This window comes from Glycine max, chromosome 13 (assembly GCF_000004515.6).
Source record: "Glycine max cultivar Williams 82 chromosome 13, Glycine_max_v4.0, whole genome shotgun sequence".
Classification (NCBI taxonomy): domain Eukaryota; kingdom Viridiplantae; phylum Streptophyta; class Magnoliopsida; order Fabales; family Fabaceae; genus Glycine; species Glycine max.
The window spans coordinates 17,105,934-17,178,022 of NC_038249.2; the positions used below are offsets into that span (position 1 = coordinate 17,105,934).

The window sequence follows — 72,089 nt, forward strand, 5'->3', positions numbered from 1 at the left end:
GAGAGGTAGAGGCGAACGATGATGCTACCTTTTCGATCACATGTAGCCTAACCACAAGGTTTTCGGGGAGGAGGTCACAGTCCTCACCTGCAATACGCTTCTCTTGTTCGCGTTCGAGCACATGATCGTGGTGACAGAGGGAGATCTACCATAATGTTTGGGTTTGTTAGGATTGGACGATCACTCTTCTCATCTACCTTGGATTTTAATGAATAACAATAAATATAAATTATTAATGTTCTAATGAGTTTTTGACAAGTGGACAAGATCAACGGGTTAAAGGATTTAACTATAATCTACATGTATCATCCTCACTCCAAGAGAAAATGCTCTATTAATTATTTAACTAACATCCAATGCGCTAAAACCAAAGAACATCCACTCACTATGGTAATCAGTGTTATACGCTACATTTTTGTTAACTCTCGTGTCCAGCTAGTAAGAGACTAATACATTCTTTTGAAATGATCAACATTGATCAATAAGTCTGTGATAGCCACAAAAGGGAAGTATATGTGTTCTGTCTTATACAAATTCATTTTGCCTTTCTTTATTTTGAATTACTTACATTTGAAAATTTAAGGAAATCACATAATAGAAGAGAATAGAAGGTATTTACAAAATATTCCTCTGAGGTCGCTTTCGTTGAGGACAAGGAGCACATGACACTGTCTGTACTGTTGCTCATTTCCTCACAAATCAGAGCATGACATGTAGCCTTATCTCCTAGTGTGAGATAACAGTCTTTTCAAGGAATCAACACTGATCTTGTAATGGATCTTTCACTAAAGTCTATAAAAGGAAATCTCTAATAAAAGAGAGAGCATGGAAAATCATTACGAGAAAACGAGGATATATCTGAAGCAAAACTCTCTGAAAATCACTAGATGACTGATTTAAAGCTTTCATTTATTTTTCCTTTGCTAAGCAAAGTTGTCTTGTATTTGAACTTTATTGTTTATTCACTCATTGAGTATTATTGAATACTTGTATTCATTCAAACTACTAATTGTGAAAGTCATAAGTGACTTAGTGTTAAACAATATTTGAGTTTTTTAGATTTATGGGGACTCTAAGACAATGTCAGAAATGATATTAAGAATACTTGTATAGTTAGGAGTGATAGGTCAAAATACTTATTTTATAATCAAGTTTTAATTAGTGGACCCCTTTATTACTGAGTAAAGGAGAATTGAACGTTGCATAAGTTGAGTGAACCAATATAGCATAATTGTTTTTGCTTCGCTCTTTAACAGTTTATTAAGCATCCTATTATCACTCTTTGTCACTTCTTTAATAGCAAGTATTTATTTGAAAAAAAAAATGCTTTAAAGACTCTCTTATTAAGCAACTAGACGATCAAACCTATTTTTATTAAAACTTGTTTTATTTTTTGTGGACAACTTATCATACATAAACATTTTCTGTTTATATTTGTTCTAAAAGTTACAAAAAGTTATTATTTTTTATATACACACTATTCAACCCCCATTTCCAGTGTGATTGTTGTCATTTCAGGGTTGGGTTTATCTATCAAATAATGTCGGATGTCTCAGTGGTTTGGGATTCATATATGATTATTGAGATGCACTAGTGGTTATGGAGGTTTTGGGAGATGATGAGGGTTTCATGTGCACAGAAGGGAGAGAGAAAGACTGAAATTAGGTTTTTTTTTCTTTAATTAATTTTGCGATTTTTAGCAGCTAGAAATAATAATTTGAAATTTTGAACTAATACTTAATGACCATATCATCACTAAATTGACAGTAGAATCAAAAATAAAATTTTTCAAATATCAATGATAAAAAATGATTTTTTTCATCAAGAATCAAAAACAAAAATTAAATATATATTATAGAGCATAAACATATTTTAGCCTAAATATTTTATATTATTTATCCAGTTGGGTATATACACAATTTAACCAATTTGATTTTTAACTTATTAATCAAACTTATAATCTCATAACCGGAGTTTGATTTTTAAAATAATTTTTATTAGATTTTATTTATCTTTCAATCCAATTCTAAATTGATCATAATTTCTTTTCTTGAAGAACTAAAGGATAAAGAAAAAAAAAATTTATGACCATTATATAATGTAGTATTCAATCAAGTAATGACCGGACCCAATTTAATAAAGGTTGACCCAAACAATCATGAAAGTAGAAAATGGTTGAAGAAACGAAAATTACATGCTTCAACAAGAAAGTGCCTTTCTTTCCTTTTTTTAATAAAATATTTTATACGGTTAATTATCAAGAAACCATTCTTCAAAGGTTTAGTTTTACTTTTAGTCGTACAAGTTTAATTGCGTTAATTGGGTTCCAAGTTTTACAAACGTGTAATTTTAATTTCTCAAATTTTAATTGTCAATTGAGTTCCTAAATTATTAAAATTATGTAATTTTAGTATTTTTTTAAAGTTAGTTACATTTTTATCTCTTTTTTTTTTGTAATTTCATATATCGAGAAAGGGAATAACTGTCGGAGACGAGATACAGAAAGAGTTTTTTCTTTATATCGAGACACAACGGTGGCAGCTGACGATGCCAACAGCGAGCTAGCTCAGTCCTACAGTGCACTGTGTTGGTAATGTGGGTCTTGCCTAGGAATTGAAAGGGTAATTTTGGAAAGAGATGAAATTTTAAATTGAATTAACATTTCACTGTTAACATTTGACAGGTGTCAAGTTTTTATGGCTTCGGAAGTAGTCTCGGCTATTTCCTTCGGAGGAAATAGCATTTCTCAATTAAAAACGGTCAATCTTTGTACAATATGACTGGGCCCCACAGTCCAAACTCCAAATCAGATGGTCTGTCCTTTCTTGTGCCTTTTGCATGGAAACATCTATGGGCTGATCGAGATTCGTCCTGCACTTTCACTTTCTCTCTCTACATCTCTCTCTTTCTAGAAAAAAACAGAGTTCCCTTCTCTTTAACCATTCTCTCTGTAGTCCAAGTTCTTGCCCTGCACAACTGATTCACGGTACCCCAAATTTCTCAACCTTATCAAATTCTATTTACTGTATTTATTTATTTATTTTTGTTTTTTTATGTTCACTGTGCCATTGAGGTTTTGATTGATTTTTTTTTTTTGTGTTTTTGAGAATTACCCTTTTTTTGTTTTCCTGCTTTGCTGGTGGGTTTTCTCTTACTTCCCTGAAAGTTGTTTCCTTTGAGTTAAAGTTTTTTGCTTTGTGCATCTCCAAGCACTGTGTTTAGTGTTGGGTTGTGAAGTTTACGTTCTGTCGTTGCTATTTTGGTTTACTGTATTGGTTTGTCTTCTTTTTATTATTTCAATAGCAAAGTTGAGGGGTTTTGGATTGAGGGTGTGATGTTTATGCACAGTTTATGTGGAATTGGTAGCTAAATCGGGAAACTTTGGCTTTGGGAATATTCATAGGGTTCTCCTGTCTCTTTGCCTCCGGCTCCAACCTTGGATTTTAATTTCATTTTTTTAATGATGTCAATATAGTATCGTCTGTTTTAGAGTGAATTGTGCAAAGGCAGTGTTGTTTGAACATGTAATTTGTTTTCTTTGCTCTTTTTCATATGCGAACATAGTTGGTTGGAAAATTTGTTTCTTGGGATAGTTGGTATTGTTTTCTCTTCGATTGATCCAGTTTTCCTTTGGCAGTTGCTGAGGCCTTTATTGCATTGGTGGTTTTGTTACCTTTTTGTTTTTAATTTTAATTTTTTGTCTGTGTGTTGGTCGTAGTTATTTCTGTTGTCGGATGTATGACAATGATGGAGATATTTGGTATTTATAACTTTTAACATATTTACCGCTTGTTTAGACTTCAATTCTAGTTAGTTACACTTATAATGTTTCATAATCTTGTTATGTTGATATAAAGTTGCTTTTGAGCTGTAATTTGTCGTGTTATTACTGTGTTTGTTGCCGTTACTACTTGTATATAATTATTGTTTCTCTAGTATATTTGATACTGAATTAATCTGTAGATTGAAGTTATACACAAAAATTTGCACAAGAGGAAAACTAAGGCTAGGTTTGGGCTAATGGGGGCCTCAAGCTCCAAAATGGATGATGATAAGGCACTCCAGCTGTGCCGTGAAAGGAAGAAATTTGTTAAGCAAGCACTTGATGGGCGATGCTCTTTAGCAGCTTCTCATTTTTCATATGTCCAGTCACTGAAAAGTACAGGAACAGCTTTGAGAAGATTCATGGAACCTGAAGCCCCAATGGAATCTTCCTTAGACACTTCCACCAATGCCACACCAGAGCCACTTGACAAATCCCTGTCCCAGTTCTCACTATCTTCACCATCTGTGTCACGACACACTGATGCAGCTGAAACCTTTTCTCCAACTCCGTCTCCTCCTAGCTCTAGTAAGTTCCAAGCAAATCACATGAAATTTAGCAGTAGTTCTTCTAAAAAGGTTGAAGAAAAACCACCTGTACCAGTTATAGGAACAGTAACATCATCAGGTACTCCACATAATGCTGCTCCTCATCCCACTGAAAAGTTTGAAAAATCAGCATTTGAAGTTTCTTCTCTTCCAGTTGAAACTCCACCATGGGATTTTTTTGGTCTCTTTCATCCTATTGATCATCAATTTTCTTTTCAAGAAGGGAAGGCCATGCACCAAGATATGGTGGGGAATGCTGATGATATATCACGACTTAGGGAGGAGGAAGGAATTCCTGACTTAGAGGATGATGAAAAGGTTTCTTCTCATGGAAGGGAGGACTCTATGGACTCTGAAGATGAATTTGATGATGAGCCTGCCACAGATACTCTAGTCCAAAGATTTGAAAATTTTAATAGAGTTAATGATCATATTAAAGCCAATGCCTTACCTGCCACAGATAAACCTTCAAAGGGTGATTCTGCTTCTGAAGTTGAACTTGTGAATGGGGAGAAGGGGAACTCTCCTGTTGTATCACCATTAAAGACGGCTTCTACAGAAGTTTCGCATCTAACTGTAACAGATAAAACGAAGGAGAAAGAAAACCACAGTGAAAAAGTTGTTCCTAAGCATTTCTTTTCAAGCATGAAAGATATTGAATTCCTCTTTGTTAAAGCCTCTGAATCTGGTAAAGAGGTTCCAAGAATGCTTGAAGCAAATAAGTTGCACTTTCGTCCTCTATTTCCGGCAAAAGAAAGTAATTTTTCTAGCTCTCTAATCTCCATAGGTCTATCCTTGTTAATATAATTTGGAGAATATTAAATTTTAGCAGTTATTAAGAGGATTTGGATCTCTCATGTGCTTTTGACTTGACAAGATCATGTGGATAGAAATAGTGACAAGGATTCTGGACATGTGACAATTGACAGGCCTTACTCAGTCTACCACTCTTAGTCATTTGAAAAAGTCACATGAGGGCATTCAAATCCATCTATAGAAGTGTACACATAAAATAAAAATGAGGATGTTTTTATGGCATGCTGTATTTTTCCTTATTGTATATAGTGTATGTCACATAGAATGATGATGTTTCTATGTGAATGACAACAACAACAACAATGCCTTAGCTAAAAAACTATAGACATTTACACAGGAACTGCCTAGCCTCTTTTGATCATGATACTTTTTGTGAACTATATATCTTGCTGTTTTTCTTTGGGTTTATAATAAAATATCATTTTCAAAGAGGTTTTTTGAAGTTCCTTTACATTATTCACTTCAAGACTAAATGCTTTTAAGTTTAAACATGAGAGTTCTTATTATAACAGATTGTTCACTGGCACCCTCATTTTTGAAGGCATGTTTCTCATGCGGGGAAGACCCTAGTAAACTTCCTGAAGGTACTTTTTATAGTCTTTTGCTGTTGATCTCTTGCATTACCAGGACCTTGCAGATCGTGTGTTGAGCAGTCTGAGTTTTGGTTCATGCTTGTTCCTTTGGATTACATATTTGTGCCAGTAGGAAAGATAATATCCTCTTATTAAATGTTTGTATTGTGCATGAGATTATTGGTAATTTATATTGAATTTCAATAGCAGTAGGTCTGGTCTGCTTAAATTGTTAATATGTTTCATATTTCTAACCTTTTTTGTGCTTATTGTGTATAACGAATCTCCAAAGTGCTGAGATTATAAGCTTTTAAAATTGTCTCTATCTATAGTGATTGCTGTTTGTTGAAAGCTGTTTCTGTGATCCTATATCTAATTTTTTTCACTACATCTTAGAACCTGCTCAAAACTCGGTTAAGTACTTAACTTGGCATAGGACAATGTCATCTCGATCCTATTCATCCACAAACCCTCCAGGAGCAAACTCAAGAGCTGATGTAGAGGACGTTACAAATAATCTCTTTGATAATTTCTGCATGATCTCTGGAAGTCATGCGTCAACCTTGGATAGATTATATGCATGGGAAAGAAAACTCTATGATGAAGTCAAGGTACTGTATACTGTGTATTTCTTAGCAACATTTTAGACTTTTCTTTATGTTGGCTATGTTATGTTTTGATAGTAGGATGTTGCAGAAGTCTTGGTTTGGATATCAGACTAAGCTCTGAAGTTATTTTGTTAACAAGTATTTTAAGCAATAAGGTGCATGCCATAGTAGAATAAAGGATATCAACCATTTCTCGTAAAACAGTTAACTGGTTTGATACAGCTCCTTTTAATTTTACATACAAGGTACAGGCAATTATTATCATGATTGGTAGCATTTCATTCTTTATGGCCTATTTGGTACCCTAGATAGTAGATGCAATTGTTTGGCACAATAGAAACAATATGCTATCCTATATAGCTATATACAACACCTTGTGCACACATCAATTATAAAAGCTTATCCAAATAGTAACTTTTGCTGAGCATTTTCCATCTATGTAAGGCTCAATAAGAAAACTAGTATGCCACTATTCCACTTTTCTCTGCACTATATTGCCACTAGCACCCTCTCAATTACCACCACCATCAATATGACCACTAGTGTCAGTCTATCACATCAATACCAATACCGGCAATGTTTTCAAATCTGCACCATGCCATCACTGCATCCCCTTGTTAGCCTCACTACCTCCTACTGGCATTGTCTTTGCTTTGAACTGTGGAAGAAGGGAATTTTTTATTTAAATATTTGTTGTTACTTTAAAAATGTTTATATTGTTGTGAATGGTGGACCAATAAATAGATGGTATATAATTTTACCCGGCCAGGTTATATCCTCTTATACTTTTCTATCCTTTCCTTTTCTCATACTCCTATATATCCTTGTTAAACATGCTTACAGTGTTAGATTAATAAGTTATTTGACACGGAATGATTTTAGTTTCTTGCTGGCCAAATTCTTTACATCAGTTCTTGACATCCTGGGTATTACCAATAAAAAATTTCCCTTTGAAGAATGTTTATTCATCATGTCATGTAGATCTAGGATGTTTATGAGATCAAAATTTGAAGAGGGTGTTGATATGGTCAAATTTGGGGCCATGAGTAGTGTTCTAAGAACTATATATGTCCATCATACTTACATAATAAATGTCATTTGAAGTTTGAACTTGTTAAAAACCCTTGACTTGGTTTGATTGACAGTAACTAGGCAAGGCTATATTTCTAATATTCATGGTAATTGTGAATTAAAACCTAATGGACGGGATGGATGAGAGCAGTAGTGGTGGCTTAGATGCAGGAAAGAAGTGGCAAACAGTTGGCTGAGTGTAAGAAGATAAAAAAAATAAAATTAAACTTATGAACTTTTTCCTCCTTCATCTTGTGGAACCTTCGCCGATGCATGATTTGTTATTAATCCTTTTATACATCATGATTTTTATTTTTTGTGCATCTGTTATTAATTGTTTAGGCCTTAGGTTAGGGTATAAGAATCTGAATCTCAATCATGTGGAGTCTTATGAAAGATTTGCCTCTATCAAGATTACTTCTGATTCCTTTTATATTGTTCTTAATCAGTTTCAATAGATCCTCAAACTATTTTTTCTAATTGCAGGCTAGTGATATGATCCGAAAGGAATATGACATGAAGTGTAAATTCTTACGGAATCTGGAATCAAAAGGAGAAAAGACTTCTAGAATTGATAAAACGCGCGCTGTAGTCAAGGATCTGCATTCAGGAATTAGAATTACAATTCTTAGGATAGACTCTATATCAAAGAGGATTGAGGAATTGCGGGACAAAGAGCTTCAGCCTCAACTTGAGGAGTTGATTGATGGGTATGATTCTATAGATTCGTCTTGTTTTACTAAGTCTCTTTTTCATGCTGTCATTTGTTAGCTTTATATTACATTATATTATGATGTTGGGATGAAAAGTGCACCATCTGTGAAAGCAATTCAGAGTGTCTTTAATAAACAGAAACTTTTTGAAGAAAATGTTTATTAGAGACCAAGTTTCAATTTATTGTGACTGTCATTCTAGGTCTGGCCACACAATTGAAATACAGTTTCAGATTCCTGTTTTATTTTTTTTTTTGTAGTGAAAGAGTTTAAATAGGTCATCTCTGTTAATGTTATTTTGGTGCAAAGGACAAGGCTTTCTTCCTGTCCTTTCTGCTGGTTTCTCTCAAATGGTTATTATCATTCTATGCTCTTCAAGGTTGCTGACTTTCTGATTTGTTTTAGTAACTTGCTGATGCTTATCTAATAACCTTTGAATATGGATCAACATTTGTGTTTGCTTATTAAGTGTATGGTTTATACATGTTAATTTGCTTGTGTCTGTAAATATGAACTTGTTGCTTTTTTGTTGTTATGTTCTATTGTGCTGTGATGGCAGGTTAAGTCGGATGTGGGAAGTGATGTTTGAGTGCCACAAGCTTCAGTTTCAGATAATGTCAACTGTGTATAACAACAGCCATGCTAGAATTGCCACACACTCTGAATTACGTAGACAAATTACTTCCTATCTTGAAAGTGAGCTCCATTTTCTATCCTCTAGTTTTACCAAGTGGATTGGAGCTCAGAAATTCTATCTGGAGGCCATAAATGGATGGCTGCACAAATGTGTTTCTCTTAAACAAAAGCCAGGCAAGAAAAAGAGACCCCAACGTCCACTCCTAAGAATGTATGGTCCTCCAATATATGCCACCTGTGAAATCTGGTTGGAAAAGCTCGGTGAATTACCCATCCAGGATGTTGTGGATTCTATGAAGAGTTTAGCAGGTGAAATTGCCCGGTTCTTACCGCGTCAAGAGAAGAACCACAGTAAAGGTGCAAATCAACCCCATATAACATCTTGGAATGCTCATATCCGCAGCGAATCATCGGATAATCTATTGAGAGATGACACATTAGAGGACTGGGATTCAGGTTTTGATCAATTTCGTGCAAGCTTTCTCGGATTTCTTGCTCAATTAAATAATTTTTCCAGGTCTTCGGTCATGATGTACACTGATCTTAGACAAGCCATTCAGATTGCCAAGAAGAATTATCATCAAAGATCTAATTCTCAGGCTCAAGATGGTCAGTGGAATTCTCACTCTCCAGATGAAAATCCCAAGTCTCAATCTCTAGACGATAATTTCAAGTCTCAATCTAAAGTGGCCAATTCTGAAAAGAAAAGCCCAAAACAATAAGTAAAGGGTTGCATTAAATATGGTGGAGTTGCAGCATTATAGGTTTATGTTGAACTCGTGAATGTTGAGTTTCATACAAGTCCATTGGATGCAGCATTTGTACATGAAAGCAAAGAAAAGGAAGGAATAAAGTATATTTACAGGATGACCATACTTTATATGATAGTTTTTCATCTTTTCTATAATACAAGACAGTGGTTACAGGTTAGGAAAAGCTCTAATTACTAGGTTCTGATGATGTGTTATGAATGCAAAGAGAAGGAACTTGTGAAGTGTCATTTTTGTATACAAAGTGTCATATATAGGACTTTTTATTTTCTTTGCCAATGTAATTTAAATTTGTCATATCCATGAGTATAGGTTGAGGTTTATTTGAATTTTGTGATGGAATACTGACAAAGTCCCTTGGGTTTCATACAGCTGTTAAGTCAATATGAATGCTTTTTTTAGCAAATTGTCTCAGGTTTTGTTTTTGCAATAAATGACGTTTAAGGAAATGCATTATGAACTAGCTAATGGGTCAATATGTATATATGTAGTTGTCAAAAGGAAAGTGACATTGGCCAGTACTGGTCGCATTGGTTTTTATATACGTATATTAAAATGATTTATAAATATAATAACAATAAATTCATAACTATTAAATTGAAAAGGTGAGTGATTTTTTTTTCATACGCCTCCCATATAAGAAATTAAATATACAGTAATTGTTAGAGCGATAAATTTGATCAATGGCAAGGATAGGAAAAGTAAATAGTTAGGATTTGTTTTTATCTGTTGACGTGTGCAACCAGGATCTTATTTCATTTAAACCTCTAAGTGTAATTGACTTATCCCAACAAAATAATAACATAAATTATATAAAATAACACATGATTAATTAATTGAATCATAAAATTTAATCTATATATAATAATAAGAAGCAAGCTATGCAACACAAACTCTGATTCTTACAACAAACTTGAGTGAAACGTACCAAGAAGATTTAAAGTGACCCAATAGTTATTAAGTTAAGCATTAAAAAATAATAGAATAAATTATATTTTTAGTCTTTTAAATTTTTATTTGATTAGTCTTATTGATGAAAACTTGCTTGTGGAGTTTCTATGGAGGCTGGATCTTTGAGTTTCAATGAGGTCCTTTAATGGTGATTTTCCACCCTGGAGATGCAGCAGAAGACAAAGGAGAAGAGGTAAGAGGCGGCGCCATCCACTAGGGAATAAGCCATGGAAGAAGGAGCTTCACCACCAAGATGAGCCTTGGATAAGAAGCTTGGAGAGGATGCTTCAATGGAGGATAAGAAGCTTGGAGAGGATGCTTCAATGGAGGAAAAGAAAGAGGGAGAGAAAGAGAGAGGGGGGAGCACGAAATTGAAGGAAGAAAAAAAAGGAGAGAAGTTGAACTTTAAGTTGTGTCTCACAAGACTCTCATTCATCAAAGTTACAACGAGTGTTACACATGCTTCTATTTATAGACTAGGTAGCTTCCTTGAGAAGCTTTCTTAAGAAAACTTCCTTGAGAAGCTAGAGCTTAGCCACACACACCCCCTATAATAGCTAAGCCCACCCCCATACCAAAATACATGAAAATATAAAAAAAAAGTCCCTATTACAATGACTACTCAAAATGCCCTGAAATACAAGGCTAAAAACTTATACTACTAGAATGGCCAAAATACAAGGCCCAAAAGAAGGAAAAACCAATTCTAACATTTACAAAGAAGAATGAATCCAACCTTGACCATGGGCTCAAAAATCTACCCTAAGGTTCATGAGAACCCTAGGGCCTTCTTTAGTAGCTCTAGCCCAAACCTCTTGGAGTCTTCTATCCAATACCCTTGGGGGGTAGGATTGCATCATCCCCTCCACCTTGGAAAGGATTTGACCTCAAATCCCGAGGTTCTTCATACTCTGGGCTCTTTCCCTCGACACCTGTAAAAAGAATAAAAACATATGTATTAGTGGTGTTGGGTATGTTAGAGTAGGGTAAGGTCTGAAAACTCCTTTCGTGGACATCTTCCCATGAGGGAACATAGTTCCTCACCAACTCAATGAGTGGTGCTACAAGTATAGAAAAATATGGGACAAACCTTTTGAAAAAGTTTGTTAAGTCATGGCAACCCCAGATTTCCCTTATACTTGATGGAGTGGGCCAATCAGGAATGACCTTTATTCTCTTAGGGTCCGTGGGAACCCCTTGATCACTATATAAAAAATTAAGGAATGTAATGCAATAAAGCGTACCTTTTTCTATATTTTTATGTTGATTATTCCTACAAAAAAATACGACAAACCTAAGGTGTCCCATATGAGCACCTAAGTTTGTATTAAAACCAAAAATAAGAACAAACCTACCTAATGAGTCCCTATGTACATGAATCATGAAGACATTGGGTGCATGACTGATTTTGCAAAAGAGGGTTGCAACACTCAACAAATTCATCATATCACTTATTGTAGGGATTTGGTGCCTAATAATACCTATTTTGGGCACCAACAAAGCACAAGGATTTAAGCTCTTACGAACCAAACCCTCATCCAACAACTCCTTTACTTGAGGAATAACCTCAAGCCCAAGAGGTGTGGCAGTGCTAACAAGTGTCTTTTTACAATGGAGAAGATGTGGAGGTTGTCTAAGAGGGGAAGTTTCTTTAATATTTGTCTTTATTTCAAAATGACTTTCCTTCTTAACTAACCTCTTGGAGGAGACACTTACCTCCTTACACTCCTCCTTAACCATTAAAGGTTGTCCTTCTTCTTGATGGTAGATTTCTTCACTAGATTCTTCTCCTTTTGCTTCTTCACTTTCACTAGAGGAAGGTGAGGTAGTAGCCTCATCTTGGCTACTATAAATGTCTTGGCTCCTCATAATCATAGTTTTTGTGGTAGGGCATTGAGAAGTAATGTGTCCTCTTCCAAGACATTTAAAGCACTTTATAGAGCTAGTCTTCTCTTGCATACTAGCCTTAGGGGCTTGCTTTTCTATTGTCTTCCCCTTATCACCTTTGGGCTTAGAAGGTGTCACCCCTAAGATGCCTTGACCTTGGTCTTTCTTTGGATAAGAGTGAGAGCCATAAGATTTTGATGTAGACATCTTTTTAAGTTCTTGTTCTACCCTTATTTCCCAAACTAAGTTAGCCTCTACATTGTCCTTCCCATGGAAGTATGGGAGGTTAATGTTAGCCTCTTGAGGCTTTCTTTCCTTTTCTCTTCTATGGGAGTGAGGTCTAAGATGTGACCTATGCCTTCCTTCATAATAGTCACGAAGTTCTTCACTTAGGCTCTTGCAAGAGTTATGACTACTATAGGAGGCTTGTTTTTCTCTTTTCATTTCTTTCATTATTTTTCTTCTTTCTTTCTCTCTTATTTTCTTTCTTTCATCTTGACTTATTTCTTCCACTCTTTTTTTCCCTTTTTCTTTTCTCTCTTGTTTTTCTTTCCATAACTTGAGGGAACTCAACTCATCTAAGATTCTAGATAAAGGGTCTTTATGACTAGTACCCTCGCCATTAACACTAGATGAATGATGACTCATGTTGGTTCCTAAGTTGTGGTTCTTTCTTGTTGGAGGTTTGAAAACAAAAGTTAAAAGAAACTATGGTTGAAACTAGCCAAAATAAACACTAAAAGAGGTGTGAAAGATAAGGAAAAAAACTAATTGGTAAAATGCAAGCTATCTAGGTGGTTTGACAATGGAAGGTAAAGGAAATAAGCTATGAAAGTAAGCAAGAAAAGTAAACTAGCTGAATCCTAAGAGTGTTTGGATGACCACATTCAAGGTTCCCAACAAAACACTCACTATCCTAAGGAAAAATTTCCTAAAATTATTACACACTAATGGAAGTTTGGTAACCTATTGGAGGCTCCCAACACACTTCCAATGAAAGACCTTTTTGTTACAAAACTTGAAAGCAATGAAGGTAAGTAAATTGCAAATTACAAAATTACAAAACGGTCCTCAATTTTGGTGGTTGTTCTCTCTTTGGTGATTCACTCAATTTGGAGTGCTTCTTAGTCCAATAGCTCTTAAGGTGGTTGGCCCCTTTCTTCTTAACTCAAATTCTTCAAGGGATAACACCAATCCTCCTTCCAATTCCCTATATGGCAACCCACAAACAAGGAAACAAAGAGACAAGCAATAACCAAAGACCAAATAAAATGAAATGGAAGCTAAATCAATGGAATTTTAACAAGACAATTTTTCAAGGATTACTCAACAATTAAAGCAATGAAAAGGACATAGAAGCAAGCTAGGACTCAAAGAGAAACTTAGAATGGCTCTAGAGTAGAGTAAAAAAAACTGAAAAAAAAAGACTCAAAAAACCTCTAGCTTTGGCACTTGTCTTCACACTAATTATCAATTGAAATTTTGGAACTAAGATTGGTATAACATAGGCACCAATTATAGAATAAATTTTGAGCCAAAACAACAAGCACACTTCCCTTTCATTTTTTTTCCTGGATACTGATTTTCCTGCCAACTTGTATGATTTTTCGTATTTTTTAATTTTATCAAGATCACTTGTTTCTTTTTTCCTAACTTTCTTCCAGATGTATAGAAAGTCCAGTAAAAATTTCAGCTCAAAATTCGAAGTAACCAATTCTCAGTAATTTTTACAAGTTTGTATGTCCAAGCTGCTAGCACCAGCGATTTTGTTTTTTAAGCATGGTATATTGATTGCCTTGGGCTTACTTTCAACCTTCCTATGTATGTTGAACTCACTAGTATTGTTTACCACAGTTTTAGGAGTTCAATATTCACTTAGGATCAACATTTAAGCCAGCAATTCAATCACCAAAACTCAAATTCACAATAGACACAATCATAAGGAAACCTAAAAGTTCAAGAAAAGGTTCACAATCAAAGACTCTCTAAGAATTTTGCATGAACATGTTAAGGACTAATTAACATGAAAGATTTGACTCAAATCAAATAATAGGCTAAAAGAATTTCATACACTCATGAACAAATGAGTTAGACAAAGAAACAAGAAAATAAAATTCAGCACAACATAAGAAATCTTATGTGACAAGTTTCATGACTAGACATGACTTCTATGACAAAACTACAATAGGTGAACAAGTCACTCTAGATTTTTGAGGTTTTCTTCTACTTTAATATTTTTGTAAGAATTTTATGGTTTAGGTTTCAGCCACAAAAAATAACAAGACAAAACTCAAAGGAACCTAAACTCAACACAATTCATGGTTCAAGAACAAGAACAAGAAATTTGAACCATAGAAAATCAAATCTAACTTCTATAGCAAGTTTAATCGGTGCAAACTCTAAAGAATCATGTTAACAACATTTAGAACAAGACATGTGAGGAGATACATGGAGAAAAATGAAGAAAAAACAATGGAAGAGAAGGTAAAGCAAAAAATTAATGGAGGTTTAAGGAGCACCTACTTGAAGCTCTTGTGCTCTGATTACCACTTGATGGAAACTTGCTTGTGGAGCTTCTATGGAGGCTGGATCTTTGAGCTTCAATGAGGTCCTTTAATGGTGATTTCCACCATGGAGATGCAGCAGAAGACAAAGGAGAAGAGGTAAGAGGCGGTGCCATCCACTAGGGAATAAGCCATGGAAGAAGGAGCTTCACCACCAAGATGAGCCTTGGATAAGAAGCTTGGAGAGGATGCTTCAATGGAGGAAAAGAAAGAGGGAGAGAAAGAGAGAGGGGGGAGCACGAAATTGAAGGAAGAAAAAAAGGAGAGAAGTTGAACTTTGAGTTGTGTCTCACAAGACTCTCATTCATCAAAGTTACAACAAGTGTTACACATGCTTCTATTTATAGACTAGGCAGCTTCCTTGAGAAGCTTTCTTAAGAAAACTTCCTTGAGAAGCTTCTTTGAGAAAACTTCCTTGAGAAGCTAGAGCTTAGCTACACACACCCCCTATAATAGTTAAGCTCACCCCCATACCAAAATACATGAAAATATAAAAAAAAGTCCCTATTACAATGACTACTCAAAATGCCCTGAAATACAAGGCTAAAACCTTATACTACTAGAATGGCCAAAATACAAGGCCCAAAAGAAGTAAAAACCAATTCTAACATTTACAAAGAAGAATGGATCCAACCTTGACCCATGGGCTCAAAAATCTACCCTAAGGTTCATGAGAACCCTAGGGCCTTCTTTAGTAGCTCTAGCCCAAGCCTCTTGGAGTCTTCTATCCAATACCCTTGGGAGGTAGGATTGCATCACTTATTCCTAAACTATTATTCTGTGTGATTTTTAAGTTTATGTGGTCAAGTCTCGTGGTTAATAATGATGTGGCAGTTAGGGTTTTTGAATTTTTTTTAAAACCACAAAAAATTGCTTAGTGAAACAATCTCAAAGGTATCTAACTATCTTTGGCCACTTTTAGCCATCGTTCCCTACTGTTTTAACAGGTAAGAGATGAAACAATATGCAATTCAAGCAATCACCAAAGGCACACAAAGCATCTGCACCCTATAAGCCATGATATTCTTGAATCAAACATCCATTCAACTCAATTCATTATTTCACAGCCATCATTCAAAGAACAACAACCTTTTACCGAATAGACTAAAGGTGCATATGCCACGGTCATATTCAAGCATGTTTTTTTTTCTTGAAAATGAAACAAAATAAATTCCACTCATCATTGAGAGCTTGCAACTTCATCTCCAATTAAAAGGCATGCTATGTACACCCAGAAGTTATTCACAACATAAGTCATTCCCAAAATTATATTTCCAATATTTTGAGCAGGATGCCTCCTTTACCGGTTGCGGAAGTACACTGGCTATAGCCATATGAAATATTTAATTAAAGAATATTATAAAATATTTATAACTATCAATTTCCTTGTCTTGAATTTTCTTTCTATTGGTTTAATGTTCATTTGACTTATTCAAATTCTTGGTTAATGATTTAACGTTAAGATGATGATGGTCAGGTGTAATTTTGATAACTAACATAATTTGTTTTCAAATGTTGGAGATTTTGACAACTAACATAATTTATTTTCAAACGTTGAAAATTTTGTTAACTAACAATATTTGCTTTGACCATTTAAAAATAGTTAATTAATAATATCTTTCACTACCATATATTTGTTTAACTAACCATGTTTGTTTCTTATATATATATATATATACATTCTTCACTCTTGGAAAAAGAAGTGTGTATGTGAGAATATTTTTTTTCAAGTGATATTGTTGTTCCTCCTCTTTGCTTCTATTAATCTCTCTATTCTTGGTTGTTTATCTTTGCGAGTTCTATATCCTTAGTTCCGCTAAGACATTCCTGTTGTATCCTTGGAGGTTTGCATGAGACACTACAGATAAAACTTTTAGGTCAGTGATTGCCATGCCTCAGGAAGTTCAACTACATTCATGACTTTCGACTCCAGCAACAACAATCTAAAAGATTTTCATCATGGTTGAAGCTGTGTTCGTGGCCGGCAAGTGTACCGGATCACACAAGTAGTATAAAACGGTAAGAACCGAGTATCGAACTCTCGGGAAACTTGTGTTATCTGGCAAGCTATTTCGATAAATAGGTGTATGGTATGAAAATATGACTGTGGTTATGAACATGTATGTAAACTATCTAGGCAAAAAGAAAGAAAATCACACAAGAGAAATACTGTGTAAAAACAAGTAGAGAAAACGTTGGTCTTCCTCATAGGTTCCTGATGCTAAAAAAGATGTTCTCTATCTAACAATGCTCATGTGTTCCTATGTTGTCTCCTCGACTGCTAGACCTCAATTCCTCATGATAGCCTAGCCTAGTCCTGATCAAGTCTCGTTCGCAGATCCCTCTTGTAAGACTAAACTCAACCAAGACCACATTAAGACACACATACACAACTAAGTTCTTGTACCCCGATCCCTCGTGATAGCACTGTTGGGTTATAAGTGTGAAGTGAAGTCCCACATCGGGTAGAAGTGGAAAGGTTGAACACCATATAAGTGAGGAGAAGACCCATAAACCTGAGCCTTAAGGTTTTGGGTTAGAGTGTGGTGTCAGGTCTTCTTATGTGGTGGCTCATGGTCCACAGGTGTACCCCTCGAATCTCCCTAACAATTGGTATTAGAGCCGATGGTTCAAGTTGGTGACCGGCTCAGACGAGTATGCAAGTACCGCAGGTGGCCAGAATGGCTAGCGGCACAGCGTGCCCTACAGGTGAAGTAGATGTGTTGGGTTACAAGTGTGAAGTAAAGTCCCACATCGGGTAGAAGTAGAAAGGTTGAACACCATATAAGTGAGGAGAAGACCCATAAACATGAGCCTTAAGGTTCTAGGTTAAGTCTTAAGCTCTCTTGAATTGTGTTATTCAAGATAATTGAGCATAAGCAAACACAAATTGTAACTATCCAAGCCTTAAGCAACATAAACACTACTCTTGATTTCTAGGTTGAAATCGTTGGTGCTGGCAGCTTGAACATACGAACTTGTATAAATTACTGGGAATTGGTGACTATGTGTTTTGTGCTGAAATATTTACTGAATTTTCTAGACATCTGGACCAAAATTATGAAAAAGAACCAAGCGATTTGGATTAAAGGAAAAAATAAGAAAAATCACATAATTTTGCAGAAAAATCAGTTTTCAGGAAAAATAAGTGAAAGGGAAGTGTGCTTGTTGTTTTGGCTAAAAAATTTGTTCTATAATTGGTGCCTATTTTAGGCCAATCCTAGTTCTGAAATTTCAATTGAAAATTAGTGTGAAAAAAAAGTTCCAAAAATAGAGGTTTCTTGAGTTTTTTTATTTTAGTTTTTTTTACTCTGCTCTAGAGTCATTCTAAGTTTCTCTTTGAGTCCTAGCTTGCTTTTATGTGCTTTTCATTGCTTTAATTGTTGAAAAATCCCTAAAAATTTGTCTTGTTAAAACTCTATTGGTTTAGCATTCATTTCATTTTTTGGGTCTTTGGTTATTGCTTGTCTCTTTGTTTCCTTGTTGGTGAGTTGCCATATAGGGAATTGGAAAGGAGGATTGGTGCCATCCCTTGAAGAATTTGAGTCAAGAAGCAAGGGGAAAACCAGCTTAAGAACTATTGGACTAAGAAGCACTCCAAATTGAGTGAATCACCAAAGAGAGAACAACCGCCAAAATTGGGGACCTTGTTGTAATTTTGTAATTGACAATTTACTTACTTTCATTGCTTTCAAATTTTGTAACAAAAAGACCTTTCATTGGAAGTAAGTTGGGAGCCTCCAATAGGTCACCCTACTTCCATTTGTGTGTAATAATTTTAGGCAATTTTTTCTTAGGATTGTGAGTGTTTTGTTGGGAACCTTAAATGTGGTCATCCAAGCACTCTTAGGATTCACCTAGTTTACATTTCTTGCTTACTTTCATAGCTTATTTCCTTTACCTTCCATTGTCAAACCGCCTAGATAGCTTGCCTTTTACCAATTATTTTTTACATTATCTTTCACACCTCTTTTAGTGTTTATTTTGGCTAGTTTCAACCATATTTTCTTTTACCTTTTGTTTTCAAACCCCCAACAAGAAAGAACCACAACTTAGGAACCAACATGAGTCTTCATTCTTCATCTAGTGTTAATGGTGAGGGTTCTACTCCTAAGGACCCCTTGTATAAGATATTAGATGAGTTGAGATCCCTTAAGTTGAGGAAAGAAAAACAAGAGAGAAAAGAAAAAGGAAAAAAAAGAGTGGAAGAAATAAGTCAAGATGAAAGAGAGAAAATAAAAGAGGAAGAAAGAAGAAAAATAATGAAAGAAATGAAAAGAGAAAAACATGCCTCCCATAGTAGTCATAACTCTTGCAAGAGCCTAAGTGAAGAACTTCATGACTATTATGAAGGAAGGCATAAGTAGCATCTTAGACCTCACTCCCATAGGAGAGAAAATGAAAGAAAGCCTCAAGAGGCTAACATTAACCTCCTATACTTCCATGGGAAGGACAATGTAGATGCTTACTTAGATTGGGAAATAAGGATAGAGCAAAAACTTAAAAGAAAGTCTACTTTAAAATCTTATGGATCTCATTCTTATCCAAAGAAAGACAAAGGTCAAGGCATCTTAGGGGTGACTTCTTATAAGCCCAAAGATGATAAGGGGAAGACAATAGAAAAGAAACCCCTTAAGGCTAGTATGCAAAAGAAGACTAGCTCTATGAAGTGCTTTAAATGTCTTGGAAAAGGACACATTACTTCTCAATGCCCCACCAAGAAAACCATGATTATGAGGGGCCAAGACATTTATTGTGGCCAAGATGAGGCTACTACTTCACCTTCCTCTAGTGAAAGTGAAGAAGCAAAAGGGGAAGAATCTAGTGAAGAAATCTACCCCCAAGAAGAAGGACAACCTTTAATGGTTAAGGAGGAGTGTAAGGAGGTAAGTGTCTCCTCCAAGAGGTTAGCTAAGAAGGAAAAACATTTTGAAATAAAGACAAATATTAAAGAAATTTCCCCTCTTAGACAACCTCCACATTTTATCCTTTGTAAAAAGACACTTGTTAGCATTGCCACACCTCTTGGGCTTGAGTTTATTCCTCAAGTAAAGGAGTTTTTGGATGAGGGTATGGTTCGCAAGAGCTTAAATCCTTGTGCTTTGTTGGTGCCCAAAATATGTATTATTAGGCACCGAATCCCTAAATTAGGTGGTATGATGAATGTTTTGAGTGGTGCAACCCTCTTTTGTAAAATCACTCGTGCACCCAACATCTTCATGATTTTTGTACATAGGGACTCATTAGGTAGGTTTGTTCTTATTTTTAGTTTCAATACAAACTTAGGTACTCATATGGGACACCTTAGGTTCGTCATACTTTTTGGTAGGAATAATCAACATGAAAATAGAGAAAAATGTATGTTTTATTGCATTACTTTTCTTAATTTTTTTAAATAATGATCAAGGGGTTCCCATGAACTCTAAGAGAATAAAGTTCATTCCTGAGTGGCCCACTCCACCAAGTATAAGGAAAATTTGGGGCTTCTATGACTTAACAAACTTTTACAAAAGGTTAGTCCCATATTTTTCTATACTTGTAACACCACTCATTGAGTTGGTGAGGAACCATGTTCCTTCATGGGAAGATGCCCAGGAAATGGGTTTTCAGATCTTACCTTACTTCAACTTCCCAAACACCACTAATATGTATATTTTTGTTCTTTTTACAGGTGTTGAGGAGAAAATCCCAGAGTTTCAAGAACCTCGGGATTTGAGGTCAAATCGTTTTCAAGGGGGAGGGAATGATGCAATCCTACCCCGCAAGGGCATTGGATAGAAGACTCCAATTACATTGAGCCAGAGATGCAAGAGAAAGCCCTAGGGTCTCATGAGCCTTAGGGTAGATTTTGGGTCCATGGGCTAAGTATGAGCCCACTTATTTTTGTACATATTAGATTAAGGTTTCATTATTTTTGGGCCTTGTATTTAGTGCTCCATAATGTAGGTAGGGTACCCTAGAAATGTAGGATTTTTCAGCCCTTGTACTTTAGAGCACCTAGACTAGTTTTTGTATCAAGGGTAGTTTTGTAATTTCACATGCATTGAGTGAATATTTGATGTGTGTGTTGGAAAATAAATTTAATTGAATTGGTAGAAGCCCAATCCAATTAAATTTTAGAGGGGGGGTGAGCATTTGCTTGCTACACCCCATTGCCACATCATATAGTCACACTTTGTGCATGTCCTTCATGTTTTACATGTCTCATGACACCTAAGCACACTTAGTGGAGAATCTTGGACTTGATCTTGGATTAGTGGGCTGAACCATAACAAAAATTCACTAATCATAATTAGTGAAATTTTGGCTCCAAAATTTGGCTCCACAAATTCAATTTCAAATCCAAGTGAAATTCGAATAGAAATTCAAATTTCCCTCCAATTTTGTGTGACACTTAGGCTATAAATAGAGGTCATGTGCGTGCATTTTTTTCAACTTTGATCATTTGAAAATTAAATTTCATATTTCAGATCTCTTTTAGAGCACAAAATTTTGTGCTCTTCTCTTCCTCTCCCTTCATTCATCTCCTTCTTCCTCCAAGCTCTTATTCATGGCCTCCTATGGTGGTGAGCTTCTTCTAGACTCATCTTCTCCTTGAAGTGGCATCTCCTCTCTCTCTTCCTTCTTCATTCCGCTGTCATTCATCTTCCAAGAAGTAAAGGAATCCATTGATGAAGAAGATCCTAGGCCTACAAGCTCGAATGGAGCTTACATCATATATGTATCTCTCTGCTTTTATCTTTGTCCTTGTTATATTAGTTGTCACTTTTTCCCAGCTTGAATGCCTAATATAAGATACAAGAAAATTTACATAGACTCTTCATTATATCACAGATACAAAATAGTAAATATGTATACCTCAGACAATTCAGTTATAATATTAGGCATGATATGTTTGAAATCTTTGAGAGAAGAGTAGGAAATCTTTTGAATAGCTCACAGTCAATTGGGGCAACACTGTCTAGTCTTCCTTCTATATCAGCTGACCTTGGACAAAAACAATCTGCAGCCACTATCAAATCTGTTTCTTCATAACAAACTGATTCTTCTAAGGAGAAACTTAGTGTTGCACTCAAGGAAAGGCAAGAACTTGTACAGGTACCTAAGCATTTGGCCATAATCTGATATCATATGTTTGCATGTATTGTTGCACGTCTCATACTTATATAGTAAATATAAAATCATTTATGAGCCTTCTTCTAATAGCGTAATCTTTTGAATTGTGAAAGTTGATGATGACATGGTATAATGGTCAGAAAATTGTTTCTTGTCCCCAATATTCCAAATAAAAGAAAAATGAATTTCAACATAAGGTTAGTTTGTGCTTTTTCGGTCCTAAATGCTTGTGTGATCAATTGAGTTAATATAAATTTATAAAACTAAATGTGAGCCTTCACCTAGTTTAAGTTTTTGGGACTGTTTCTGCTTGCAGATTGTGTCACTGGTTCTTGTATAGAACATAAAATTAATACTGTGAGGAGAGGATAGAATGGCTAGGTGATTACAAGATTGGTCCATAACTCAATTTCTATTTTTAATTGGAAAGAGGAAAAATATATAGTTGAGAATTTTGCATCTGTGTATGGGATGTTCTTATATTCTTCCTAGCAACTAGTGGGCTTGTGTTTTACTGTCTTTGTTGTTAAATAGGTACAAGACCCAGACTTGACAGGTGTTCGTCATTTCCTGGTGGATGAAATTCATGAAAGAGGCATGAATGAAGACTTTTTAATTATATTAATATTTAGGAATTTTGAGATTAATTTTAATATTTTTTAATGATTTCATTATTGAAGAAAAAAAACTTATTGAAGCACATTTTCCCTTTGGTGTAGTTTGTTAATTTCACAGAAATCATGTCCAAAAACATAAGCCCGTCGAAAAAGGAAGCAGCTTTTGCTCTGGTTGCTTCCGTGGAGATTCCTTCCAATATAAAGCAACCATGGAATTTGGAATACTCAGGTACGATCCTAATTAAGTTTTAGTAGTAGCTGAAAATTGAAAAATAGTTTATAATTAAAAATGTTAGGAACACATTTTTTTTACATATTCTTTTTATTGGTTGAAATTAATTAAATGTTATAAAATTTTTATGAGTTTACATTTTATTTAATGGTTCTCTCTTATAATTATATAATTTTTAATAACTTTTAACCAATAAAATTAGTACATTATAAAAAAATGTATTATTAGAAATTGTGGTATCAGATTATAATAGCATACTAGTTTTGATTCATTTTGGTGAGCTTTAATTTCTTTGACACAGTGGAGTTTTCTTTGAATTTGTGAGTGTTTGATGGACTTACTGGTTTATGATTAACTTCATGTTATATATTGGTATACTTTCAACAAAAGTTGTTATCCATAGAATATATATGTATTGTTGGATGAATAATTTAAATAATTATTTATTTATACAATAAAAGCTAATGAATTTATTTTGATAAGTTTTACTATGGAATTTTTTTATATAAATTGAAAAGCTAATGAATTAATTAATAAGATAACAACTCATTTTTATAATACCTATAAGTGCATATATTATAGGATAAGATATGAGTTTCAAATACTGGTACTTTTAATGTTTATTTATTTAACATAAAAAATACTTATACTACAATATAAATTTATTATTGAGAGTAATTTGAAACGATTTAAACAAAACTTGATGGAAATTCATTTGAAAGGATTTGACTGTTCTGACATTTACCTATTTAATTTGGTTGACTAGATGCCTAGGATGTTGGGTGGCTATGATTCCTCACCAAATACTTCCTCATTTCTACAAATACCTTAACATTTTTACTACATTTCATTCCATGACCATGTATATGCTTCATATTTCCTACTCCACCCTCCTTAATTCCATAGTCTAGTCCATTGCTCTCCCTCTAGCTCTCCTTTCATAGAACTTAATAATTAATAGTCACAAAAAAAATTGAAGATGTAGAAGGTTTATGTAACATTTAAAATAACTAGCAAAAAATGTGATTTGTATAGTTTTGTCCAAAATGGATTTATGTAATTTACTCTTGAAATTTGGTTTCAAGTGTCTAACAAAGTAAGATTTTTCACAAAACCAAATTACATGGTCTTGTTGATAATATATTTCACAATAATTCAGAGTTCAGAGGGTGTATATATTTCACCCTTTTATTTAAATATGAAGGATTCATTAAATTAGTTCATGTCTTCCATGTTAACATCAATCTTTTTTCTTATTCTACTTGTTATGCTAGGACTTATCTGTTAGATCAAGTGGCCTCAAAATAATTAAGAAGGAGGAGTTGAATTAATTATCCCTAAACCTTTACTAATTAAAAATTTATTCTTATAAGATTTTTACTTATGTTGTTAACATAATAAGGAGTAGAGGAGAAACTTAACAGAAAGTAAAAGCGGAAATTAAATGCACAGCGGAAAGTAAAATAGTAGGAAAGAAGGAGACAAACACACAAGAGTTTTTATACTGGTTCGGCAACAACCTGTGCCTACATCCAGTCCTCAAGCGACCTGCGGTCCTTGAGATTTCTTTCAACCTTGTAAAAATCCTTTTACAAGCAAAGATCCACAAGGGATGTACCCTCCGTTGTTCTCTTTGAAAACCTAGTGGATGTACCCTCCACTAGAACTGATCCACAAGAGATGTACCCTCTCTTGTTCTCAATCAAACCCAAGTAGATGTACCATTTACTTGTACCACAAAGGATGTACCCTCCAATGTGTTAAGACAAATATCTCAGGCGGTTAAACCTTTGATACTTTGTGAATGGGGATACAAAAGAATTCTCAGGCGGTTAGTCCTTTGAACACTTTTGTATAAGGGAATGGGAAGAATCAAAAGAATTCTCAAACTGTGTCGTTTTGAATTCTTTGACAAGGGAGAAGGGAGACACAAAAGAATTCAGACAGTTAGTCATTTGTTCTTTTAGAAAAGGGAGAAGAAAGACACAAAAAGAATTCAGGGGGTTAGTCCTTGGCGAATTCTTTTTGGCAAAGGGAGAAGAGATGAAAAGAATGAATAGCACAAGTTTTCAAGGTTTAGAAAACCAGAAAACTTTAGAAAGCTTTTGACAAAGAAAGAAGAAGAAGAAGTTCAAAGAGACTCAGAAATCAATGTGGGAAAATTGCTTGTGTAAATAATGAATTGGAAAAGATAGATGATCAAATGCAAAACAAAGCCTTGCTTTTATAGACTCTTCATGTCTGGTCAAGAGAACCATTAGAAGAGTTATGACCTTTAGAAAAACTTAAAACCAATTTGAAAAAGTCAAAAACTATTTGAAGAGTTACATCTTTTGATTTGTTCAGAAACTATCACTGGTAATCGATTACCAAATCAGTGTAATCGACTACACAAAGTTTTTTGTGAAAGGATGTGACTCTTCACATTTGAATTTGAATTTCAACGTTCAAAGGCACTGGTAATCGATTACCAAAACATTGTAATCGATTTACATCTTTTTGAAATTAATTGGAACATTGTAAATTCAGTTTGAAAACTTTTTCAAATCCATTTTGCTACTGGTAATCGATTACAACAATCTGGTAATCGATTACCAGAGAGTAAAAACTCTTTGGTAAACATGTTTTGAGAAAAACCATGTGCTACTCAATTTTTGAGAAAACCTTTCCATACTTATCTTGATTAAGCCTTCTCTTGATTCTTGAATCTTGAGTCTTGAATCTTGATCTCTTGATTCTTGAATTCAACTTTCCTCTTGAATCTTGAATATCTTGAACTCATTCTTTGATTGACCTTTGAGCTTTTTGTCATCACCTTTGTCATCATCTTTGTTATCATCAAAACATCTTTGAATCACTCTTGATTCACCATGAAGCTTTTCTTCTACATTATCTTTCTAAAAACTTGGAATACATAGTAATAATAATCACTAATAAAAGGAGCTGGTAAAGATTTAGATTGGTTCTAATCATGCATTTCAATACTTCTTACTTTTTTATGCTGGTGCTAACTTTTAAAATGAACTATGAAGATCTTTGAATGATGCAATATTTTCAAATAAAAAAGGATGGATAAAATGAACTGGTTCAATAGCACCAACTACATAATCATCTTTCTGATTTTATAGTGAACCCATGCACTAAATGTCTCATACAAAATAAGTGCATTAATTTTTCTTTTGTATATTATTTTTTGTCGTCTTCTAATTGTTAATTTCATTTAAATGGTTGTTTGTTATTATCGGAGACTGTCTGCAAATATGCCAAAACCAGATAAGGTTATGATTGTTGAAAGAGTAATTGAGTCCTTAGGACTTCAGGCAGTGAGGGATTCCCTTGTTGGGACAGTAGAGAAGAGAGGTATATCTAGAGGGCAACGAAAGCGTGTAAATGTAGGGATGGAGATGGTTATGGAGCCTTCATTATTAATCTTAGATGAGCCTATAACTAGCCTAGACAGTGCATCTTCCACTTTACTACTTAAAGCACTTCGTCGCGAAGCACTTGAAGGTGTAAATATATGCATGGTACTTCGCCAACCTGAAGTAGCTCCATCGGAGTTTGTAGGCCTTGGATCTTCTTCATCAATGGAGTCATTTGCTTCTTGAATTTTAATGGTAGCATAATGGAGAAGAAGAAGAGTTGAGAGGAGACGCCACTTCAAGAAGAAGATGAGTCTAGAAGAAGCTCACCACCATAGGAAGCCATGAATAAGAGCTTGAAGGTAGGAGAAGATGAATGGAGGGAGAGGGAGAGAAGGAGCACGAAATTTTGTGCCTCAAAAAAGGTCTGAACTTTGAAGTTTAATTCTCAAATGATCAAAGTTCCAAAAAATGCACACACGTGACCTTTATTTATAGCCTAAGTGTCACATAAAATTGGAGGGAAATTTGAATTCAAATTTCACTTGAATTTGAAATTGAATTTGTGGAGCCAAATTTTGGAGCCAAAATTTCACTAATTATAATTAGTGAATTTCAGTTATGGTTCAGTCCACTAATCTAAGATCAATTCCAAGATTCTCCACTAAGTGTGCTTAGGTGTCATGAGGCATGTAAAGCATGAAGGACATGCACAAAGTGTGACTATATGATGTGGCAATGGGGTGTAGTAAGCAAATGCTCACCTCCCCCTCTAAAATTTAATTGGATTGGGCTTCTACCAATTCAATTAAATTTATTTTCCAACACACACATCAAATATTCACTTAGTGCATGTGAAATTACAAAACTACCCCTAATACAAAAACTAGTATAGGTGCCCTAAAATACAAGGGCTGAAAATTTCTATATTTCTAGGGTACCCTACCTATATTATGGAGCCCTAAGTAAAAGGATCGAATATAATGACATTCTAATCTAATATTTACAAAGATAATTGGATCCAACCTTGGTCCATGGGCTCAGAAATCTACCATGAGATTCATGAGAACCCTAGGGCCTTCTTTAGCAGCTCTAGCTCAATCCTCTTGGAGCCTCTTGCTCATGGCTCTAGTGACTGGTCCCTTCCTATGGAGGATTGGATCACAACCAAGGTAAGATCTCATTCTCCTATACATGTACTTTTTTCTTTTTTGGTCTTGGATGAGAGACTAATCTCGCTCGTGGTACCAACCTGCTAGAAATTAACGTATTCCAGAAAATAAAATTTATTTTTTGAGTATGATGTCAACATATAGTTCATATCTTATTTTGATTTTGTTGTATTGCATCTATACTTTGTTCAGAATTAGTAGTCTGGCTCATTTTTTTGGCCAAAGATACAATTAAACTGTTCAATATAATCATCAAACTTGTAGTTCATTTGTCCATGTTCTATTTTTTTTAGCAATCCAAGGTCAAGCTTTGCAAGTAATTATGCAATTTTGGTCTGCCTTGTGTACTGTGTAACTGGCATGGCTTATATATGCAATAGCAATTTATTTTGAGCCTGCTCCAGCACAACTGGTATGTATAATATAAATATAGGGTCTTGCTAATCAATGTCGTTAGAATAGTGATTAAACAATTAAAAGGAGAAAATATTTATTGTAAAAAGGGTAAAAAAATCATAGGCAATATAACTTTACATATTATAATAAAAACCTTTCTCCTTTTAATTTCTTACTAATGTTCTAAGGAGAATGGTTAATATTTTTTATAAATATATATATTTTGAAATTGTTGATAATAGCTATACATTTCACTTTCTCTTTATGGATCTTTTCTCATCACTTGTAGTGGTCAGTGCTTCTCCCGATTGTTATGACTCATTGCGAACCAAAAAAGAGATATTGTCTTTATGAAGGTCCTCATAAAGTTGTGCTACCCAAATTGGGTTTTGGAGGCCTTTATCATTGCAAATGCTGAAAGGTGTATTTTAATTTGTGTTTATAATCCCTTTCCTTACAGGGGACTGTTGACTTTTTGGGTGAATGCATTCATGCATATAACATTTTAAAACAAATGTAGACATGTATGCACTCATGCACATTTTTGAATGTGTAAGTGCATAAACTTCAACCCTAGGTTAGAAACAAAATACTATTCAAACAAAATTAGTTTGAAAATGAAAAAAATGTATAATCAAATAATTGATTTATGATATAAATATAATATTTAAATGATGTTATATTAGATGTGTGAGCTCAAATAATAACATTTAATGATTAAGTAATATACCTTTTGTTCTCCTTGTGTAATCTATTAAGTCATGTCTTAGAAGTTTTTGGGTGGTACAAAATTAATTAAGGTGAGATCTTAATAATCAAATGTTCTTTGTTAGAGACGGAGTTTATGGATGCAATTGGATACAATGTTGCATATTTAAGGCTTCAATTGAATAAATCTTTTTAATTGATAACGATGTTGGTAAAATTAATGAGGGACCTCATGATAAGTTTTTGTAGTGCTACTATTTAAAATGTGGAAAATCTAGTTCAGATGTGTGACCATTGCATCATTGTTTTTCTTAATCCCTGGGAATGCTCAACATGCATTACTGGATTCAACTAAGGTTTAAAGATGAAATATGAAAGTTAATTTCCCTTAGTTTGTTTTTTATTGTAGTTCTTGAATTGTTCAATATTTTTACTCTTTTTCTCTTAAGTCTGAAATCACATTGTTACTAATTATTTAGAATATGACAAACCATGGCTCATGTTGGTCTGAAGATATTGTTGGCGTGCAGGTCAATCCAATGATCTCACAAAATAAGATTGCAAGGAAACAAATTGTGTTGAACATGCAAATTTCTCAGGGAGGATACTCTGGTAAGTGCTTATTTTTACTTTAGCCTTTATAGTTGTGTATGTTTTATGCATATTTGTGTACTTTAATTTGTGTTTGCATGATTTGTTGTTCAGTTATATTATAAACACTCGACTATAATATATATAGTACTAACAAATAACTAGGAAAGGAAAAGCACAATTTCACCTTGAGCATTTGACTTGACCCTGATTAGCACGACCCTTATTTTTATTAGCTAGTTAGCTTGATTCTTAGTGAATTGTGTAATGGACTAGAAGACCTAGGTGTAGTCTAGTGAATTTCATTGAATCACATATTCAAATACATGTTGCATTTCTTTTACTGGTTTATGCTATTATAATAATTTGTTCCTTTTATCACAATTTTTGTCCCTTTTTTCTTTTGAATTATTTAATTTGCTAAGCAAAATTAATAAATATGTTTTGTTAAATGATTTTCATCCACTGATTTTGATGTCTATGGCAAGGGATGGGGTTGTGCCACAAATTTTGAAGGCGAATATTGGAAGTTTTTTTTGCAGAAATTGTGATAGCTACAATGTATGGACTGTAATTAATGCTTTATGGACATGTTGCATGTTGAATATTGGATGTGTTTGCTTGTTTGTTTCTAATTTGCAAAATTTGGTACTCATTTGACTAAGACGGTTTAGGTAACAAACTTAGAAAGTGTACGTTTTCTAAGACAGTTGTTACCCGCAACCTTCTTATAAAGTCTTAGACAAACAACTTTCTAAGACGGTTGTTAGCTAACAACCGTCTTAGAAAGGATACTTTCTAAGGTGGTTGTTACCCGTGATCGTCTTAGAAAGTCTTATACAGGTAACTTTGTAAGACGATTGTTAGCTAACAACTGTCTAAGACTTTCTAAGACGGTTATTAGCTCAGAATCGTCTTAAAAAATTCAACTTTTTTATGATGTTTATAAAATAACTGTCATTAAAAGTTTTAACTTTCAACAACATTCAATATAAAGACGGTTTGCAATCGTCGTTAAATGTCTCTATCAACCGTCGTTAAATGTCTGTTTTGTAGTAGTGAGTCTTTGAAGCACCATTTTATAGGCATGAAGGTCTTTGAACTTTCAATACAAAGAAGAGATACAAAACCACTTCATATTCTATGTTGGCATTAACCGTCAAGCATGCTCTTGATAAAATAAATAAGAAAGGGGCTTCTAGAATTCCAATACAATGCTAGCACACTTATTATTCAAATAGTGAGCCACTGAAGATATTTGTTTTAAGAAAAATATTAAATATCAAAATCAAAATTATCTATTAAATTTTTGTGATTGATTGGTATTTATTAAATCAAAAGTGGTTAAAATTTTAAAAAAATAATAATTGGAAGAAAAAATAAATAATTATAAAATCAGTTAATTTTCTTTTCTTGTGATTAAATATTTAAAATACCAAAATCAAAATTATATGTTAAACTTGTGATTGATTGATTGGTATCTATTATTCAAAAGTGGTTAAATCAATTAATAGGTAAAAAAAATGTTAAACAGAATATGTGATTATAAAAAACAAAATAAATTCAAGGGAAATTGTGGTTGGAATATCTATTCATTACACATTTGAAATTTGAATTATTTCTATTTTGAGAAAGGAATGAAGAATATCAAGGAAAGAATTGCACCATAGGAAACTACTTAACAAATCAAGAATGACACTCGACAGAAGTTTCTTCTAAAATACACTTGCAAATGTATAATTTATTTATTATTAAAGAAGATAATAAGCGTATTTATTTCCTATTATTTGGTGCAAAAATTAAGGATGACTTAACCATTTAATATTTAAAAGCTTAGCTACACGCACCCTATTTAAGGATAGCCTATTTATAGATATAAAATATATCTGAAAATTTATTAAAAAAATAAGGGTAAATTATAAAAGATAAAGAAAGATGACAATTACAAATAATTTTTTCATAACATATAATGTATTATTTGGCATAGCTTAACTTGAAAATAGATTTATTAAGACAATGAATAAAATAATAAAACTGTCAAGTTGTCAACTGATTAAAGAATAGTATATTACGTTACAGTAAAAAAATAGTATAGTATAGTAGTAGCTTTCAAGTTTTTAACTAAAATATTATATTTTAATAATTAATATAAACGTATTAAGTGAGTAAATTGTCACGCGTATGTTTGTACATAATAATATATATTAAAAATACATGTGTACCAGACGCTCTTAGCTGGCATATTGATTTAATATTGCATCATCACAAGCATAGAGCATAAACTAGCATTATGGTTTTCTAGATGATGTGGAATATATGATTGTTCCCTCTTTTTCTCCTATTTTTATTGTTATAATTATAATATATTAATTACTTTTTATTGTTTTTTCTTTCAAGTTCTTTACCACTTTCCTAGATAACTTTCGGTTGCAATTAGTAAACTTAACCACCTTCACTACTAAAAAAAAAGCTATTTTACAACGCGCGTTCCACATCGTTTCCGTCAAAAACGTCGTAGTAGGAGTAGCGGTGGCAGTTCCGTAAATAACTGAGCATTTTATGTGCCATGTGCATGGCGCGTGACACATTCAACGACGTTGGCCGTGGGTGCCCGTCTTTGTTGGTAGCGCACAGGTAAGTTAAGACGGTGCACTTGAAAACACTGTCGTTGAAATTTTGAATTTCAAAGACATTGTTCTTAAGCCACCGTCGTTAACGTTGATGTATATGATGTTGTAATTGGCGCTAATTCATGAACACTCGCGCTCGAAAATTTCTGTGTGTCTGAAATTTTTGAAATCTCCGTGTGTCTGAAATTTCTGTGTACTGTGACCTCGCCGTGACCTGTGGCGTTTGCCCGCACCCCCGTGACCTCGTCCGGCGTCTCGTGTGGCGGCACCGTCGAAGCCAGTGAGTACCCCTTTTTGGAGTTGTCGTAACACGGCTGTGTTTTGAAGGTAAGGTTGTGCGAAGATTTGATGCTCCATAGTTGTTACTTGCTCTGAGTTTTTCTTTTAGTGATGTATCTTTTACCCCTCTTTCAGTGCTTCTTCCCTCAGAATTTGATTGCCGGTATTAGAACCCCACTATTCATCAGGTCCAAACAAGCTTAAATCATGGTAAATGTACTTCTTGACAAATCCAATATTTGCAAGGTGGTTTGACATATGAGAAATAGCTTTAATGATCAAGAGCTGTTAAACCTAATGTTCTTAAATTTATTATGAAGCTCTCTAGTGATTACGAAAATCTCCCAATCTCTTCTCGCTTTGTCTCACATGCATCACTGTAAGATAGGTGTCAAAAAGAAAGGATTCAAGTTAAATTTAAACCTAATGTTCTGAAATGAAGGAAAAAAAAAAGAGATTAATGACGCTAGGGAACTTGAATGAAGAAAGAGAAAGGATTCAAGTTTGAATGGGTTAGTTGTGAGATCATTATCAAAGCCTAAGATTCGAAATCACTCCAAGTTTGGTTATATTGAGCAATAGAGCCAACTTGATTCTCATTGGTTTCAGAGATATGAACAGACGACTGAGAATGGCTACTTGTCCATTTCTCAAGAACATTGTAATTGTTTTCATAAAAAATGCTATAATAATCCAAAAACAGGAGGAAGTCTTTTCTTTTTTGTCCAAGGGCAGGAGATTTTATAGTTTCTGGATCTTCATTATTTTACTCTTCCTCATGCATCTTCTTGTTGAACTTTTTCATATGAAATTTGTAATTGTTCTTGGGTTTCTTCAGCACTTTTGGCATTTGGTATTTTCATAGCCTCCTCAAATTAGTGCTTTCCTAACAATACAAATTTGTTAGAAACATGTATTGGTCAACAAACATTTATAAAGCAAAAGAAAATGTGGTGATTTCAAGAATTATGAAGTCTATAAGAGCACAAGAAGTACAAATATGTCTTCAGTAAATTACTGTAACAAGTCATTTCCCTGTATCTAATGCAGGATTCAGGAATCAAATGCTGAATGCTATTAAAGGCTTCTCAAGATCACCTCAAAATGGATTGTTCATAAATTCATGTTTTGCTCACTGCCAATCTGAGAGGCAGGATACATGGTTTGTTGACAATTCTCCTGTCATTGGGAACAAGGTGGGTGCCTTATCATGTCTCTGATGCAGTTTTAGTTGAGAATATTGCATGTTGGTATGCGGAGGAGTTTCAATACTAGATTGAGGTTAATGATGATATAATTTTTTCCACAGAATATTCACCTTGAGAAAAATTCTAGGACATTTACGTAAATGTATGCTTTGTTTATTGGCCATATATGCTTACTTATGGAATCTGCTTTTTAATGGTGTTTGCTTGCCAGTATTTCATGAATACTAATATCTATCTTAATTGGTGTATATTAGCATTCAATAATTTATGCATTTTTCATCCAAGATATGTGTAGCATTTTTCATCTATATGAATGTGGTTGCTTAATTTATGCAGTTTAAGTAGATATGAGCAGGTGGTGGGTGCTGTTGAATTGGGTTTGGGAAAGAGTGTGTGTTAGAGGATGTGGAGAGAGTACGAAGGAAGTGGTCAATTAATAGGGGATTTAGAAAGAGCATGGGGAGTGACAGTTAAGAAAAGAGTACGAAGTTTCCACTTTGTGTGATTTGGTAACCATGGCGGGCGCATTTTAGGACAGAATTATCTTGTTTAGCAAGAGTAGTAACTTTTATTAGATTTTGAAATTTTCAAGTTTAAGTATACTCTTAAATCCTTTTTCTTTCTTTGTCCCATACCAATCCTTTTTGCTTTTCTGCGTGTACTCTTAAACATTTAAACAAAATGCCTATAGTACAGTCAAAGGCTGAACATCAAAGTTCATTTAAACAGAATCCTTTTTGCTTTTCTACGTATACTCTTAAACATTTCCATAGTAACCACCCTTACCAATAAGTACTCCTAGTTCTGTAGTAATTGAGAATGACCGGTTAGTAATAATATAGAAGAAAACTATAGCTAGGATCAAAATATGTGTCTAGACTAGAGGGATATGGATTTTACCTTTCATTTGGTCCATTACATGCAATGTTTCATTTTTTGCTGGAGTTTTAAGTTCACGATCAGTGACAAGTTCAACTCCTAGCATTAGGCCTCTTCCTCTGACATCACCAATTACTGCAGAAGAAACCAAGTTTGGTTATAAAATTGGTATGAAATTTACCTTAATACATAGGCCACACAGTCCCTTCATATGTTTTAATGAAAATGTGTGGTTAGAGCATTTATATGCATTGGTAGCAAAAGAAAAGCATGTGAATTATACTTTGAACCCCTTGAAGTGAATCCACTTGGAATTTGGTGGGTGCAGGATACACTGGTCACGTGATGACATTTGAGGTTGGTGCGGTGCTTGAGGATGCAAATTGGCAGGCTCCAGTGTATTGTTTTGATGAGAATGACAAGGAAAAGAATATCCCCATTTTGGGATCTGCTGTTCGTGGTGGTTCTCTTGGGAGTTTGATGAGAGAGATACCCACTGGGGAAACTATGTAACTATATTTTTGATCCACTAGATTAGAGTTGCTCATGCATCACTGTGTTGGATATGAACTATGATAGTCTTTGGAAGTTATGCTAGACCAAGCATTTTGAAATTTTATTGAATTTGTTCTTTTTTGTTGGAATTATAGAATGTTTTGTTGCTTTTAACAGGTACAAATGAAGCAGTCAAGCCAAACCAAAATGAAGCAGCAACAAGTCCAAATGATAGCATCAATCTATTTCACAGGCTTTTGTTTCCTGTGTAACTTAATTAGGAATGAGTTATTTCGCCAGCAGTTAGGTATGAACTACATGAATTCAATTGATTCTCTTGTTAAAATAACTGTTCCCTTGAACCGGGTGTTATGTGGGAATCATGTGTCCAAGATCCCAACAGTGCAGGGTCCATTTTGATTTCATGCATAAAGCTGGTATTTATTGTTGGGATTATTTCTACCATCTAGGAAGCTTACTACAAAGTTTACCCTATTGAGGAATTACATTACATTAAAATACTGACAAAATATTGAATTAGTCAGGTTCCGCATTGAAGGAAATGATGCAGATTTCAGTTTACCCTATAGTTTTCAGTGGTTTGGCTTTTAGTTGTCTTTTCTTGTTATTTTGGTGTTTTCTTCTCATAGATTTTATTAAAATTTACAGGTGGAGATTTTGAGGAGGAAAATGGAGGGATTGTCAAAGGGCATATTATTACAGAGAATGGAGGAAGAGTATAATTCACTGTTGTCCACTGCTAGTAGTTCTCTTGCTAGTTCTGGTTCAAATTCCAAAAGACTTGAATATCAACATTCATCTTCGGTATGAGTACCTCATCAGGTATATATCCTTCATTTGGAGTTTCATCACTAGTTGATAGTAGGGTGTGGTTAACATTTAGTGTACACAGTGCACAGTACACACACAATGTTTTTGCTATAGTGTACCTAATCCTGTTTAATCCGACTAATAAATCCCACCACCAATAGGAAAATCTGGACATGAATTGATTTGACTTATTATAGTGTACCTAATGTGAGAAGTGCATAATCATAACTTGGATAGATACACCATTTGTCTCCAGCATGAGGGTGTGGGGTAAACTAAAATGCAGAAAGCATTCACATCATAATAAATCAATCATTATCTTCCTAGAAATTTGAGCAATAAAAAAATGTAGTTGAGTACTTGCCTTAATTCTATATGCAATAAGGTCATACATATTGTAGTTATCACTCAGCATGTGTTGCTTCATTCTAAGTGTGGCTTTTCCTTCTTCCAAACAAGTCATTTTTCATATCCTCAATAACTGTGACGCATGATATTGAAGCCGCTCCAGACCTTGTAATTAGGAGAATGACAATGGATATGATTGCTGCTCTTCACATTTTCTTTGTTAATGTTTGAATTAACTATACTGTTTTAATTAAGCTAGCTAGCACCAAATATAGTATATATAGAGATTTGTGCAACTGTTTGTTTGGTTGGTTCTATCAACTTGCATTACATGCAAACTAGATGACTTTCAACAAAAATGAATTCTACTAGTATAGGCAACTAGTCTATGAGGAAAATGATCATAGGAAGCACTAATTAAGATGCCTTTATTATAACTGTCATTCCAAAGGCGTGATGGATTAACCACGTGTCATGCCAGTCATCTAAGGGTGACCCGCGACATATTTAATAAACACCAATTTGTCTTCTTACTGGGAAGTGAGAGTATTTGATCATGAAGATTAAAGTAGTAGGTTTTGTCGACTCCGACAAAATCTTTTCAGTATGCATGACCAAAAAATTAAAAAAAATTTCCTAAAAGTATAACTTGCTATCATAAAATTAAATAAATTAGAAATCCAGTTTAAGATCCAAAATGAACATATACTTTTCCTAAAAATATATCTTTATTTTGTTATTTTTGTAAGAAATCAAATTCTGCAAATCTATTTCTCGTTAGAATCTCTCTCTTGTGACAACAGTAGTTAAAAATTGAATTAAATTTAAAACTAATTCATGTAGTATATTTAAAATCATAATTAGGAATAGAAAATAAGGAATAAAGTAGTATACAATTATTAATCTATATATCATAAACTAATTTTCAAATAATAATAAAACTAATAAAAAAAACAAGTTAAATATTTGTAGTAATAAGCTATTCAGATGTTTAGATACCAACCTGATGATCAACATAAGCATGACCCTTTTTTATGAGCTCCACTGCTAATTCGTACAATTCTTGGAAGTAATCACTTGTGTAAGTAATCTGCAAATATTATCACAAAGCTGTTAAACACCTAAATAGTTAAGTTGGAACAATCACATGAGCCAAGAGGTGCTACAAAACAAACCAACATACCTTGAATGGTTTCCAACCCATCCACTGAACAATTATTTCAATGTGATCAATATACTCTTTCTTTTCTGCTTCAGGATTTGTATCAGCATACCTGGAAGCGCCACAAGCCATCAACTTGGAACAAAGAAAGTTATAGTGCATTTAGTCAAATTATAGACTTGTTAAGGGCCTCATCGTTTTGGAAAGAAAAAGGTACAAAGCTCCTCAAATTTATAAGAGTATTAAAATGATACATTTTACTCAAATTATCAAACTAGACATAGAAATTTAAAAACTTTTCGACTGGCTTACCAAGAACACTCACAAAGAAATAACAATTCCTCTTGAAAAAAAAATATAAAACGTGATCAATCAAAGAAACTTATAAATTAATATTCGTTTGTTCATAAGTTGAGCATACTAAAAGTTTGTGAGGAGATGATTGATATCTTCCCCTGTACACAATTTAGATATGAATTGAAAGATAATAATAAGCCATGCCACATTCTTACACAATTAACAATTTAATTACAATTTTATACAAATATGAAATAGATCGAGCACCTGTGAAAGTGAATATTTTATCATGGTATACTCACTAATATATTGAAAATTTTGGTTTGATGATTGTATGCTTTGTTATTTTGGTTGTGTAAAGTGTAGGCACTCATGTCATTGCATGTTTGATTTTATCTGAAACAGAATGGATCATCAAGGGCATAGCCAGAACCCATCTATGGTAGTGGAGCTCAATTAGCATATGGTTCTAACACCAGCTTCAGCAACAGCTCCAACAATTTTGGTCAAACCAGTACCAAGAAATTGAGAAGGTTACTGATTTCAAGAACCACAGTCTTCCCCTGACAACTAATATATTATATATGTTTATTGTTAATACCTGTTAAATCTAATTATATGTATTGTTAATTGTTAATATGATTAAGTTACAATATTTTAACAACTGTTAAATGGCTATTCGTATTCATAATCATTATTTATGTTATTGTTGCTTAAGATTAATATAAATTTAAATTAAGTAAAATGATAATATATACCAAATTTATATACTTTCAGCTTATTAGTACATTTTACTTTTTTATTATTATATTATATCATGTTTAATTATTGTTATTTATTAATCTCATCAGGTTAATTACATTTCAAATACTGGTTGATATATATTTTACTTTATATAATATCATGCATTATCTTGCTTATTTATATAATATTAAATTAATTAAAACCAAAAATTTTAGCACAAAAATTATATTTACTTATCATAATAATTATTAATTGACAATAATAATTTAAAAATTTCGAGTTCATATTATTTACGTTTATACAAATAACGTTTATAATTTAAAAATTTAAAATAGGAAAAGAACATAATCTACATCGTTGCTTACGACAGCAACGACATAACTTTCCATGTAGCCAGCATTCCACGACGTTCCTCTCCCAAACACGACGTGAGGCCATGGATTCAACGACATCCCTCCCCGGAAACGACGTAGCTAGGTTCCTTTCGACGTCGTTGCTTTCGACAACAACGACGTAGAAGACCTTACCTTTCAAGCATTGGTTGTTACACGCTACGTCGGTGCCGCCATACCCAACCTTAAAAGCTTACCTTTCAACGTCGTTCCTCCTGCCGGCAACGTCTTCGAAAGCGAACCTGCAACTACGGGCCTCCATTCATCCCCGTCGCAGGAATCGTGTGTTTCTAAAACGGTGGAAGGGGACCGTCGTAGACTTGCTGGAGGCCTACGACGACGTCTAATTCAAAGACGGCCTTGCACCATCGTTGATCTCCAATAAGCACTGACGTGCGTTTTTTGTAGCAGTGCTTTTTGTTTTGTATTAGGAGAAATTGGGGTGGTGGGTTACATATTTTATGAAGTCACGAAACACAAAGCTCACGTGCTTTAGTTTCTCCTCCAAATTCCTTTTCCGAAGGGTTCTGGAAAGGGGTAACTTTTAATTAGTTTTTTTTTTTTCATTTGTAATCTTTCTTTTTCAGTAGGTTAAATTGATATGTGGACCCTATATGTTTGTAAATTTTTTAATTAAGTTTTTATCTTTTTTAATTGAAACCTAAACTTTTTTTTAATTGGGTTGCCCATCTAATTAATATTATTATTATGAAAAATTAATCGTAAAGATCTAACTAGCTAGAGATACAAACCGTGGATTAATTGATTTTTTTTCATTGTGTTATAAGCATAATTGAGTTAATTACAAAAGATTTTTGTAGAATTTCAATCTCCATGTGTTAATTCAATCTAAGTATTTTTTTCATAAATCTCTTATAATTGTTTGATTAGGCATAAGGTTGAAACTTTACAACAAACAACTCTTACAATTGACTCAATTCTGCTTAGTGCTTTCAACACACTTTGGAAGCACCAATCCATTGTCTGTCTTTTTAATTTAGTATTTATGATTAATTTTTATAATGATAATTAGACAATAAAACCTAATTATTAAAAACGAAATTCAGAAACCCAATTAAAAACATTCGAGAGCCTAATTAAAATTTTGATAAAAATAATGACTCACAAAATATTAAACATTTTCAGTAATTGTTTTTATCTGTAATAGGTTAACATGTCATTTTGGTTGTAGAGGTAAGCATCTCACTTCTAAAATTGCATGACCTTAAAAATAATTAGTTGGCACTTGATTTCAAACCTAACAAAGAAAAAATTGTTTAGTACGTTGGCCCCATTGAATAATAAGGTTCTTTCATATAAAGTGAGAGCACAATGTATGAGTATAACTTCAACGATGTAACAGATGGATAAATCAGGAGCTGATAAAAAGAACATTAAAAGAGAAAGGAACCTATGAAAAACTTATTACCTTTTTCATTTGGTAATTGTCAAAATCTTTGTAATTAATCCAGAAGTCGCCATCAACAAAGTTGGAACTTCAGAAATTTGACATATTTCACGCTTTTAGAATCACTATCTCATCTTTTGATACCCATTTGAATTTTTTTATTTTATTTCTTGTTTGAAAAGGATAGAGGGAAAATAGTTTAAGCCATTGTATAACTCTATATTAATTAGTTTTTAAAATAAAAAATTGTGATGTTATAGGTGCGCTGCATGAGGACTGAGCAACAATGCTGATAGTGAAAGTTGCTCACAATTATGTAGAACAACAGATATAGAATGACCCACTTCAATTAATGGTAATTAAATTTAGATGGAATCATATGTACAATCTTGCTATGTGTGGCTGGAACAATTGTGACGATAAAAAGGCATTATATTTGTTTTTTCATTAATTTCTAAGTGTTCTAATGTAATAAAGATTAAACTCATCAAGATCTTTATCATATAGACAATCAGATTGTCAACTAAATGGGAAGAAACTGTGGCGCTTTCTACTATTTTAAGAAGATAAGATTTCTCACCTTCATTTATATTGTTGTTTTATTGTAGGGCACACCAAAAGAAACCCATATGGTCAACATTGTTGTTGTCTTCCTTTATATTTAAGTAAAATTAACAAAGACAAAAAACCACAGTCTGGGGATCCGAATCCAGTTTCTTCCTTTATGTGCTACATAAGATTCTTAAGTACCAATCAAGAATTTAATTTATTATGTGTAGTCAATGAAAGCATTTCAGTTTTCACTACAAACTATTTTGAAGACATGCATGCACTATACAAAGTCAACGACTTCTCTAAAACTAACAAGTCTTCAGTATGATTGCCACTTTGTTTTGTGTTTTTTCTTTGATCTTCTAGTTAATTGAATTTAATGGGCAATCCTTCCGGAAAATGGAAAGATATCACTGCAATTGATTTCTTATTTTTTTGGTTTTTCATAGATATCTTCCTTAGGAAGTAGGAAGCAATCATATTAAAAACATGATCAGTATTAAATATAAATACCTCTTCTAGTAGAGATTCGAACCTAAATTTACAAACCTAGATTCACTTATATTGTGAGAGACTTGCTACTTCTACTTATAAACTTAACCTGATCGATTTTTTAATTGATTAAACTAAAGTTTTATCCACAAGTACGTACTTTCAATTTGTTTAACATATCTTCATACATGTTTGTGGACTAACTGGTGTTTGTTCCTTATGGAATTGATAAAAAAAAAAAAAGCGTTGCAAAGTGTCTAGGTGCTTGCACTTAGAACCCCGCATGTTCTTTTGTCAGATAAGTGTAGGACTTATGACCTAAATAGGTTTGTCCTTTACAATAACAGAATAACTGGAAGACCAAAGGGGTGGTCCTAAATGCCCTTCAAGGTTGAGAACAAGAACATGTTCTTGGTGCACCTCTACCATAATTTTTGGATTTTGACATAGTATATAGCGCGCTGTCAGAAAAACACTTGGGTAAGGAGTGGTGATTAGATAAATTCTTTTTCTCCACATGAACAACTTCTAGGTTCGAACTTTGTAGGTAAAGATTACTTGGTGGGTTCCATAGCCTACTTCCACTAGCTATAATTATAATGAGTGTGAAGTTAATCCTTTGTTGGGAAGGTCATAATTGTAATTTTTTTATCACGTTACTAATATGAAGTATTTATTAATTTTGTTAATAATTAATCTTTATAAACAATTTAATTGATTACTTTTAGTGTGATTTTTCTCTCTTAATATTTTTTTTATCCACAATACTCAAATTTAATACTTTTTCTTAAGGAACCGAGTTAAATGTTACTTACATTAATGATTTATTGATAAATCAAAATTATAATGAAAGAGGAAGAGAAACTCTTGAGCTAAAAAAATCATGTAAATAGTTACTATTGCATATGTAAATCAATTTATGTAATTATTTTAATTTAATTATAATTTTGAATTTAAGTCTGAGATATAAAATTGTGTTAAAAATATATTTAAAGAAATTTTTATATTGGCATCTATTTTTTATTTTTAGAAATCAAAGGTAATATCATAAAGTTTTAACAATCATATATTCAACTTAATTAATTAAATTAGATTTCTTTAATATATTGGAGTGTATTTCTACTAAATAATTAAAAGTTTTAAAAAAATAAATTATTTGGTATATTTGTGTAAATATTATTACTCGATACACAAACGACAAAGCATAGATAAATACACACAGCCAACCATCCAACTGTCCATAAAGAACAAACAGCATAATTGCAACAGCCTTTTTCGTAAAGTGCTATGAAACAAATCATCTGGTCACTAAGTTCCATAATGCATTGGAAGTGTCAGCCTGCTAGATGCTAAATCGGTGGAATTTTGCATCACCAAGTTATCTTTTCAATTAAAATAATAAATATACGAAAATCTTGACGCCGGATAAACAATTCATATTACGGAAAAAGAATTTTTATTCTAATTTTCAATATTTAGTTACATGGCGTATTATTGTAGGAATCTTTCTTGCTGTTAAATATTACAACATTAACAGAAATTGCTCTATTTAGAATTACATATTAACGGGCCTATTGTGGAAGCTTATCAACTATAACAAAAGTTTAAGTAAAAACTTCTTATTTTAAACATTATACCACAATAAGTTCAAGTTAATTTTTCAGCTAATAAAAATAAATAAAAGATAGAAGAAACACGTGTCAAACATAAAACATACTTTTAACACATGTAATGAATGTATTTTTCTATTTTTTTATTCATAAAAATCTAACTCAAGTGCTTAGAGTTTATAACAATACATACAAATTATTTTAGTTTTTAGGCTTAATTACATATTTTACTATCCATTTTTTATTACTTTACAAATTTTTCTATTTAAGTTTTATTTTTACAAATTTTATCATTAAAATTTTCAATTTTTACACATTTTACCAAGTTGACGTGTCAATAAAAAAAAGGATTAACAAACTTTTAGGAAACAACACGGTTTATTACCAACAAAATGATGAAATGTACAAAAACTAAAAACATAAGTGATAAAATTAAAAAAAGAAAACAAACTGGCTTGGTAAAATGTGAGAAAAATGAAAACTAGAGTGATACTGTGAAATAAATTTTAAATGAAAATTTTTGTAAAATGATGATAATTAGGTGTAAAATATGAAATTAAGTGTTTAAATAATTAAATAATGAAATATTGATATTTGATAATCTAGTGGCTTATTAAAGGAATGAACTTGAAGAGTCAACATGCTCATTGTGTAAATAAATTATTGGAAATATAAAATAGAAATGGGTACATAAACCCGTCAACATGCTCATTGTGTAAATAAATTATTGGAAATATAAAATAGGAATGGGTACATAAACCCAAGACTCTCACATGTAATTAATTGATTTGCTCAAATAGTCACATCTAATACAATTAATTGACAGATTTAATTAAATTAATTAATTTTTTAAGAGGTGTGAATCAATTAAAAAAGTTTAATAATTAAAAATGGAGTGAGTAATGTTTTCAACACGTGCTATTATTAACTACAATACAACTTCTAACAAAAACTTTTATTCACTGAATTTTATGACACCGGTGCCAATCTGCATCGCTAGTTTTCTACTAGACAAGTTCCTCCAATAACACGGAAAAGCATGTTTTCTGGCATGAAAATTGAACATCTGAAAGGGTAAAGCTGGCGGCCACTCACAAAAACGAGTAAACCCGTTTATTATTCTTAACATTGTTAGTGGCAATGAATTTATGTAAAGTTTAATCTTTTCTTAAAAAAGATGTTAGGAACTGGTAATATACAATAATTTTAAATTGTCATATCTAGTTATATTAATAATAATTTATAATTAAATAATAATATAAAATTATTTTATACCTTCAATATATGACTATTAAATTTATTTTTTAAAGGTTAAAACCTATTTTTAAAAGATTATTTTAAATAAGTTAATTTTTATAAAATAGTTTTAAAAAGTTGGGTAAAAATTTGTTTATGAAGTGACTCACTCTCTTTCTACCCCTCTCTTTCCTCTCACCCTTTGTGCTCTCCTCAAACAATTATTATTATTATTTTTAAAATTCTTATTATGAGCTTTAATTTTAAATCAACTTCAAACAAAAAAAATTAGGACAACCCCTAATCCTTGAATTGTCATTCATTTTATTCTTTTGTACTTTAAGTAATATTTTATGAAGTCAAAAGTAAGAAAGTGATCAAATTAGAGACTAAAATGAGCACTAATTAAAAATTTAAGGAACACAAATTAAATTCACACAAGAAAAACACTTATGTATGTTCAGCCGCCTTGGCCAGTTTATGACTTATGAGATGGCCTTTTCACTATCCATGACAAGACACGTTCAATGGTGAACAATGAAAAAGCCAATAACTCCTAAAAGATGTTAGCAACTTGCCCCCACCACACACAAGCTCAACACGCAATCCAAAAGGAATTATTCAAACTAGGCATAAACCAAACAACTGTTATGGGGTCCATTTCACATGGGAAAGGATAAGCACAAGAAAGGGACACAATAATGGACAAAACCATTCATCTATCCAACAATTTTATTTTACCCTCTAAATAAAATTTAGAAGAGAAATTCAAATCTTATTTATATCACAGTCTAACATAAGAAAAATATTTAAGTAACAAGATGGCTACACTGATATAGAAACACACAATCACAAAGCTACATATAATGGTAACATGCAAGTTTTTATTATATATTGTTATGTATATAACACATACTAGACCTGCCAAGCTTAAAATATTTAGTTCTACTAGGCCTACAGGATTACATGTGAAGAAAATTGCAGTGAAACCTTTTTTGGCCAAAGGAACTTCACATGATCAGGGGTGCCAACCCTTTTGGAAGGAAAATAAAGAGTCCATGATAGATGATAATGATGATGAGGTTTCCAGCTTTAAGCTGTCATTTTCACTGATACCAAATAGAGATATCTGCCTGTTTCTGAAGAGCATCCATCCCTCCTCCTCCTTGCATATCCTCCTTGAAATCAAAGGATGCCAAATCACAAGGGGACCCAAACATCAAATGGAAGTTATTGTTGTGATTGCTCTCAAAGGGTGGTGCATTCAAAGCTTTGAACCGGTCAAATTGACTTTCCTCTCTTGCAAACATGTGATGATTGTTGGGCATGTTGGCTTCTTCATAGAAGTTTCCTTCCATAGTGATTCCTTGACTGCGAAAGAAGTTGTCCTGTTGCTGCCGAATGCCTGGCTGAGGAAGGCTGGGATTTTCTGCAGCTACATGGTTACTGGAACTTAGGTTCTTGTTGCTTTGAAAATTTGTATCATAGATTGACATAAGGTCACTGATCATTTTCTGGCCATCTTCTGGAACTCCGAGTCCGGTTAGATCAATAACAGATGGAACCAAGTTAACAGACTGAGTAGTAGGTTTTGGCTGAACAAAGGACTGGGGGAATATGACCGGCTTTACCTCGTTAACCTGAAAATTTGAAGCCCCATAATCTGAAGCAGCACCTCTATAAGGACAACTCAATTGATGATTGTCCCTGGAATTTCTGTCAGCAAAACCATGGCGAGTTTCACTGTAAGGGCACTGAGGTTGTTCACATGTGTAAATCTTCTGATCCATTATCATGTTAAAGTCACCAGAGATCTTCCTCTTACGAATGAAATCAAAATTTGTAACAACCTCTCCCTTGATTGGGAAAGAAGGCTGCTGAACTGGCAGTCTTCCCCTCATTCTGTCCATCCCAAGATTAGATGCATGAAGATTCTCAGGTTTCCGGTCTTCCACATCAAAGTTTGGCTCATCATCACCCCCTTCAACATCGTATTCATTGCAATCATTGATGACCATAGATCCACTTCCTCCAGAAGTAGTTAATGAGGGGCAATAATCAGGGTAAAGCTCGCGTGCCAAGTCCTCCTCTTGATTGATGATTGCAAGCCAGGTTGCACTTTCCTTGGCTGTCATCTTATCTTGAAGGCATTTGGACTGCCTCACGAGCTTGCAAATTTTGGCGATATCAGGAGACATGTGCTTGATAACTGCAGTCAGAACACCCACTTTCCATGCCTTCTTCAAGTCATGAGGTTTCTTGTAAGGAGGAGGACCTTGATCTTTCGGCAAACCTATTTGGGGCCACCACTCTTCATTCCCAGTAGGCCACCATGGTGGACAAACGCCCTTCTCCAACGGAAACCGCCTCTGAGGGGGATCACAGTGCTGCATGAGTGCCGACAAGAGAGAACCCAAGGTTGTGTCCTGCAGCTCTTGCAAAGTGTGTGGTGTTGGACCGATTGGATTGCATCCATCATTCTTCCCCGGAATAGCGTTATCAGCTTGATACTTGGCTATGGCAGCTGGGCCATTACGATCAAACCGAACTTTATCCTTCCACCATTCACGAAGATTATCAGATGCCCCAGTCACAGGCTTTCCCTTCTCAGGAATTATCCCATAGACAAAACCTTGGGCCTTACAAACCTCCATCATCTTCAGCATGTACTTCAAGATTCCATCTTGAGCCCTTGACATCTTTTTTCTTCTTGCCTGTTCTTGGGACTGCCTCTGCTTGACTGCATCAAATCCTTCCTTAGGTTTACTTTGCTCCTTCAATCGCTTGAGACGCATTTTGTCCCTCCACATCCTCCTCTCGAGCTCATCTACATCGATTTCTTCATCACTATAATCATCCTCAACTATCACCTCTGGCTCAGTTTGCCGGGCGGTAATATCCCCTTCTCCAAGGGGAGCAGAAAACATATCCAAATCCCCACAAAATCCCATATCTTCAAGCATCATCATCATTTCCCAGGGAAATCAAAGAAAGTCTAAACGTCCAGAAAAATATGGATTCGACTTATAAGCTTCTGATGATTCAACTAGGAAGCTAGGTTTCAAAGTTTACCCTTTAGCACTGTACACCTATTAGAGTGAACAAATTAGCTTTTCACCTGCCAGCAGCAATAAAACAAAGAACAATTAACAAGGTTCAAAAATAAAATATTTGGTCAGATAACGAGAATCTTTAGATCAGAAAGTTTCAAAAGTAGAAACTTTTACCATTCACATCCAGCAACATCAATATAGGCTAAAAACACCAATAAAAAGAGTCTCTAACTGGTAAATCACCACACGAACAATCTTAAAATTTTCAATTACAAGGATAAAATTACCCACAAGGATAAATCACCACAAACTACTAGATCAGAGATATACAGATCAAACCCACCCAAGAATCAAACATGAAGCACAAACCCTGCCTCAATGATGATTCAAAAAGATTTGTTTCATCAAACCTTCATGAGGAGGTTGCAGCTTTCAGATAGACAAAAATGAAATTTAAAAAAAAACACAGAAACATTAGATAAATTGATAAAAAGAAATTACCAAATCACAACCCAAATCATAAAACAACACAGACCCATGAATCAGATTGACGAAGCAGACTGCAAGAAGGAGCTGAACAGTGAAAAGGGTAATCCAAAAGAAGAAATGGATAGAACCTTACCAGAAGATACAGAAATGGGTCACCGTGGTGGACACAAGTCAATCACATAAGAAGAAGATGAAGAAGGGTTATGTTATGCTGTGCTGAGACTTTTAGAAGAAACAGAGAAAAGGTTGGAAGAGAGAGAGAGAGAGAGAGAAGGGGAAAACTGAAAAGGGACAGAGAGTTGAAGATTATCCTGATTTTATTACTTTCAGAAAGTGGGGACAATCCAATCCTAGGTGAATGTGAAGAAGGTGGTGACTAGTGAGTTATTGGTGGGTTAATCCCCAGTTTCAGGAAGATAAATAATTAAATATAAAAATGAAAGGATTTTTACGAGTTACGACTCACCACTCACGAGTTTCATTGACCTTCTTCGGATTCCAGTCATAAATGAACTGCTCAACCTTTAAAAAAATATATAATGGTTAAGAATATAAAAGAAAAAATATTTATTGTAAAGATTATATAGATAAAAAAATAATAGAATAATATAATTTGATGTATTTAATACTTTTTATATTCTTTAGTTTGTTAACAAATATCCTAAATAGTCTGATTAATATTTGTCTAAAAAAATTGTGTTTTAAGTTCATTTTTTGTTTTATTAAGACTGGCTTTAGTATCTGTATTTTGAAACTGATTATTTGATTTTTATTATTTTCTATTTGGGGATTTTTTTTTTAGTTTTTTTTCTACTGTTTGACTCTGTTTTTTAGTGTAGCCCTCTAATTGAGTGACGAAATTTGATTATTATTATATAAAAAATAAGAATAAGAATCATTGTTTTTAAATTATAAGAATTAAAATTAATTTTGATAAAAAAATTGAAGGAGATTAAACATAGTCTACCTAATTTTTTTTATTAATTTTTGTACAGTTATAATTTTTGGACTTAAATTCAATTCAAAATAACTCTACTCAAAACAACTTATTATTAATTGAAGAATGGCTGGACGTTTATAATATGGGTGGAGCCATATCTTTAACCAATATTTCTTTTTATATAAATAAATTTTGAAATTGATTTTTTTTCTTATTGATAGGAATCAGATAATAACTGTTATTTACAACATTGATTTACCTTACTAATTAAGTGTGTTAGACTCATTGAAATTGAATTTAAAATATACTTAAATGATTATAATATTATATTACTCGCGAGTATAAGAAACATGTAGATTCTTCACATTTCAACGTTAATAAATAAATAAATAGATCCAATATCCATTGGGTGTGATATTATTTGTAAGTGTGTATATATATATAGAGGAGAGAGAAAGAGCATTATGACAATTAGGCAGATTGATCATGAGTTACTGGTTCAGATATTCAACAAGTCAATCATTTTTTAATTTAATTGGTTTGATATATATTAAAAAATTAAAATATATAATAAATTTAATAAAATATGATCATTTATATTTTTATATTCTAGAATTAAATTTATTGTTATGATAAAATTATAAATATCATATAATTATTTATTATTATAAATTATTTTATAAATTTATCATTAAATAACTAAAAAAAAGCAAGATTAAACACAAAAGTTCTCGGGTGTGGTGTTGTAGGAATAAGTCTATTCAATTGTTGATAATTGATAGGGCCACCTGACCATTTATGAAATTCAAACGCATACATTACACACACAAAAGGCTGGCTTAGTAGAACAAACAAACACTGAAATGGCAAGGTGAAATATAACTAATTTTCAATTAGTCTTTAATCCAACTAATAAGATTTCTCGTCTCTTTCTAATCAGCCGTAAAAATTAGTTTCATTCAATAACATGTCATTGGCAAAATATCTATAAACCACAAATTGCAATTTTTAAGTAGATACCTATTCTAAATTTATACATAATATTATCTTAAAAACGATTATACCTACTCACAACAAAGTTTTATCAATATATGCTACTTTTATATTTCTGTGACTATATTTTTTTTAGGATCCTGTGATTATATTTATTTCATATATTATTAGTGATCGAAAAGACAATGTTGCTTTTTTAGTTTTAAATTTAATGACATATTTTACTACTTAAGTATCATTATTTTACAAATTTTATCGTTTAAGTTTTTTCAGACATTTTTACCATCATAGATTTAATGTTCACAAACATTTTACTATTTAAGTTTTTTTACACGTTATACCATCATGATTTTTAATTTTTGTATATTTTATTATCATTTTGACAACAAAATAATAGTATTTCTTAAAATTTGATGACAAAATAAGTTATTTTGAAAGGACATATTAGATCAACATAGTGTGACAATAAATAGATCACATTATCTCTTAAGCATCTGATCAGGTTTGATTTCTAACTTATGCATATGAAAAAATATTTATTGGAAGATGTTAATTCCTTAAATAAATCCTATTACCTTGATGGAATGGTTCTTGATTTTTTGGGGAGAGCCATCTTCGTCCATACAAAAAATTAAAAGACACTTTAGCACTTCATCATTTTTTTCATTTTTGATAAAATAATAATAAATGCACAAAAAAACTAAATGACCAAAATATAAAATTAAGTGATTGGACACAAGTGATTGATGTATTAAGTTAAGACTGAATTATTCGGATAATACTAATTTAATCCTTGATCGAAATAATTTTTAGTTAGACTTTATTTTTCTTTAATTTCAAATTAGTTAGAGTGATTTTGTCCTAATGAACATGATGATTAAGACAATAAAAATCACAAAATAGTGAGTGAGGTATTAAAATGTGTATTTAAGCCATCTTGATAATGATGGGAAATATAAAAGAAGTAAAATAATTATTTTTTGATTATTGTATTATATATTTTTGCATTCTTAGCATGTATCGGTCGTAAAACTCAGTTTTGTGATATTGGAACTAACAATACTAAAAAAAAAATCAACTAAATATTGTTAAATGTTTGGTATCCTAGGTGTACTTTTAAAATTATGATCTATCAAACATCATATAATCCAATTTAATCCGAATACGATATATCAAATCTAGGACGATAGATACCTATGGGTAATAATATATGGCTGAATCGCGAATCAACTAAAAGTAAGTGCTCCTGCATGTATTAAATGATTTGCTTAAATTTATTGTTCGTGACAATGACTTTTATATTGAATAATTTAATATTTGATCCACCATTGCTATATATATTTTTGGGATTTCTCCCTTCAGAGTGAAATGAAATGCACACTTAGGATATCATTTATTTAATGAAATTTTTATCATTCTTCTACCGATCCTTGTATATTCCATCATTATAAACATATCTAAGTGTGCATTTCACATTTTTTAATAGTAACATATCTTTAATCTTATTTAATTCGCGATTGATTATTTTACTACTTAATGGGTAGAATTAGAGAGTATGGCAAATTCAATGTATATAAGAAGGTAGCACAAGATTATAAATTGAGTTTAATGGCCATGCTAGTTGAAAATTTAGACTGTTGATCAATTAAAAATTGATTTGGACCCTCTCCTTTTTAACTTTTAACAGGAGGGTCTTGTTGATAAATCTCAGCCATTCATTATGTCTAATGTTTAATCTACGGTTGAAATAAAAAATAAAAAAAACCCAAAACTCGTTTTCCCTTCTTTTATGTTGTTGCATTTCTTGAACGAACGCGTACCACCACTGTCAGTGCAAGAGTAGCGTCACCGCTGTAGTCCAGTTCTGCTCTTGTTCTTTCTCTAGCATCTCCGATTGTGCTCTTATGTTGCATTGCCACCTCACTGCATTCACTAAATAAAAGCGACCATCAATGGCAGAATCAGCCAACATTGCAAGTAAGAAGAAGTAGAAAGGTGATTCAATTCCAATAACAGCTATGGAGGCAAATAGAGACGAGGAGCCAATGGGGAGCAAAAGAAAAAGGAAAATGGTGGATAGATCTTTGGAATGGGAGCTCACAATATATTTTGAATAGAAGTGTATCAGACCATTGTCCTATCATCTTCAAAGATATTTTCGTTTACTGGGCCAAAACCGTATCTTAATGAATGTTTTGTTGATAAGAAGTTTGTGGATTTTGTTGAAAAGTCTTGGAGAGAGTTGGTCTTCCATGGAAGACCCACCTATGTGCTTAAAGAAAAGTTGAAGAACCTTAAAGGAAGTTTGAAATGGTGGAACAAGGAATCTTAAAGAAACAATGCATATATAGAAGCGGTTTACAAAATAAATATGTTGGACGTAAAGGATGAGGAGGAGGAATTATCGAATGAGGAATTGGTGGAAAGGGCTTCTCTCATTTCTCTTTTTTGGAATTTGTCTACTAAAGAGGAATCATTGATGCTACAAAAGTCTATAAGTAAGTGGATTAGGGAAGGAGATTCTAACACTAGATATTGTTAGGTATGACTGCGTCCAAGTCATATTGGATTGTATCAAACAATTAAATCTCAAAGATTTTGATGTTAACAAAGTATAAATTTTGTGTTAACCTTTCATGCTTAAGCTACATGTTTATCTATTTCTATGAGATACAAGCAGAAAGCATGAGTAGAAAAGCTTTGAACGATAGCTAAAGTATTAGTCATTAGACAATGAGTAGAAAAGCTTTGAATGATAGTTAAAGTATTAGTCATTGGACGATACTGCCTCAACATCCAATCTTAAGAAGACAAGTGCTTTAGCACTTGACTCATTGTCCAAAGGCAATGGAACAATTATTCAATTCTCAAGTATTAAAAGTAATCATCAGAAAGTAACATTCATGGTTCAGTAAGCAATTCGTCCCATAATGCACAAGAGGGAAGTTTTAGATTGTCTTGTCTTGACATTCTTCATTCTTTTTGTCCTATGCTATTAATGTTGTATATGAATTGTACACTAAAAGTCAGCTTTAAGCACAAGGCGACACTGACAAGTTGTACTTCTCTGAAGATACGCTGCAGAAGATATTTGTGGTCCCCACACTTTCTTTGCACAGTAACATGCCTCGTGTAAAATGCCCAAGCTATTAGGCAACAACTAGCTGGGATCTCTCAACGGATCGAAGCTCCGAAGTCTATATAAAGCTTGAAGATGCCCATGTAAAGTTGTTGAATCATTAGAGAATCATCTGAGCCAAAACGAACATAGTATTGTAACACTGTCAATTTAGTTGGACGAAAGAAACTTGAGTTTGAGCGAATTGAGTGAACCTTAGCTCTCCTAAGTTAGTAGGTTTCATTGTATGTGAGCTTATTGTGCAAACACTCTTTGAGTGATTAGAATATATTTTCTATCAAACATCTATTGTTTCTGAAAGTCAGGAGCGACTTCGTGACAAAAAATATTTGGTTCTTAATCTTAGGGGGAGTGTTCAACCATAATACTTGTTTACTCCCTCTTCCAAATTGGTATTACTTGTTTTTATATGGGAGTGGTTTTACCGGCAAGTGCACCGGGCCGCCAAGTAAAATAATTAAAATGGAATGAACCGAGTATCGAACACAGGGAACTTGTTCATTTAGCAAAGTTTTGTTAAGTAAGCAGACATTTGCTAACAGAAATTAATGATTGTGAATTAAAGCAAAAGTATATTTTATCCTAAGTAAAAGCAATAAACAAGAACAAGTGTGAAAACAAATATCTAAAGGCATTGGGTCCTCCTACTGTGTAAGTTGATGCAATTAAAGATGTTTTTCTAATTAAAGATGTTCCTGTGTTCTATGTTGAGGACAAAAATACCAAACATCAATTCCTCCAGAGTTTGGACTAATTTAAATCAGACTTCGTTCACAGATCTTTCTTGTTGAACTTAGCCTAATTTAAACAGCATTATACTCACAGCATAATAAAGAAAACTAAAACCCTACATACTATCCTTGGCAATGCAGTTATTCAGTCCCTGCTCTATCAAGTTCTAAGGAAACAGTACATTTCCCAATGCTAAAGTCTTTAACAGCACACACAAATGGGTGATCAAGTCACAAACATGCATACAATAAGCATAGATAGAAGCAGTGAACACATAAAACAACCTTAATTAGATATGAAAAAAGAGCTTACATCAATTACTCAATAAGAATCCCTAACCAAGGGTTTTAGCCTTTCATGGCAAGGAAGCTCCTTTTCCACTAAAGAAGAGGAATAAAGAGAAATTGCTTGCTTAAAAAGGAGTGGGGATGTCTCCTCCATCTCTAGGAATCTCACAATCACTCAAAAACTCACTAATCTCCCTAAAAGATGAAAACTTGGCCCCTTGCTCTACTTTACGCTCTCTGAAATTCACACTCTTCAGGCCTCTAAGTAGTAAACTTGGCTTCCTCCCAATTCTGTGCAAATCAGGCTTAAAAAGGGCTTCCTGATCTCAACGTCGCGCTTAGCGCCATTCTCGCGCTTAGCGCGAGTAAGTGAATTTGAGCTTAGCGCCAATCTCGCGTGATGTAATCCTACCCCGCAAGGGCATTGGATAGAAGACTCCATGTAGATTGGGCCAGAGATCTAAGGGAAGGCCCTAGGGTTCTCATGAGCCTTAGGGTAGATTTTGAGCCCATGGGCTAAGTATGAGCCCGCTTATCTTTGTAAATATTAGAATAGGTTTTTCCTTCGTTTAGGCCTTGTATTTTGGTCATTCTAATAGTATAGGGTTTTAGCCTTGTATTTCGAGGCATTTTGAGTAGTCTTTGTAGTAGGGATTTTTTTTGTATTTTTATGTATTTTGTCATGGGGGTGAGCTTAGCTATTATAGGGGGTGTGTAGCTTCTCTTCTATTGTTGTTTCTTCATTTTTCTCCATGTATCTCCTCACATGTCTTGTGCTAAATGTTTTTAACATGATTCTTTAGAGTTTCCACCGATTAAACTTGCTATAGAAGCTATATTTGATTTTCTATGGTTCAAATTTCTTGTTCTTGTTCTTGAACCATAAATTGTGTTGAGTTTAGGTTCCTTTGAGTTTTGTCTTGTTATTTTTTGTGGCTGAAACCTAAACCATTAAATTCTTACAAAATATTAAAGTAGAATAAAACCTCAAAAATCTAGAGAGACTTGTTCACCTATTGTAGTTTTGTCATAGAAGTCATGTCTAGTCATGAAACTTGTCACATAAGATTTCTTATGTTGTCCTGAATTTTATTTTCTTGTTTCTTTGTCTAGCTCACTTGTTCATGAGTGTATGAAATTCTTTTAGCCTATTATTTGATTTGAGTCAAATCTTTCATGTTAATTAGTCCTTAACATGTTCATGCAAAATTCTTAGAGAGTCTTTGATTGTGAACCTTTTCTTGAACTTTTAGGTTTTCTTATGATTGTGTCTATTGTGAATTTGAGTTTTGGTGATTGAATTGCTGGCTGAAATGTTGATCCTAAGTGAATATTGAACTCCTAAAACTTTGGTAAACAATCCTAGTGAGTTCAACATGCATAGGAAGGTTGAAAGTAAGCCCAAGGCAATCGATATACCATGCTTAAAAAAAAATCGCTGGTGCTGGCAGCTTGGACACACAAACTTGTAAAAATTACTGAGAATTGGTTACTTCTAATTTTGAGCAGAAATTTTTAATGAATTTTCTAGACATCTGGAAAAAAGTTATACAAAAAGAACCAAGTGATTTGGATAAAAGGAAAAAATACTAAAAATCACACAAGTTGGCAGAAAAATCAGTATCCAGGAAAAAAATGTGAAAGGGAAGTGTGCTTGTTCTTTTGGCTCAAAATTTTTTCTATAATTGGTGCCTATGTTATACCAATCTTAGTTACGAAATTTCAATTGAAAATTACTGTGAAAACAAGTGCCAAAGCTAGAGGTTTGTTGAGTCTTTTTTTTTTAGTTTTTTTACTCTACTCTAGAGCCATTCTAAGTTTCTCTTTGAGCCCTAGCTTGCTTCTATGTCCTTTTCATTGCTTTAATTGTTGAGTAATCCTTGAAAAATTGTCTTGTTAAAACTCCATTGGTTTTGCTTTCATTTCATTTTTTTTGGTCTTTGGTTATTGCTTGTCTCTTTGTTTCTTTGTTTGTGGGTTGCCATATAGGGAATTGGAAGGAGGATTGATACCATCCCTTGAAGAATTTGAGTCAAGAAGAAAGGGGCCAACCACCTTAAGAGCTATTGGACTAAGAAGCAGTCCAAATTGAGTGAATCACCAAAGAGAGAACAACCACCAAAATTGAGGACCGTTTTTTAATTTTGTAATTTTCAATTTACTTACCTTCATTGCTTTCAAGTTTTGTAACAAAAAGGCCTTTCATTGGAAATGTGTTGGAGCCTCCAATAGGTTACCAAACTTCCATTTGTGTGTAATAATTTTAGGCAATTTTCCCTTAGGATAGTGAGTGTTTTGTTGGGAACCTTGAATGTGGTCATCCAAACACTCTTAGGATTCGCCTAGTTTACATTTCTTGCTTACTTTCATAGCTTATTTCCTTTACCTTCCATTGTCAAACCGCCTAGATAGCTTTCCTTTTACCAATTAGTTTTTTTCCCTTATCTTTCACACCTCTTTTAGTGTTTATTTTGGCTAGTTTCAACCATAGTTTCTTTTACCTTTTGTTTTCAAACCTCCAACAAGAAAGAACCACAACTTAGGAACCAACATGAGTCATCATTCATCTAGTGTTAATGGCGAGGGTACTAGTCATAAAGACCCTTTATCTAGAATCTTAGATAAGTTGAGTTCCCTCAAGTTATGGAAAGAAAAACAAGAGAGAAAAGAAAAAGGAAAAAAAGAGTGGAAGAAATAAGACAAGATGAAAGAAAGAAAATAAGAGAGGAAGAAAGAAGAAAAATAATGAAAGAAATGAAAAGAGAAAAATATGCCTCCTATAGTAGTCATAACTCTTTCAAGAGCCTAAGTGAAGAACTTCGTGACTATTACGAAGGAAGGCATAGGTCACATCTTAGACCTCACTCCCATAGAAGAGAAAAGGAAAGAAAGCCTCAAGAGGCTAACATTAACCTCCCATACTTCCATGGGAAGGACAATGTAGAGGCTAACTTAGTTTGGGAAATAAGGGTAGAGCAACAACTTAAAAAGAAGTCTACATCAAAATCTTATGGCTCTCACTCTTATCCAAAGAAAGACCAAGGTCAAGGCATCTTAGGGGTGACACCTTCTAAGCCCAATGATGATAAGGGGAAGACAATAGAAAAGCAAGTCCCTAAGGTTAGTATGTAAGAGAAAACTAGCTCTATAAAGTGCTTTAAATGTCTTGGAAGATGATACATTACTTCTCAATGCCCCACCACAAAAACCATGATTATGAGGGGCCAAGACATTTATAGTAGCCAAGATAAGGCTACTATTTCACCTTCCTCTAGTGAAAGTGAAAAAGCAAAAAGGGAAGAATCTAGTGAAGAAATCTACCCCCAAGAAGAAGGACAACCATTAGTGGCTAAAGAGAAGTGTAAGGAGGTAAATGTCTCCTCCAAGAGGTTAGCTAAGAAGGAAACTCATTTTACAATAAAGACAAACATTAAAGAAACTTTCCCTCTTAGACAACCTCCACATTTTCTCTTTTGTAAAAAGACACTTGCTAGCATTGCCACACCTCTGGGGCTTGAGTTTATTCCTCAAGTAAAGAAGTTGTTGGATGAGTGTTTGGTTCGCAAGAGCTTAAATCCTTATGCTTTGTTGGTGCCCAAAATAGGTATTATTAGGCACCAAGTCCCTAAAATAGGTGGTATGATGAATGTTTTGAGTGGTGCAACCCTCTTTTATAAAATCACTCGTGCACCTAACATCTTCATGGTGTATGTACATAGGGACCCATTAGGTAGGTTTGTTCTTATTTTTAGTTTCAATACAAACTTAGGTACTCATATGGGACACCTTAGGTTTGTCATACTTTTTGGTAGGAATAATCAATATGAAAATACAGAAAAAAGTATGTTTTATTGTGTTACTTTTCTTAATTTTTCAAATAGTGATCAAGGGGTTCCCATGAACCCTAAAAGAATAAAGGTCATTCTTGAGTGGCCCACTTCACCAAGTATAAGAAAAATTTGGGGCTTCCATGACTTAACAAACTTTTACAAAAGATTTGTCCCATATTTTTCTATACTTGTAGCACCACTCATTAGGTTGGTGAGAAACCATGTTCCTTCATGGGAAGATGCCCAGGAAATGGGTTTTCAGACCTTACCTTACTTCAACATACCAAACACCACTAATACATATGTTTTTGTTCTTTTTACAGGTGTTGAGGGAAGGAGCCCAAAGTATGAAGAACCTCAAAATTTGAGGTCAAATCCTTTCCAAGGTGGAGGGAATGATGCAATCCTACCCTGCAATGGCATTGGATAGAAGACTCCTTGTAGATTGAGCCAGAGATCCAAGGGAAGGCCCTATGGTTCTCATGAGCCTTAGGGTAGATTTTGAGCCCATGAGCTAAGTATGAGCCCGCTTATCTTTGTAAATATTAGAATAGGTTTTTCCTTCGTTTGGGCCTTGTATTTTGGCCATTCGTATAGGGTTTTAGCCTTGTATTTCGAGGCATTTTGAGTAGTCTTTGTAGTAGGGATTTTTTTTGTATTTTCATGTATTTTGTCATGGGGGTGAGCTTAGCTATTATAGGGGGTGTGTAGCTAAGCTCTAGCTTCTCATCTCAAGGAGGTGAACTTAGCTATTAGAGAGGTATGCGTAGCTAAGCTCTAGCTTCTTTAGGAATCTTCTTAAGGAAGCTTCTCAAGGAGGTGAGCTTAGTTATGAGAGGGGTGTGTGTAGCTAAGCTCTAGCTTCTCAAGGAAGTTTTCTCAAGAAAGCTTCTCAAGGAAGCTACCTAGTCTATAAATAGAAGTATATGTAATACTTGTTGTAACTTTGATGAATGAGAGTCTTGTGAGACACAACTCAAAGTTCAACTTCTCTCCCTTTTTCTTCCTTCAATTTCGTGCTCCCCCCTCTCTCTTTCTCTCCCTCTTTCTTTTCCTCCATTGAAACATCCTCTCCAAGCTTCTTATCCAAGGCTCATCTTGGTGGTGAAGCTCCTTCTTCCATGGCTTATTCCCTAGTGGATGGCGCCTCATCTCACCTCTTCTACTTTGTCTTCCGCTGCATCTCCATGGTGGAAAATCACCATTAAAGGACCTCATTGAAGCTCAAAGATCCAGCCTCCATAGAAGCCCCACAAGCAAGCTTCCATCATCGCGCTAAGCCTGGAAAGCGACAGACGACTCTTTTAGCAAGCTGATAATGCTCTAAGCGTGTGCTTGCGTAGCAGATGTCTTTCGAGATTCCCCTTTACTCGCTAAGCGCGCTGGTGCTGGGCTTAGCCGTTAATGCGCGCTAAGCGCATTGAGCTCGCTTAGCACGATGACTCCTTTGGCACTTCTTCAAAATAAATCCTTTTTGCCTGAAATTAAAGAAAATTTAACATTAATTCCATGTAAAGAGGCTTCTACTGAGCAGAGATTGAAACAAAGCAATTTTATTTACAATCCTACCAAAAAGAACCATAAATTGGGAGATTTATATACATTTTGGAAAACTTTTCTATACAAAAGTTATTCGTAAATGACGACTAACAAACTCCCCCAAATTTACATTTTTGCTTGTCCTCAAGCAAAGAAAGAACAATTCACTTGTCCTCAAGGGACAAAAATTCACAGTGGTTCTTCACAAATGTGTTTATTCCAAAGAATTCAATCACATGACATGAATGGCATTCAATGTTTCCATCAACAACTTCTCACAAGACATGCATTTTTTCAAAGACATGAACATGATTATTATGAAACACAACTGAGATAAGTTAGTAGGAATGATGGATATCAAGGAAGGATCATCAACCAAAGCCTCACGGTCACTGTTTCACTCAAGCACAAGTGTTTAGGCTATCCATCAGTCAACAACCAACATAAGTCTCAATCTTTGCACTTATCTCATACCATACAGTCAAGAACACACAAACTTGAATCCGAAGGACTTTTACTAGACTTGTAATGAGGCTAGGCTGCAAACAAATCATGGTTTTTCTAGGATGCAAAACTTAAGTTCTAAGAGAGCATTCATTCATAGATTAACCTCTTTCGTTTTAATCCAGCTTTATTACTTGCCTTTCTACACTTAGCTTTTCTTTTTCTTGAATAACAACATACATTTTTATTTTTATTTACTACTTTCAGTTTTTTTAACACATTGTTGTGCTTATTAACTCCTGTGTGTGCTATTATTTCTTACCATTGGAAGCTTTCACCCAATAAACTCTCCTAAATTTGGGGAAAATTGCTTTGAACCAAAATTTTCCTTTCATGAATGATGCTCTCCTACAACCTAAGACAAGGTAGAAGGAGATAAATTGTACAGGCTCAAGGTTCAATCAAACAATCATACTTTCAGCTCAAACTGGGTGCAAGGGATAAATCCTTCATACACAAGGTAAGCTTTTTGGCTAAGTGGCTACTTTCAATTAAAACATGGCCTTCATCATCTTCATACTCATGCATTCATTTCATATTCAGAGATTCATGCAAAAACCATTACTTACTGCTAGTCTTTCTCTCATAATTAAAGATCACACTCTCACCAGGTTGTGGCTAACGTGTTCCTTTGCAATCAACCTGACAAACCAACTAACATTTTAAGTCATGATCCTAACTTCATGTTCTTTCTCTTCTAATGACTGCATGCTCATTCAAAGCATATGATTTACGCATTTCAATTCACTCACATCATACAATTGATCAATTCAAACCAATCACAAACACTGAATTCCAAAATCAAGAATCAACCACTGGATGATAAAAATGCACTGTTCAATCAAACTTTGTACAAGCTTTCAACCAAAATAAAAACTAAAAACTGAAATTTAAAAGCTGAAACATAAACATAAATCTAAAGACTGAAACATAAACATAAATCTAAATTATAAAATGTACTAAAGACGAGATAATAATAAATTTGTTCAAAAAGCATGGGAATAAAAATCCTGATCCTGTCAATGATCCTATGCATGCTCATTCAGGTCCAGTGCTGGTGCAGATGATGGATCCTAAGATAGAGGCAGGTCCAACACTAGTGCAAATGGCTCAGGCTCAGGTTGAGGAGATGGCTCTGGTACTGCAACATCCTCCTGAACAATAACTGGATCAGTCTCAAAAATGAAAGGCTCAGGTGGAGTGGGCTCTGAGGCCTCTAGAATGTCGTCCTCCTGGTCCTGCTGAGGCTCCTGGGCTATAGAGGCCTTACCCCTTCCCAAAGAAGAAGGCTAGACTCTTGGCCAGGCCACCTTCTGAAGAAACTCCTCGATGCTCATAACTGGCCGCTGCTGGACCACATCTTGCAAACTCTGCATGATTAGGAGCTGGCCCTGATGCAGGCTTTGCAGCATAGACAAGGAAGGCTTTGAGCTATGAGCGAAGGGACCTGGAAGAACTAGAGCTGTTGGTGGTGGAGGGAGAGGAGAGGTGGAAGGAGCTGATGTAGGGGGAGCAGGGGTAGCTAATGTAGGTGGGGCCTCAGATCTCCTAGCCCTGAATTTCTGGGTTCCTCGAAAAGTGACCGATGTAGAAGCAAATGACTTTGATGTTTTGATGATGATCATGATGATTTGATGCAAATGATGCAAATGATTCAAGAATTCAAGCCACAACATCAAGATGATCACTAGTATTTTAGGAAGGGAATTCCTAATTGATTTAGCAAAAGGTTTGGCCAAGTAATTTGAGTTAAAAAGTGTTTTTCAAGAGATTTACTCTCTAGTAATCGATTACCAGAGGATGTAATCGATTACTAGTGGCCAAAAATGGTTTACAACAACTACTAAATATTTGAATTCAAATTTTAGACTGTGTAATCGATTACACCATATTGGTAATCGATTACCAGCAGTTAATAAACGTTTTAATTCAAATATTAAAGTCTGTAATCGATTACACAAATATTGTAATCAATTACTAGAGGAGATTTTCAGAAAATAACTTTCAAGAGTCACATCTATTCAAATGGTTTATGAATGGCCATCAAAGGTCTATTTATATGTGACTTGGAAACACGAATTGAGAGAGAGTTTTTTGATTGCCCAAAAAGTTTTATCCTCTCAAAAGATTAAGAGAGTTTTTCTAAATTGAAATGTCTTATCCTCTCAAAGATTCCTTAGTCAAACACTTGCATATTCAAATAAGGAATTGTGATTGATCTTCATTGTACAATCTGTCTCTTTCAAGAGAGATTTCTTCTTCTTTTCTTTTTACTTCTGAAAAGGGGTTAAGAGACCGAGGGTCTCTTGTTGTAAAGGATTCCTGAATACAAGGGAAGGGTTGTCCCTGTGTGATTCAGACTTTGTAAAAGGATTTTACAAAGAGAGTGGAAAATCTCAAGTAGGTTGCTTGAGTACTGGACGTAGGCACTGGAAGTGACCGAACCAGTATAAATCAAGTTTGCATTTCTCTCTTCCCTTAAACTTCTTTTATTTATTGCTATTTATCTTTTTCCTTTAAAGAAGTTTATTCTGAATTGTCTTTTGAGTAATTCATGTTAAGGGTGCATTGTTAATCTAAAAAGAGAGAGCGGAATTTTAAATTGGGGAATAGTTCCTTTTATCTTAATTCAACCCCCCTTCTTAAGATAATTGAGGCCAGTTTTCTAACAAGTGGTATCAGAGAAGGATTCTTGTATAAAGTTTAAAAAATTCAAGAATAGAAATGGCCTCATCCAACTTTCCATTTCTTGAGGGAAATTCTATTAATAGGCCTCTTATGTTCAATGGCGAGGGTTATTACTATTGGAAAACCCGAATGCAGATCCTTATTGAGGCCATAGATTTAAATATATGGGATGCCATTGAAGTTGGTCCTTTTATTCCTACAAAGGTAGTGGGAAATGCAACTATAGAAAAACCAAGAGAAGAATGGAATGATGATGAAAGAAGAAAGGTTCAATACAATTTAAAGGCCAAAAATATAATCACTTCTGCATTAGGCATGGATGAATTTTTTAGAGTCTCAAATTGTAAAAATGCAAAAGAAATGTGGGATACATTGCAAGTAATCTATGAAGGCACAACTGATGTCAAGAGATCTAGAATAAACACTCTCACACATGAATATGAACTGTTCAAAATGTTTCAATATGAGACCATAGAAGATATGCAAAAGAGATTTACTCATATAATTAATCATCTTGCATCATTGGGAAAAATATTTCCTAATGAAGATCTTATTAACAAAGTGTTGAGATGTTTAAGCAGGCAATGGCAACCAAAAGTAACAGCAATTGCAGAATCAAGAGATCTCACTAATATATCTCTTGCCACTTAGTCTTACTTAAGGACAAGCAAGGTTCTAAGTTTGGAGTGTGTATAAACGTCAAATTTATCAGATTTTCATATGCATTTTGTGACGTTTATTTGGCATCTTAGTTAACTTTAGGCCTTGTTTTGAATCAAAATAGACTTAAATTCAGTTTTTGCTTTGTCTTAGGTAGAATTTTATGTTTTATTCATTTTTAATAAATTTTTGATAGTTTTTTTAGTAAAAAACAGGCCATTCTAGTAAGAGCTCTAGAGGCCCAAAATCAGCAAAATGTTCTGGAAGGAGAAATTGTGGAAATTGGAAATAAAATCTAGGAAAATTAAGAGCAAGATATTTTTCAAGGATAAATCAGTTGAAGATGATAATTACTTTAATTAATTAGAGATATTATTTTTTTGTAATTTCTTGTGATTATCTCCTTAATTAAACCTAACTACAATTCTATAATAGAAGGCTAGGCATTCATTGTAATAGTGTAGAAGTCCTAAGCAATTCTTAGAATTATATTTTAGACTTCTACCTACTAGATGCCTCCATTATTCCGTTAGACACTCTAGGTTTTATTGTATTATTTTTATGAGTGCAATTCCTTCCACCTAGGAGAGGAAAGGATAAACCTTGTTTTGCTTTAATTCTATCAATTCAATACTTCATCTTGAGTTCTTTATTTTTTTTTTTGTACTTAATGTTTTTTTATTAACCATCTTATAGGTAAATTTAGGAATTGACTTGCGCTTTGGCAAGTCTTGTTGAAATTCAAACATGAATCAAGTACTTAATTGACTTGCTAGTGTTAGTATGTCCAAGGGAATGGGTATCGGGAAAGTAGTTTAGAATCTGTGACCATGCAAGATAATGTAGCTCAATGTAGAGCTTGTAATCCTTGGATGTTCTTCATCAATAAAGTCCTTTGCTTCTTGAAGATCAATGGCAGCGGAATGGAGAAAGAGGAAAGGTGACTGGAGATGCTACTTCAAGGAGAAGATGAGTCAAGAACAAGTTCACCACCATAGGAAGCCATGGATAAGAGCTTGAAGGTAAGAGAAGATGAGTGGAGGGAGAGGGAGAGATGGAGAATGAGGTCTGAACTTTAAAGTCTAATTTCTCAAATGATCGAAGTTGCAAAATCCACACACAAGGTCTCTATTTATAGCCAAACTGTCACACAAAATTAGAGGGAAATTTGATTGGCAAGCAAATGTTCACCTCCCCCTTAGGCTGGTCTGAAATTTAATTGGATTGGGCATGTCCCAATTCAATTAAATTTCTCTCCCAACACACACATTGAATAGTGCATTTAATGCATGTGAAATTATAAAACTACCCCTAATACAAAAACTAGTCTAGGTGCCTTAAATTACAAGGGTTGAAAAATCCTACATTATTAGGGTACCCTAAACTTGTGGGGTACCATCCTTACATTATGGAGCCCTAAATACAAGGCCCACAAAATAATGAAACCCTAATATAATATGTACAAAGATAAGTGGGCTCAAACTTAGCCCATCGGCCCAAAATCTACCCTAAGGCTCATGAGAACCCTAGGGCCTTTTTCCTGCATCCCTGGACCAATCTTTCTAAAGTCTCCTAGCCATGGCTTTGGTGATGGGTCCCCTCCTTGGGAGGATTGCATCACAAGAGCTGGGTAGAATATATTAGTGAATTGGGGGTTAGCAAAAGAGATGAATAGAGAATTGTGAAGTTACATAGAACCGAGTGAATTCCAAGTCCAAACCTAGACATTTATTCATCAAGATCGACATCACTATCCTAGTCTTGTGTTTCTATCTTTACTTAATTATTTTATTCTCATTTAATTTTTATTAAAATTTATTTTATGTTATTTATTTCATCAGAATCACAAAACCAAAATATAAAAACCGAGTTCTGATGCAATCCTACCCCGCAAGGGCATTGGATATAAGACTCCAAGTAGATTGGGTCGGAGATGCAAGAGAAGGCCCTAGGGTTCTCATGAGCCTTAGGGTAGATTTTGGGCCCATGGGCTAAGTATGAGCCTACTTATCTTTGTACATATTCGATTAGGATTTTATCATTTTTGGTCCTTGTATTTAGGGCTCCATAATGTAGGTAGGGTACCCTAGAAATGTAGGATTTTTCAGCCCTTATATTTTAGGGCACCTAGACTAGTTTTTGTATTAGGGGTAGTTTTGTAATTTCACATGCATTAAGTGAATATTTGATGTGTGTGTTGGGAAATAAATTTAATTGAATTGGGACCAGTGATTGTTTCTAAATAAATCAAAAGATGTAACTCTTCAAATGGTTTTTTGACTTTTTCAAATTGGTTTTAAGTTTTTCTAAAAGTTATAACTCTTCTAAATGGTCCATTTGGCCAGACATGAAGAGTCTATAAAAGCAAGGCTTTGATTTTCTTTTCAAGACACTTATTCAATCAATCTTTTACAAGCCTTGAATCTCTTTGAACTTCTTCTTCTTCTTTGTGCCAAAAGCTTTCCAAAGTTTTTTGGTTTTCTAAACCTTGAAAACTTGTGTTATTCTTTCTTTTCATTCCCTTCTCCCTTTGCCAAAAAGAATTCACCAAGGATTAACCGCCTGAATTCTTTTTGTGTCTCTCTTCTCCCTTTTCCAAAAGAACAAATGACTAATCGCCTAAATTCTTTTGTGTCTCCCTTCTCCCTTGTCAAAGAATTCAAAACAACATAGTCTGAGAATTCTTTTGATTCTTCCCATTCCCTTATACAAAAGTGTTCAAAGGACTAACCGCCTGAGAATTCTTTTGTATCTCCATTCACAAAGTATCAAAGGTTTAACCGCCTGAGATCTTTGTCTTAACACATTGGAGGGTACATCCTTTGTGGTACAAGTAGAGGGTACATCTACTTGGGTTTGACTGAGAACAAGAGAGGGTACATCTCTTGTGGATCAGTTCTAGTGGAGGGTACATCCACTAGGTTCAAAGAGAACAAGGGAGGGTACATCCCTTGTGGATCTTTGCTTGTAAAAGGATTTTTACAAGATTAAAAGAAATCTCAAGGACCGCAGGTCGCTTGGGGACTGGATGTAGGCACGGGTTGTTGCCGAACCAGTATAAAAATTCTTATGTGTTTGTCTTCTTCTTCCCTACTCTTTTACTTTCCGCTGTGCATTTTAATTTCCACTTTTACTTTCTGTTAAGTTTCTCTTCTACTCCTTATTCTCTTAACAACATAGTAAAAGCCTTAGAAGAGTAATTTTTTTAATTAGTAAGAGTTTAGGAATAATTAATTCAACCCCCCTTCTTAATTATTCTGAGACCACTCGATCCAACAATGAACAGTTGAAAAATGCGTGTTGTGTAATTCTGTTGGAGCTATGTCACAATGGACCTCTTTTTTAAATAAAAAAATTAATATTGTCATGTATCTGTGTGGAATACAAGTTAACAGCAAGGTGTTAATATGAAAATAGTTGTCTTTATAGCATAAATCGTCATTTTGAACATATTTATACGTGTTAATATAATACCCTTACTTTTCTTACTAGATTACTTTCCTTGATGACATAAATTATAAAAATGAAACGGCATATCTTTAACAGCTTATGTGTATGTGGCAATCTTACTCAAATTAATTGTTGGCACTTGCTTGTTGGTTAAACTCTCTTTCAATTCAAGTTTTCATTTTTGCTATGGTTTGAGAGTCCATTGTCATTGTCACCCTAACAATTTGCTCACTTTTAGTTTTCTCTGTTTCTCATTCCAACCAGCTAGTTGGTTATTCTTTCCACCGGTAGTTGCCAAATCTTGAGTTTTTAAACTCCTCTTTCACTCTGCTGATTTGTAGAACCTTTAATAGTACTTAGTTGCAGCTTTTCAATTCTTCTTCTTCTCACGAGTTCTACTCTTTCTTGGAAAGTGCTTTTGAATTCTGTTAGATAGAACTAAAGTGAAGTTAAGTGAGTGGCTAACAAAACAAGATGAAGCCTTGCACTTCATTGTTGTTTCTCACTTTGATTTCCACGCTCTCTTTTGTGGTTTCTGACATGGTGCCCTCAAACGAAGGTATATCTTTAGTTTGAGTGTTCACTTTCTTTTTCAGATCTAATCCATTTAGCACTGGAACTGAATGCTATATTTAACTAGGTGAAGGAAAGACTCTCCTCTTCCTGCATTTGTCATGATTATTAACAGCAAGGTTGCCACCTTGTGCCTTGGTGGTTATAGTTAGTTACTAATTATGGAAACAACCCCTCTTTTCTTCTCATGACACCTTTCTCTTCAATGTGATCTAATACAGCCACATGCAATTTCATCCTCTCACATTTCTTTAAGCAAGCTTGAAACACTTGTCAAGCCATATTTCTACAAATTACAAAGACATTCAACCTTATGCACCATGTAATATATTTAATCATTTGAGAAAATTTTAACTTTAAGAAAAAGTTGGATTTTACTCTAAAAGTCATTGGTGGCGACATATCAGCAATTCCTGGATTATATGATGCAATAGAGGTTTGGACTACTCCCATTTTATGTTAATGAAATATCCATTAGCAGCTTTCACGATTCTTTTCTGTAGTTTAACATCTCTGACTCTGATGATGAATATGTCATGTTAATCGTCACAGAGCACATTCTGTTATTTGAAAGCATTTCCAGTATTGATGTGGAAACTTGTAACTTTAAATTGTTGTTGTCTTCAAAGTATATATTACGTGCTGGTCACTCTTTTATCATTATAAATGCCATGAATCTCATGCACAACACATAGATGTTGGTTATAGAATGAATTATATCAACTCCATCTAATCTTTTAATTTCCTGTCATTTTATTTTTCTATTTTGCCGATTATTGAAATTTGATAGAATATTGTATTTCACTTTTCATGATAGAATATTGTATTTCACTTTTCATGATTTTTTTGCCTTGCAGATTTGTGAGAGGTCCTTGACTTCTTCAACAGGTGGCCCCACAGGGCCAGCTGCTTCAAACTTCATACGAGCTGAAATGCTTCCCAGTGGCTATCTAATTAGATCCTTATTATGCAATTTGATGTGAATGATTTTTATTTACCTTATTATGCAATTTGATGTGGCAACTATGCAGTGGAATTGATGAAAATGCAATTGGAGCGTGTGCACAGTTTGTGTTTGCAGTAAGAAAGCTTTTTGAAGTAATGGTTAGTGGGTATGTACCAAAGTCTTTTGGGGTAGCTTTTGGACACTCCATATGGAATTGAGCACCCATATTCATGATAATATGAGAGTCTAACTTTTGCTGAATTTTTTATTTCCTAACAATCGTTTCTCTTCTAACATTTTGCGGGCTGCTACATGCATTCATATAATTCCAATCCATTCATTTTGAATCCTTTATGATAATAAGCCATAGACATATCAATAATTTAATTTGTCATTATTTTTTCTTGTGTAAAGTGCTATTGATTTGAATAAAAAATACTTATGTTATTCATCTTGAGATAGGTCAGTCATCACCCCATGATTGTTGCATGCCATTGTGAGGGAAGTGGCTGGAAATATGGGGGTGACAGCAATTTAAAAAGTAAATTTATGTTAGTAGTCTTTTTGTGAGATAGATACCAACGTGTTTCTACATAGGATTAGAAAACTAGGATCCTTGAAAAAATACAGCTTTTAATATTGAGTTTTTTTTAACTTTTAGTTTCTTTTTTCTAATAATAATGTGAATATTTCTTTTTCCTATATCACCCGTTTCTTTCTATTTTAGAATAAAATTGAAGACATCTGGTTGCCTAATTAATGTATATAATTTGTTTATAGTTTTTTTTATCCAAATAAAAATGATAATGAAAAAGTTCAAAAAAATATTTGTTTCAAGAGTTTAACTCATTCATACATGATTTCAAATAAAAATAAATTTTTTAACTCATGGTTTGTGACATGAATTTGTGACATAAATTGAGCAGCAATTCTACTTTAAATTATTTGTTATCTAAACCTTTTGTTCATGAAGTTTATTTTTTGATAAAAATAAATTAAGTGTTGATGATGGAGAAGTCTTTCATTGGAGCAAGTTATATATAGTTTTACTTTATGTTAGTAGTATATATGTTAGTAGTATATTAGTATATATCAATCTAAAGTGGTTCAGCTGCCTCTAAAGTTGTTTCAGCTGCTTCTAAAGTGGCAAGTAGCGTGCCTATGCCTGACATTACTAAAAAGGAGACAAGTTTCTCAGAGGCTAAAGCATTCAAGCATGTTAAGGTTGAAGATTGAACCACACAGGGGTGAATACAATTTATATATTCTACACTTTTTAAAATTTAGCTCATAATTAGTTAACAATATATATATATATATATATATATATATATATATATATATATATATATATATATATAAACTATGTAGTACTATAATGGAATATGAAACTTGAAATGTAGAACAATATATAGTTCCATCATTAAGAACGATCTCGATTTGCATTCTTTAGAAGGAAAGTCTTTGACTTTGAGCATAATGTAAGTGCTTATCTATACATTTATGCTTATCTATACGTTTTTTCTATGATTGAAGATTAAATTATTTTCATGTTGTAAGTTACTTTTAAAAGCTATAGAAATAAAAAGAAATTCAACAGTTTATTGAAATAAAGCTAAAAACACATTATGGACATATCATAAGTCATAAGCTTTCTCAAATACTTACATAAGTATGTATGTCATAAGATAAGTTGTAAATAAAATCTTCCAAATGCACTAATTTCAATGGTTTGCTGTTGTGTTTTCTCAGTACATTGAAGGTCCAACTTTTTGACACCACCCTGGGAACTAGAAGTCCCATCAGGCACCATAAGCGAAATGTAAGCCCCAATGTGAGTTTTTCAGCTATTCCTTGACCCTTGTGTGGGATTAGGATTGAATTTCCACTCTCCTTGGACATGTTGCATGGTTTATGATTCTCTGTGTGGTTATGCTCATCACCTGACTCTACTTCTATTTCACCACTCTTTGCAGCTTTATCACCCTTCAGCTCTGAACACCTTTGAACAGATAGTATATAGTGCCAAAGGAAAGCAAATTGTAGTTTTTCTTGACTACGATGGAACTCTCTCTCCAATTGTTGCAGATCCGGATAAGGCTTTCATGACTAGAAAGATTTTCCTTTTGTTCCCATTTTTCTCTTATACTCATATCCATTGAATAAAGCTTGTGTTTGTGATTAATCTGAGACTTTGTTTTCTCAAATTAGATGAGAGCCACACTAAAGGGTATAGCAAGACATTTTCCCACAACAATCGTGACCGGAAGGGAGAATAACTAGAAGATTTATTATTATTATTATTATATGATTTTTACCTACAGTTGAAGATGATATATACATATTAAAGACTTTTACCTACACACTATACATAGTAGGTAAAACCTATAGTGACAGACAATTAGCCGCCATTATACGCCCCTCAAAGTTGACAGAAGAAACGTCTGTAGGACAAAGTCTATCATACATTTACCTACGGATTTTTTATTTATAATGACAGTTTTTGTCCGTAGGTATAGATCATTTTTCTTGTAGTGGTAAAAGTTAAAATGCGACATATATAAAGTTTAATGCTTGTTTGGAAATACATGTAATCTGCTTAAACAAGTGTCAATTACAATTTTTGATAAAAAGTTAGCTAGCATTAACCAAAGATGCACATTTATGGAATAATGGATGCGGTTCCAAACGGGCTATTAGTAAGTAATAAAAAGTAATTTTTAAATTTTTTATAGACTAAATTAAACTATTTAATGAACTAGTTCTTATATGGATCAATTTGATTGGTTAGTTAACTTAATTTTTCATCCATGCTTTGCCATATCCAGATAAATGATATACGAAAAATATATTTAAAAGTTAAAAAGTGATAGATTTGAAATTTAATGTGTGTTTGGAGTCACGTTAAAATGATATAGTATAGATACACCTCAATTATAACCTTTAATATAAATGTCAAAGTAGTTAGTATTATTGAGAGAGTGAATCTATGGAATAATGGCTGTTACAATAAATAAATAGACTTTTTTTTGTCTAAACTACTTGTATTATTTATGGATCATATAGAATTATAAGAATGTTTCGGTTGAATAGGATAGGATCATATAGAATCATAAGAATGTTTCGGATGAATAGGATAGGATCATTATGAGTAATAATATTCTTTCTTCATCTTTTACCCAATAACAACACATGAAATTGAACTAAGACTAATTAAGTTAAAATAATTCTAAGCTACTTGCATGCTTAATAATAGATATTCATAAATTCATATATTTTTATAACTAATGTAATAATTTTAAGGTCTGCTTACACTATAAGAAAGATAGTTTATTTAAAAAAAAAACTAGAAAGGAATATAGTTAGAAAATACTATAAATGAAAATACATAAACAAAATTAATAATTTCTGTTGCAATTAATTTTATTTTCTATAATTATTTAATATTTTTTAGTTACATCAAGATATCTAAATCCAGAAAGAAATAACTCACCTATGTTATAAATAGACAAATACTAATTAGTGTCACTAAGACATTAAAAAATTACAAAAAATAATTATTAAAATATACAAAATTATATTTTTGATTATTTTTTTACCTTTAATTATAATTTTTACAATAAATATTTTTTTAATTCCTTAATTAATAATGAAAGAACACTAGTCAGTAGGAAGGAACAAGCTTATAAATATCCATCCTCGATATGGGGTTTAATCCACCAATAACCACACCATCTTCACTTTCACCTAGGACTCTGCCCCCACTTTCTGAAGGCAATAAAGCCAGCATAATGTTCAACTCTCTGTCTCTTTTTCCTTTCTCTCTCCTCTCTCTTTCTTCCCACCTTCTCTGATGAAAGTCTCAACACAAAGCACCTTCTTCTTCTTCTCTTATTGACTTATGGCCACCACAGAGACTCATTTCTGGATCTTCTGGTAGTGTTCTGTGCACTTATTTTCTTGCTTACCCTTTTCACTGTTCATCTCTTTGCTATCTGCTTGGTTAATCGTATTCATGGGTTTGTGTTGTTTTGTTTTGTGCTTTTAGTAGGTACTGATTTTCACCACCCTTTTGATCTATGATGGAGAAGTTTCTGTTTTTTTCAAAAAAATTTACTTACATGTTTTTGATTTTTTCTTTTGTTGGGTGTGGGGGGTTATTAGATTGATAAATTTCCTCATCAATTTAGCTAATTTGTCTTTTTATCTGAAAGCTGCAATTTTTCCATGATGGATTGATGAGAGAATCTTTTGAAATCATCATTTATTGTTTGTTTTTATTGGCATCATCATTTATTGTCTGTGCTTATGCTGCTTTTGTTTTCATGTTTGTTTCGTTGGTGAATTGGATCTGTGGAATCAGGGTAGCCTGATCTATTAGTTTTCATCAAGTTTTTAAATTGTGGTCTCAGTTTCGTAGTGATTCTTGATGTTGCGAGAAATTGCGGTTGATCAGGCTGCAATTGCGATCACATTGTAGTCTGGAGACTTCAAAAACCTTGACTTTGCAGTCGAAATCGCAACCATGGACCTTAAAACCTTGGTTTTCA

General features: G+C 33.6%; 3 protein-coding genes and 1 long non-coding RNA gene across 4 annotated transcripts in view; 3 read left to right on the plus strand and 1 right to left on the minus strand.

Moving 5' to 3' along the window:
- The first annotated feature begins 2,579 nt into the window (after positions 1–2,579).
- LOC100779418 (protein ROLLING AND ERECT LEAF 2) lies at positions 2,580–9,963 on the plus strand. Its single transcript, XM_006593543.4, has 6 exons — positions 2,580–2,986; positions 3,964–5,128; positions 5,700–5,771; positions 6,156–6,370; positions 7,925–8,148; positions 8,711–9,963. Exons 2-6 carry the CDS (start codon positions 4,021–4,023, stop codon positions 9,507–9,509), a joined length of 2,418 nt encoding a protein of 805 aa, XP_006593606.1. The 5' UTR covers positions 2,580–2,986; positions 3,964–4,020; the 3' UTR covers positions 9,510–9,963.
- A 34,561-nt stretch (positions 9,964–44,524) lies between these two features.
- On the minus strand, positions 44,525–47,657 carry LOC100775868 (protein ETHYLENE INSENSITIVE 3). Its single transcript, XM_003543111.5, has 2 exons — positions 47,392–47,657; positions 44,525–46,834 (listed from the first exon to the last, which is right to left on the minus strand). Exon 2 carries the CDS (start codon positions 46,686–46,688, stop codon positions 44,823–44,825), a length of 1,866 nt encoding a protein of 621 aa, XP_003543159.1. The 5' UTR covers positions 46,689–46,834; positions 47,392–47,657; the 3' UTR covers positions 44,525–44,822.
- An 18,570-nt stretch (positions 47,658–66,227) lies between these two features.
- Positions 66,228–70,089, plus strand: LOC121173387 (uncharacterized). The gene is made up of 4 exons (XR_005888143.1): positions 66,228–66,579; positions 67,451–68,786; positions 69,292–69,373; positions 69,516–70,089. It is a non-coding gene; the product is annotated as an uncharacterized lncRNA (long non-coding RNA).
- Positions 70,090–71,250: 1,161 nt separating this feature from the next.
- The window catches only part of LOC100818629 (ETHYLENE INSENSITIVE 3-like 1 protein), a 3,397-nt gene continuing 2,558 nt past the window's right edge, over positions 71,251–72,089 (plus strand). The window contains exon 1 of the mRNA XM_003543106.5: positions 71,251–71,475. The gene's annotated coding sequence lies outside the window, so the exon portion shown is untranslated. The remainder of the gene's footprint in view (positions 71,476–72,089) is intronic.

Excerpts from the sequence above, each read along its gene's own strand:
- LOC100775868 (XM_003543111.5), bottom strand. The coding sequence starts at position 46,688 with ATGATGATGATGCTTGAAGATATGGGATTTTGTGGGGATTTGGATATG.
- LOC100779418 (XM_006593543.4), top strand. The coding sequence starts at position 4,021 with ATGGGGGCCTCAAGCTCCAAAATGGATGATGATAAGGCACTCCAGCTG. Across the intron at positions 5,129-5,699 it reads TCTATTTCCGGCAAAAGAAA|ATTGTTCACTGGCACCCTCA; the intron begins GTAATTTTTCTA and ends TTATTATAACAG. Across the intron at positions 8,149-8,710 it reads CTTGAGGAGTTGATTGATGG|GTTAAGTCGGATGTGGGAAG; the intron begins GTATGATTCTAT and ends CTGTGATGGCAG.